Consider the following 72,089-nt stretch of genomic DNA (forward strand, 5'->3'; position numbering starts at 1 on the left):
TCATCAAGACCCTTATTCACATTTGTCTTATGGATAATAGGACAGGATACCAAAGGACTGAAAGGAAATAACAGAGTGTTGGTGTAATGGTCTAATTAAAGATTTCAAATTAAAATCTGATTTCTAATTAAATTATAATCTTAATTTCTAACTAAAAATTTAAAGATTTTCAAAGAGAAGAAAAATCCAGAATTCTGTAGTGTGGAGAAGATACGCAGCGCTACCCCATTTTCACTGATACAGGTGTGAACAAAGCCATGTGAACCTTATATCCCAAGGAATATGCCTCTGCCAGACCTCCCAGCTTTTGATGTTCTCAGCCACGCATCAAGAGAGACAAAAAACTTCACTTTGCCCATGAGAAATTCTGGAGAATCCAGGGAGCTTTTGAGAGCAGAAGGCTTGTTCTTCCTTAGGCACTGACAGTCTAAAGGAGAGTGAGTCAGACTTCTTGCCAACCTGTCAGTTGTCTGACTTTCTTGTGACAAAGAACTCAGATGATGGGGTAACATACAATATGAATATTCGCCTGTATACTTTTGGGTATGTATGTTCAGATATGCCTTCCCATAGCACTTCTACTGATAATATTTAGAAGAATGAGTTTTGTAATAGTGACAGTCTTAGTGACCTAGATTAATAGGTGATAATTCGCTTGTATTTCAAAAACTGGCACAGAGAGAGAGGATTATAGAAAATTTCACTTCAGAAATATACATTATTATGTTATATATTTATGAGATGACATATTTAAACTATTTCATGCATCTGTTCAACTGAATACATGTATATGCTGCATTATGTGAAGGAATACTAATTATTGAGTGAAAGCTCATTAATTTGAAAGTTGTCCTTATGGGAAAAGACTTTCCTGCAAATAGTTTTCAGGCATTCCTTACTTTGTTGAAGTTAGCAAATTGCAGTGAAACTCTTCCACTGGAAATTCTGCAAGTAGTTTGTTATGACATCTGTATAGCAGTTGGAAACCAACAGCTAAGTGATCCACATAGAAAGATGTACAAGGTGAGAGTGAAACAATCAGGATCTGTGTGATAAACGGTAGTTAGAGAATGCTGGCTGTTTTTGTGAGCAGCTTGAAAGGCAGATTGATCACCAAAAATAAAAGCTTTTATGCTGCTGGGTGTAATGAGTTAGAATCATATTCTGAAGAGGTGGCTGTAGCAAACTCACACTCCTTGTGAACTGACAGAGTGGGGCACTTATAACAGTTGTGAGAACTTTTTAACTGTCTAATGATTGCCCAATGTATTGTAGAGATCTTCATGGAAGGGAGCTTTAAAGAGAGATTTGAAGAATTGGAAGGTCACTGTTTCTTCATGTGGCTAATGTCACTAACAAATAAGTTCTAAACAAATGACTGTCTAGGTGTGTGCTTAAAGAAGAGTGAAGATGCACTAAAATCAGAGATCCAGAGTGTAGAATGTGTTGAAGCTTCAGTCTGAAAGAGCAAGTTATCTAGCCTGCTGGCCGCTACTTCTCTCTTTATTGGGCATCTCTCAGCTTTAGAGACAGTGATGAGACAGACCAGCTGAACTGTTTTGGCAGCCAAGTGCTTTATTCTATTACAGGCCCAAAAAATATCTTACAGACAGGCATGTGATGGGTCCACTAGAAGGTCCCATTGCACAGCAGTGTAAGTAATACAACAAGATTGTACAACTTTGTATGACCAAAATTCTTACATGCTGTGCGGTGTTACTGACTGTGCTCATTTGAATGATAATGGCCTCTTCTCACCCCGTGGATACTGTTACATTCATTGGCCCTGCAAACCATGTCTTCTGGTGCCTCCATGACTGGCTATGAACCTTGTCTGTGTGGATGATTCCCATCTTTGTTTTGGAGCAGTTAGAACATGAATCTTATATGGCTTTTGCAAGTCCCTGCTACTGTATCAGTAGCTCAGTTTTGTTCTGGTCTTAGGAAAACTGGCAGTGTTATCCTAGAGAACTTTGACTTAGAAATACAGAGGAATGAGCAAGAGCTGGCTACATCCTAAGTTGTCAGTGGAATATCCCTTTTGAGTTTATTCTGAAATTTTGCCTTCTTTCAGCTTCCTCTACTGGCAGTGAACAGGATCATACCTCCCTATTAGAATTCTGCTAAAATAGCTAAAATAGAAGTTTGATTGTACAAATTTTCATCTGAAATCTGGGAAGAAAACTCTAACTCCAATGTGGTAGAAGAAAGCAGCATTCCTTTATTCCTCATGATACGCACTGGGTGACTTGACAAGCAAGCACACCCTCATAGTGTTCAGGTTCTGCATTTGAACATTTAAGACATGCATATCCAGTGCATTGACATACATATTCATTTTTTTTCAAGGACTCATAAATATATACTAATGTCCCTTTGGGCATAGTCAGTAATATCTAGGGTGCTCAAGTGCCCACCTACTACTTCCCCATTTTTCACCATCATCTGCATTGCTGAAGCCTTTGACCCACTTTCATCCACTTTTCCTCAGTTTAGAAGATTTCCACTGCTTATGAGGCCATAGTGAGCCACTTTTTAAAAACAATGCATGTGGAACCCAAGGAAAATATCCTTGCACATTTTGAGGCAAAAGATAAAAGTATTCTATTGTGACTCCAGCACTTCTTGCAAGGCAAAATTATTGAGGCAAAAGATAAAAGTATTCTATTATGTTCCCAGTGCAGAATTACTGAGGAAAACAAGACTAATTGCCCACTAAAGATGAAATGGAAAGTTTTAGAAATATCACTTACAGATTCCTTTTACTAAACTAATATATTAGTTCTGATGTACTAATCCCTATAGCTAAAGAAGCCAATCTATATAAAAATGAAAGCACATCTAGAGCGCAGAGATGTAGTTTTCTGACACCATGTTGCCTCAGAAAGTAAAATGGCATAGTGGCTGTAAATTATCTTAAAGGCAGGATACTGAAAGAGCTTATTTCAGGCAGAACTGGATGATGTCTCCAACTAGAATCTCCGGATTACAGGGGGGCTAGATGGAAGAGATCTAGAGCTGAAATCCCAGGATTGGCTAAACAGACCCCCTATACTAGGTATTGTATATTAGCTATTAATCTGAATCTTCAGTATGCTTCCTGTCATCCATTTGCAAGGCCTCTAGAGGTGGTTTTCTTATGATAACACTGTAGAACAATTTACACTAATTCTAGTTTGATTATGATTGTCACAAAAGTACAGTGGGATTTATATAGTTTTCATTATGCCAAGTGGTAGATTCAATAGATCTGAATTCTTCACCTGGCCTTTTTCCTGGCTTTCCAAGTGATTATGATCAAGTCAATTTACTTTTTTCTTCCTCTGCTTTCCCACTACTGAAGTAATGGATGAGAATATGGAGTGTTATATTACTAGCAAAGACAGTGATTTTTTTTTCTAGTCTTCTGTATCTGGACTGAAGATTCAGATCCAGTCAGAGATGTGATTAGTCAGGTTTTCACGACCTGGCAAAGTCTCTGTCCATCATGCCCTCACTGATCTAAGACATCATTAAAGGGCAGGCAGCAGCTCCCTGACATTCTGCTGCTATCTCATCATTTGAGAGACAGTAGCCTGCATCAGTGTCCATGATGAGCAGCGCACCCCTGCTGCCTGTCACAGTCATGTATTTATCAAGGTACAGTAATTTGTGAGAACATTAATAAATACAAATCACTCTCCAGGGAGCTGCAATACATTATTTTACTTCTCGACAATAAAAGGCCTTATTATCTTGCAGGGAGATGCTCCTGTCAGGGCAATCAAGGATGGCCATTTCTAATGAAGACAAATGATCTCCTTCAAAGGAGCGGCAAGCCTTCATTTGGCTTAATGGCTCACTAGTACGAAGCATGGATTTAATCAGAGCTCCAGCTTCTGTCACACCTCTGCCTTGAGGACAGGTAATTGGAGGCAGGTGCTAAATACAATCTAAATGAAATGTCTGGTTAATAAGGATAGTTTGAAACTAATAACTTCTCCCCCTCCCCCAGCCTTAGCCCTTGCAGGGGCATGGAGACAGCTAGATGTGCTTAAGCTAAGTTTCTCAGCATTGCCTTTCTCACTTCGAGTACTGTGCAGCTATTTGGAGTTTGTTAGATGTTCCACTTGGAGTGATGCTCTTTCAGATAAGATGTTCTGTTGAGGGGCTGTGCTCAGAATGCTTTTTTTTTTTTTTTTTTTTTTTTTGTGCTGGAATAAGCAGCAGAGCTAAAATCTGGGCAAAGAACATAAAATCATAGAATGGTTTGGGTTGGAAGGGACTTTAAAGATCATCTAGTTCCAACCCCTCTGCTGTGGGCTGCCCAAGGCACCATCCAGTCTGGCTTTGAATGCCTCCAGGGATGGAGCATCTACAAATTCTCTGGGCAACCTGCTCCAGGGCCTTGCCATCATCTGAGGAAAAATTTCAACCTCTCAACTAATCTAAATCCCTCCTCTTTTAGTTTAAAACCATTTCCCCTTGTCCTATCACTAATCCGCTCATGTAAAATATCAGTCTCTCTCTGTTTTGTAAGCTCCCATTGTTTAAGGCCAGGCAATTAGCAGGACTGCCTCTTGATAGCAGAACCAAGCTTTCTAAACCGAAGTGATGATAGGTTCACCTATTTCTGGGAGCATGACGTAGCAGTGATATGTGAAATAGATCTCTCTCAATTACTATTCACTGTGGCAGAACCATTCAAGATTAGTTGCCCTCTAAGGAATTTTTTTTTTTAGAGAAGAATTAAAGTCATCCCTGGCTCAAATTGCTTATTGAACTACTTGGAAACAAAAATTCTTCCTGGGGGCCTCTGCAGCTTTGTCTACATTTTGGGAAACCAAAGAGGTTTTGGCTTTTCAGATACATTTTGAAATTCATTGTTGATTTCTTTTTAAAGTCTTTTCCTTTCATCTATTTTTTAATTGAAAAAGAAAAAGAAAAAAAAAAAAATAAGGCCAGCTGTGATTAACAAATGAGAAATACGACTGTCTTGAGCAGACGATTGTATCAAGGAAACACTCAGAAGTAAAATACTTTTAGATTAGATGTTAGTGTCTAGTGGATCAGAGTTCTGCTACCTTGCTTCTTCTTTATGGCTTGAATTCCTCCCAAAGATATGGCAATAGCCCCCAAAATTGAGAATTTCCCACTAGCCAAAAAACAGCCAAAATGTTCAGATGCCCTTCAAGTTCACATCAACATCATGGTCATGGATCTGATTGCAATGCAAGTAGCTGCAAAATTACAAAATCTAAATTACTAAATTAAGCTAATTTAAAATTTGCAAGCAGTGCAGATGCAGCAGCATGGCCTGTATCACAAACTGATCAAGACTGACTGGCGAGTGAGCAAATTGAGTGTGTCAGCTGTGATCATGTCTGCAGAGGGCAGCAGCCATGCTCTGTAAGTGGCAGAGGTTTATGTTTCCAAGGTAGCAATTCACATAGTCACTTCTGATTCATGTGTGTATGCAGGGTTTGGCATGGACAGTCATGACAAAAAGTGCTGATGGGTGGGAGAGAAGGGAGACTTGATTCTGTATCAGAAGGAGAAGGGTTATAATGTCTACCCAGCCTTTTAAAGGTTGGTGTGCACCTGTGCACCTGTGTCAAAGCAAGATGTTTATGGCAGACAGAGAAACAGTTATTCTGTCAGAGATAAAGCATTGGAAATACTCTGATACTGTCACTGATCCAGCTGAAGTCACTTCATGAATAGGAGTTTGTGATAACAGTAAAAATCACGTTTGGTGATGGAGGAAAAATGGTAGAGAAAACCCAGGCTGGGACCACAGCTTCTCTCTACTCCTTGCAAAGCAGAATTGAGACAACTGTAATCAGAGCTACTATTCGTGGAGCCATGAATTATTTATGTGTGTACAGTGTGCAGTTATGAGCTATTTTTAACATACAGCCACAACTCTCAGTGACAACTCAGACCTTAATAGTGAGGTAATTCTGTCTGAAGATTGGATGCTGGTGTTGGTAGGCCAGGAGGCAAATGTAATACTAACAACTAAAGCGGACAGGAGGCAAGCCCAGGATGACCTGATGAATCTCAGGACTGGCAAGTGAGTCTTACATTCTATCTGAATAACGCTGTGGCTGGTGTCAGCTTGCCTGGGCATCAAATACTGGGAAGATTCTGCTGTGTCCCCTTGGTTGATGTGCATGCTGCATGGATAATTGTGCACGGTGTTCCCAGTTACTTTGGACAAACAGGCTTTGCTATTCTTATCAACAAGGGGCTCTTCCTTACAATGTCATTTGGGAGCACTGGTGCAATAGAAATGAGCAACTTCGCTTCTCCAAGAGCAGCATTACAGAAACAAGGCACTAGGCCAGAGGTTCATTTATACTGACCAGGATTCACTTCCCAGCTCTGGGAGTTGTTCACTATGAGGCCAAGTCATTTTGTCTCAGAGTGTATTTCACTGTCTGTGAAAAGCCAGGGATAATGCTACCAGCCTCTCAGGAGAGAAATGATTTGAGGCCCTCTGTGAAAGGTACTATACAGGCCCAAGCTGCCATTGTCAAGCCAGTCCCAACAATACTTCATGGAATGTGTGCCTTTTGTGTCTGTTCTGAGGCCGTAGGGAACAATGCCTTTTCGGGACAATAGATGTCTGCAATTCATGGTGAATTTCCTTCTCTTCTCTCATTAAAATCCATTCATTTCCAGTACAGCCTCTTCATTCTCAGACATACATCTTGGATATTTGTCAACTTCTATTCATCCTATTTAGTCTGCGCATCTGATCTCTTGGAGACTGAACGTTTCCTCTGATGGCAGTCTTTAGAGTGCAGTTCTGCCAACTGGGATGCATTGAGGAGAGCCTCTTGGCAAGCTGGCTCATTCTTGGGAGCACACATATTTGAGTAGTAAGACCTCAGGCATTTCTGCTGTGCAAGAAACCACAGCACTCAGCACTCAGTAAAACTCAGAAGCGAACCACGCAGTGGCACAAACTTGCTTTTTGTGCATGTTATTATACTCCTACCTGTTCTGACAGCTATTTCAGGTAGAGGAGAGAGAGAAAGTGGTGGTACATTACCCAGTAGGAGGAACACGGAGATTGAGTCCATTTGGATCAAACTACCCAACAGCAGTGAGATCATAGCAATTTTGGCTCAGTATCAATTCAGCAGTGCTTTGGCCACTGACATAAATAAGGGCTCGATCCTAAGACCGTTAGGTTAGCCGTTTTGCTCTGCTGTCTTTTATAGAGAAAAACACCGTTTGCAACTGGGCGCTTAAGCAGGAAGCTTTTGCTGCCCGAGCTCCAGAGATCCTTGAGAGCTTGGTGACATCTGGTGGGAACTGGAAGAATCACAAACCTTGTGCTTCCATCTGCCGTCGGCTCTCTTCGCGGTGTGAGTTCTACAAGAAAAGAATTCTTGCTGGACTAGAACTGTGAAAAAAAATAACGAACGATAACCTAAAGGAGATTTGGATTTCCATTTTTACAGTGAAAAAAAATCAATGGCAGACATTTTCAAGAAATATTCTTTTTCTAGCAGAAAAAGTTATGTAATAACAAAAATGGGCTTTCCAAAATAAATGTACAGTTTCCTTCAGTTTCAGGTAATTTATAAATCAATTTTAAAAAGATTTCCACAAGAAACAGGTAAACCACAGCCATGATAAATTTCTATTGATTTCATATGCAGAATCAGAAAAGTAAAAAATCAAAAAATGTAATATTGTAATGATGCACATGGAAGACTGTATAGTTTAGATACCCAAAAGCTTGAAATTCCTAAGGGAGTGATGGTTGGAATAGTGAAATTAATGTCAAATTATGACTAATTCTGTTCTTGAAAGTTGAATTATCCTGTTGGGTCTGTATACAGATGTATGTGTGTCAGTCTTCCCATTTTTTCCCATAACTTTTTAATTCTGGAAAGATAAAAACTGTTACCTTTGTTCTCTCTTTTTTTCAAGTGCACTTGTTGGATCTAGTGCACAACATTCTTGCAGCTTTACAAGATGGACGAAGTATTAACGAACAAAGATACAATTTTCTTCCAGTATCTTTTATTTGTTGTTGGAATGGTACATTCCCTAAAAGACCAATAATCAGAGGATTTCCTGCATTTGCCAAGGGTTTTGTGAGATTTTTGATAAAGAGAAGAGTCTGAAAAGTTATCAGTCAATATCTTTTTTTTTTTCCATCCCTTTTATTAGGACTTTCTAATGGGAAAGAATGGATGTAGAAGGAGGAAATCATTAAAATGGTGGTCAAATCTTCTGGAAGTGGCCATGAAGGCTATGCTATGGTTCCAGCCATGACTGAGAATCCAGAATGTGGATACACAGGAGTTCCTGAAATTCAAGACTTCTGGAAGACTTGAGACCTTAAAGTCACTGGTAAGTTTGAAGAATCATAGACCATTGCTTGAGCCTATTTGACATTTTATACTTTGGTAAAAAAGAGTTAGTCTAGAGGACAAAGCAGCTTTTCAGAGTGAAATCTGTCAAGTCCAAAGCAGATCTTCTCTTAGCTATGTGGGGGAAAGACTCACTCTAAAGCTTCAGTTTGCCTGCTTTCAGCTCAAATCTCTGCCTCCTCTCCCGTTCCAGCTCATGTCTGCAGTGATGTTGTGACATGTAATATCACTGCTGGTAACCTTATTAGCAGAGCCAATTTTCTGAAGACATTCATATGGGAGGCTGCTTGCCATTCACTGTATGAGCTATGGCCCTATTGTTTGTGACAGCACTAGGTGACCTAATTCACTCCAGTGGATCCATCAAGCACGTCCTCACAGGGTGATTTTCCCCTCTGACAGGTCACTGTCACTGTTCTTTCCCCTAGTACTCTATTAGTCCTAGCCTCACTTTCACACAAACACAAAATTACACATGGACAGGGTCCTTCCTGAGAACTGGTCTAGTTAGGAGGTATTTACATGGGCACAGTGAGCATGCAGCATGAGCCTAAAGCTACTTGGACTGCCTTTAAGCTTTTAACATAACAAAATGTAGTGTTTAGAGATTAGCATTGGCTAAGTTATTTTAGCTTCTTCAATCAACAATAAAGTGGGAAAAGGGAATTTTGCTGATATTGAGGTGTTCATGGCACAGTTATGACACAGTGATGGGCCTAAGAACCCTATCTTTGTAATGATTTTAGGACAACTTGGACAGAAGCTGCAGGGTACAGCAGCCTTGTCAAAAGCTTCTCCTTCCTGCCCAAGTATGCAATGTCTTCAGCTGTCTTCAAACTGTACTTTGACCAAACTGTACTTTGTACAGTCTCAACCAGGTGGAGATTGTGCAGCTGTGCACTGAATTCCTCAAGGACTTTACAACAAACTAGAATTCAAACTACACTATCAGAATTGGCAATGGAATGATGATGGCAGGTGTGTGAATGTGTTGCCCTGTTAACCAAACAACTAAGACAAGGAAACTGTTGATGAAAGGGAAAGGTGGAAAGTTTCGTTCAGTGAATAGTTCTAATGTGTTTGCTTCCCAATGGCGCTCCAGGCTTATTCTGTGTCCTTCTCAATACTTGAAAGAGATAATTGAATTTCACCAGATACTTTGATAGAATTCAAACCAGTATTATGCAAGTACACAGGAGGAGTCCTCGAGTAATTTAACCTGGCCTTTTGAGCTACTGACAAAGTCTGGCAGGAGAACGTAACCCAGCAGCCACCCACGCTCAGCTAGGGATCTAAGTGAATGTTGATGAGAATGGGAGTAGGTGGTGAAGTCTCCATGAGATTGAAAATCTCAGCAGGAGTTGGCATGGACTGCTCTGGAAGCTGTTGTTGCCCAAAGCAATGTTGCTCTGAAGGAATAAAGCATTTGTATTGAACTGAGAGGTGTGGTCATCTCACTGCTGCTGGCAACCCAGGCTTTGTTGGAATTTTGATGACAGGAACAATTTTAGTTCTTTTGATCTAAAATTGCTGTCAAGTGAAAGGCATGATGCTCAGTCTGTGCTAAATGGTTCAAGTTAGGAGATACTAATGGAATTTCTAGCTGTGAAATAACTATGTTGTTTCTACTTGTTGAAATTATACATTACCAACATTCTACTGTTTCCAAGATACATGGACACATAATGGAAATTACCCAGTCAAATCAAATACCTGTTTCCTATAATGAAGCATCACAAATTTCCTAATAACTGATACAGATATTTGCTACAAATACCCTAACTCACATACAGCAATGAAGGGGAATATACGATTACTAAAGAATGCAAATAAGAAGAATATGTTATGCTGTGTATAAGCTTTTCCCATGGCTTGTGTGTGTCCTCTAAGATGGCAAAACAGTAGACAAGGCATGCTGTTATTAAGGAAGTTGACTTACAATTAATTACAAATGCAGTGAAAAGAGAAACTCAGGAGTTCAGAAAGAGTGTGTAGAGTGCTATTCCAACTTCAATAAAAAAGCTTTTTGTTTCTCTTTTATCTCCTGAAAGTCAAAATTCCTCAAGAGTCATTCAATTATTTGAGCTTAGGGTTCCAATAAATGTTGGAAAGCATGGGTTGTTTTTCTGTTGAGTACACAACTACAAGTTTTGCCCAGTTTCAATGCAGAAAATAAGTGGGATGGGAACAGGACTTCTCAGCAACAGACCAATGTTCCATTCTTGCTTCTGAAGCTCTGTCTGTCTCCTTTACCACTGTGACAGTGTTATCAATAGATGGCTCCTTTAATGACTTAGCGCTAAATTTGCAGTAAAATCTGTAGCCAACTGAGTGAAATTTGGGATTTCCCTGCAAATAATCAACAATTTTTGATCCGTTGTTTTCCTGGTATTTCCCAGTGTGTGATCTAAGTTTCTGTCTGCTATTGTTACGCTTTCATGCGTAATGTTAATTGTGGCAAGACTGCAGGCCAGGCATGCTGTAGTTTGAGTTCCTGCTTTATCAGCACTTCTGTATGGGCAGTAACAGTAGTTTCCATGCAGTCATGGTGGGGATTTGCTTTGTGACTACTAGTGTTGCTATAGCTACGTTTCTCCAATGTTCATTACTTCCAATAGCGTCCTTGTCACGCATCCAAGGATGCTGGCATTAAACAAGCTCACAGCATGTCTTTTCTGCCCTGGAAACTATTGCTAGGTGCACTGAGTTGACCAAGAGGTACTGCAGCTGGTGCTTTGCCTGGGCTAAATCTACTTCACCCATGAAGGGAGTGATGAGAGAAGTAGTTAAGAGCTCTTTTACAGCATTGCGGAGGGAAAGGAAAGCCTACAGTCACAAAGGCCCATTTCCAACTGAGCTGAACAGGAATGAGGAGAAGGAATTGTCATCTCTCAAGAGCAAGTGCAAGGAGGGGAGGGAGCATAGGAAACTTACATTAATTGCTAGGTTGTGTAATGAGCTGGGTGCTGTACAGCTACTGTATAGTGCCCATTGTGTCACCGCCTGGTTGGGGGTGTGCTGTTCCAGGGCAGTTTGGCTGGCTTTTGAGTTTTGGTTTTGAATGGTTTAATGAGCAAGTTAAATAGCTGTAAAACTCAGAGTAGGATCTCAAAAAGCCCACTGTCCCTCAGGAATACATGTTTATCTGGTGCTGTAAAGAAAAGGGAGTGAATTCTGAGCAGCCATTTACTTTTAGCAGGAAGGAGCTACCTACGGAACTCTGTTGTACAAGAAAAGACATCAAACATTCAAGACTAGCTATAAGATAGAGCTAATTACTGACACATCATGAAGACTGACAACGAAGAGGTACTCCAGCCTCTGCATATTCTACTAAACTTCAGTCTTACTTCTCAGGCCTTGATTAGCGCATAAGTGATATTAAAACAGCAACTATCTTATGCTAGGAGGAGCCAAAACACTGCATCTCGTAATTTCAACAGGCATTTAGCTGTTGGGTGGGATCTCATCTTCTCTCAGTCTGCACTGGCATACTAATGCCACCAAGATGTTTAAGAAATTGGAATGCCTGTCATAAAGGGAGAAGCTGAGAGACCAGTGGTTGATTTTAGCCTGGAGAAGGGCCAGGGAAACTTATCAATATGTGAAAATTCCTTAACGGGGGGTAGTAAAAAGATGAAACTGGACTCTTCTTAGTGTTATCTTTTCAAACATGAGGAAAACCCTTTTTCTGCTAACAGTGGTAAAATGCTAGAGTAGTTTACCCAGGTAGGTCTCCGTCTTTGGAGATATTCAAACCTCAACTGAATACTTTTCCTGAGGTCTAGGTAACACTGCTCTGAACTGGGAGGTTCAGACTTGACGCTCTCCTGTGGTCCTTCTACCTCCAAATACCCTGTGGTTTTGTGTTTCTATGAATCTATGGTATTTGTTCCATGCTTTTGGGTCTGAAGAAGCCCAAATAAAAAAAGCAGTTCTGTTATTCCCAGTGTTCAATAAGTAATTGACCAAAACAAGGCAAAATTTTCAGATTTCACAAACTTACTTCCAAATCTACAGAGATACATCTGTACAAACAGATGCACAAACTGTACCTTACTTTTATACACGCCTTTGAAAGTGCTACTGTATTCCATCAGACATGCTACTGGATGCTTAAAAGATCAGTCTAATAGTGGACTCTCAGTTTTTAAGCCACAAAGGCCTGTTTTATTCTCAGCATAGAGATATCATCTGACATCTATCTTTTGTACTATTACAATAGTTGCTCTTGCAAGCAATCTGGATGTTGAAGCAGGCAATTTTTATGTTGATCTCAACTATGTGATTCAACAACTGTTAGAATTACCACTCATAATTAATTGTTTTGCACCAGGTGATGCTGTTCCATTACAATTACAGTAATAAAGGTACTCAGATCCTTTGAAGTATCACTTAAAGTGCTATTTACTACAGCTAACACTATAAAGAGAGAGATACAGATAATCTTAGATCTGTTTAGATGGTGAGACCTCAAAGTTCTGTGGCATTGAAAAGCCATCTGACTGGGGCACAGCATTCAAGAGCAGATCTGGTTTGTTACCCCATTTTAATCCTGCAGGATTTTCTTACAAGAAAACTACTGATCATTTCTACTACCAAAAAAAAAAAAGGACACTCATGTGCAAACTTCTTGCTGCACTTTTAGTTTAAGACAAGGACATGCAAGTGGCATAATCAGCAGTATCAAGTGAGAGTTATCTAGAGGGTCTCTGTTACAATTGATTGTCTAAGTTTGTCATCAATCCAAGAATATTAACAGCACAGGCCTTGGGCTAAGCCATATGTGCAGCACAGCACAGTTTAAGTTGTATGTAGATTATATGCATCAATGTATGATTGTGTATGATGTATGCTCAAGATCATTGCACTAAGATACATGACTCTGTCTCCAGTCCTCATTCTGCAGATGCATTTACAGCATACTTAATAAAAGAAACAAGTTGACAGGATTTATAACACACTCATTATACCCTATATCAATTAGATTCAGCTGCTCAGAATGTTTCATAAAACCAACTCTTGTAAAACAGTAGTAGTACTTCCCATTACTCTTAATTTTCAGTAGATAAAATTGCCTCATTCCAAAAGCACCCCTTCTTTAAAGCCAAGAGCAGGTTTATTCATAACTTATGCTCTGGTCTAGATTTGTATCAATCCTATCAGAATTCTAGACATGAGACACCTTCCCTTCCTTGAAACAATTTTGTTGTCACTATTTTAGGATCTGTGGGACCTGCAGCAGTACATATACTGTCTAGTACAGCTGTCAGCAGCGCGCAGCACTTGCCTGGCGGGTAGGAGGAAGAGCACTGTCTCCTGTTCAGACCCTCTTGGGGAAACTACAGGAGTCTCAGAGAGAGCTGGCGGACTGGCTCTGCTTCGGCCATACGGGACTGATCGCAATTAACGCAGTAGCAGAAGTTATTTGCCTATAGGTGGCAGTATTTCCTAGCTCTTGTTTTGCAATACTGGTGATATTTGAGTTTTCTGTATTTTTGCCATCGCAGGAGATTTTGTTGTTCATTAACGCCACAAAGTTCAATCATAAAGATAGTTAAAGAAAAGTTGCTTTTAGGATGTGTTTCAGTTCCGTTCATATAAACTTCTGTGCTAAATGATGTCACATCAGTGGGCTTGAGAAGTACAGTTCTGTTTTCTGATCTTAAGTTACGAGCTATCTCTTGTTACATATGAGTGTGCATCATTGAGCCTCGATCCCCCTGAGAGTTTTGCATGAGTTTTGCATGAAGAAATGGGAATCGTTTGTGTTTAGTATGGGGAAAAATTTGTAGGAGCTGGTGGCTGCAGCCACTGTTATTTAAGCAAATCCTGGTCAAATCAATCAATTGCAGTGTTTTACAGAAGGTTGCTTGCTCTGTTGCAAGGGTACCTGGAGTGAGTTTCTGCCTATTCATCAATCTTTTCTGTTTAGATTAAAGTATGGCAACTTTATTGTTTTTACCAACCAGAGTTTATATGGTTATTTGCCACCCTTGCTACATCTGACTGTAATGGTTGCTGCTGGTTTCTGAACGTTAAGATGTATGCAGCAATTTATAGCTATAGTCACAGAAAGGCATTTATATAGGCAGCAGTGCTATAGATTTAGATGACAGCAAAACTACTAAACTGAATTATAGCCAGTGTAATATTCTCCTGAAGGTATATGAAGGAGTGTTGTAAATCACAGCTGTACAGCAAAAAACCTAGGGAATTGTTAAGCATAAAGCAACCCTCTTGTTTCTTATTCCAAAGAAATATGGATTACTGAATTAAAAGGAGATGGAAGTATGATACACTTTATTTCTCCTTGATAAATACATCTGATCACTAAAGTCATCATTTCTTTGCCTTGCACTGTTAATCAGCATTTTTAAATGCAGAAATAATGTCTCAGATGTCAAGTTTTGGTTTAACCCAACAGGTAGCTAAGCATCACACAGTCATTCACTCACTCCCCCTCCCATTGGGATGAGGGGGACAAAAAAAAAAAAAGTAGAACTCAGCAAGTGAGATAGAACTATTTACTAAGACAGAAAAGGAAGAGAAACAAAAAGATAATAGTAATGATAATCATATATATAAATACAAAACAGGTGATGCACAAGCAATTGCTCACCACTCACCAAACAAAGCCCAGCTAGTCTCCACCAGTGGCTGTTTGCCCAGCCAAGTCCCCACCATTTTTCATGATGTCAGATGGTACGGAACATCCCAGTTTATGCTAACCATCCTGGTCCTGTCCTCTCCCAAGTCCTCATGCCACCTCAGCCCCCTCACTGGCAGAATAGAACAAGAGCTGAGAAGCTGAAATACCCTTTGTTCTCTAGAGTGCTACTCAGCAACAACTAAAACATCACTGTTTTATCAACATTTTTTTCCTCCTGAAGACAAAACATAATGTCATGCCAGGCACTATGAAGGAAAAATCAGCTCTGTCTCAGCTGAAAACAAGACAGGTTAGTAGTCTCTGCCTTAGGGGAAAATACAAGAGGGACCATCATGAGAATATCTGCCTTTACAGGAAGTTTAAATATACACCCTTTTTAACATAATATTATTATTCCCATGGGTTCTTTCTGGTTAGTGGTTAATATTAAAATAGCTTTTCCATAATAAAAAAAAAAATGAAATGCAATTCAGTGTTTTCAGAAATCTTTTAATATCCCTGTAAAACAGGAAACGCTTCTGACAAACAGCTGCAAAGATGATGCACAAATGAGGAACAAATAGTGCCACAAAGATTGTCTTCAAAGTCCAGAATCTTTGTTCTAAACCACAGAAAAAACACCCTTGCAAGAAGCACAGGAAGATTTTTACTGAGAAGTTTTTAAAGCTGCTGTGGTACAGAAGTGAATTGTGCATTTAGTTGCAGTGTTATCTTGCATAGAAGTAAATGTACAATAATTAAAATCAAAGTTAAAGGCCAAATAGCAAATGGAGGTAATGGCGTTATGAGTAAAAATTTGGCTGATGATGCTTGACAAAACTGTGCAAATAGTCCTTTATATGCAACATAAGGAAAGTAAGTTTAGTAAGTATGAAGCCTAGAAGGCTCAAATTCAATTAATTTAAGACAAAACAGAAAATTCTGTTTATACTTATACCAATATAGATCCAGGTTTACTCCACCGGTTTAAAGCTGTTCTGGATCTTTGTCAGTATGTTTGAAATTAGCATCTGGTTCATGTCATAAATCCTATTTATATCTTCTACTGGCTTCCAGCAGACCATCTGAGGACAGAAAGCAAAAAAAGTGGCCCTGGGCCTTAATTATAATTGTACAACAGTGACTTTTTCTAAAAGTCATGCTTTTAATTTGTATTTAATTCCTCATTCTTTGTGAGCCATAAACCTTTCTTTCATAATGACAGTAAACAGCTATTTTATTGTCTTATTTCTACTCAGTTTTATATTCAAATGCCTCTTAACATTTTCTGAAATCAAGGAATTTTTAAAAATATGTACAGTTCAGTTAAATAAATGCTGTTATCATTTCCTATGTTTTGAAGCTACTCTCCCAATACATATCTAGTAACACCACTTCAATATATACCACCATGTAGATAACTGAAACAGAATTATTATTGTAGAGGCAGCTACAATCTTACAAACCTGAACACTGTGCTTTTGCTCCAATCCAAACTCACAATAACAAAACCAGTTTTTACAAGAGAAATGAACTGTACAGAGAATTATTTACTCTTATTTAAAGAACGGTTCAACTCTTACTGAAACCAATGGGTCTTGCCATAAATGTATTCAGATTCTAGTTAAGAATGACAAGATAATTCAGTGGAGTGAAAGATCAATAGAAAGCATCAGTGGAAGATGAAATGTGTATGTGTACCACAATACACACACAGTCTGATTTAATATTGCATCCTTTTTACGTGGATGTAGAATGGAAGAATTCTGACTCTACCTACAGCTGTTCATATTGCTAGAAAATAAGAATATGCCATCCAATAATTAGAACTCTCTTCTTGCTTTTAAGATAAATAGCTAAGGTTTAAAGGCATCCTAAGTTTCTGCCTATCTCTTGCTTTAAGATGTCTAGTGACAGTGGTATAAATTCCTGTGCTGGCGTAATGACTGGAAATGGTTCTACACTGTTCAAGCAATAAAAGGCAAACAAATTGAATCCTTCCATATAAAAACATATCTACTATGCAAATACTGATTTGCAGCCCAGAAGCCAAGAATGCTGTATGGAGGAGACAACAAATCTTCCACCAACACCCACAGAGCCTTAAATTTTTTAGCTGCCCTGTGGACAGCTAATTCTGAAGGTTGCTACCTCCTTCTCACAGTTCAAAAATATTTTCCTAGCAGTTAATATGTTATTACATAGAACATGCAAGTTGTCCATGACAATTTAACAGCAGTGCTGCAGTTCCGGCTGGCTCCTTCTCCAAACTGTGAGCTGAGATTTGAATGACTTACCCAGGGCATTTTAAGCAAGGTTTTTAAACATTTTAGGAATCAGAGTGATCTATTAGAACATGTAATGTAACACTTCGCATTCCTTTAAAGCAATAGCTGAGTGGTCCCTGGAATCTGAGGAGGATAGTTACAGAGAAGAGTCACGTTGCAGTCAATAAGAATCCGCAGCTTGAAGGTTCTGAAGGACTTGCAGCACAAATTCATAACAGAATAAATACTGATCCTGCACATAGAGACACCAGTGTGAAACAACTGAATACATTTGACAAAGGAACTAGATAAATAATTACAGACTGGCTGTAATGTTGTTTGTAACACCAGCAACTTTATTACATACATATAAATATATGTATATTTAAAGGTATCCTCAATCTTATTTTTCCTTCACTAATAAAAGTTCAGGAGGTCTTTTTTATTCAGTGCAGTACCTGTAAGCATGAGCTTGAGTCTCACTGAGCTCAACTGAGGTTATTTACCTGCTTAATTTTAACCATCTGCCCAATCTAAGGTATATTGGAGCATGTCTTAAATACTTGACTCTGAGAAGAACTTATCCTAGTCTTGTCTAGTTTTTCATCCCACTTTCTGTTTGTTCTAAGTTGAGTTACCTTCATTTTGTCTTGTACTCTGTGAACTCTTCCTGGGAGTATGTTTAGCTCAGTGGTAGAAAGGGCAGTGATAGCTTAACAATTGCAAGAATTCAACTAAAGGCTGTGCTTTTGCAGGGTAGAGTCTCACCTGTTTTGCCGGTGATTCCTCTTGTTGGTTTTTTTTTTTTTTGTTTTTTTTTTTTTTGCCAAAAGGAGAAAAGTAGGCCTGTATACGTACTATATTGATGATTTGTGAAGTTCAAGTGACTAAAGCTACACTAGAGGTCTCTTTATGTTGGCTTTCTTTTCCCTTTCTTTCTTAATTTCAGTTACTAAGACCTTGTAAATTTAGATAAAGACACACTTGCCTGGAAAGTTATTATTTTCCTCACAAGGAGGCTAAGGTTATGCTCTAAACTCCAGATTGATCCAAGCATAAGGATCTGTAGCAGAATTTGAAGCTTTCTGAAGTCGCAGTCTAGTTTGAGTACTGAGAACTTACCTTACTTTGGATCATGCCAAACCGCTGTTCTCTCAGATCTCTCACTATGTGCTTGATGTTGAACTATTAGAAGAGAACAGTTTTTATTATGTTAATGTTGAAACTATTTAAAAAAAAAAAAAAAAGAACGGAAACAATTTATGACGAGAAACCTGGGGTTCAGTTCTTTTACAAATAACATAACTTTGGTTATTATTTCTGTTCTTTTAAATAACAAAGCTGGGTTTATTCCATTTTGTAAGGATTAATTTCCACCAGGAGTTAACTGTGTTCTAAGATATCAACACATTTTGTTGACATCCATATCGGTAATATTTATATTTACTGTAAGATTTAACAATTATTTGTTTGGTACTTACACAGAGATCTTTTTCTATATAGCTCAGAAGAATTTCAACACAAAGCAAAACTCCACTTCTTCCTATCCCAGCACTGCAGTGAGCAACAACAGGTCCTCTTCTGTGAGCTTTCCTCATATAACAAATAAATTTTACAAGCTGCTCAGACAGTTTGGCACTACTGTGGTCTGGCCAAGTGGTAAACTGCAAATGACTTACAATTCGCCTCTCATCTGTCTGGAAAAAAAGAAAACAAAAGTGTGTATTCACCAAAAGATTAGTAACATAGCTATATAAAACCCAGTAAAAAACAAACAAATACATGTAAATATAAATGTAAATATATATAAATGAGGAAATAGCATTTTCTTTTTCCTTATTATTTCTTATGTCAGTACTAAATGAAAAAATGTTATACAGTTTTTCCATGCTGGTAAAAACATCTGCTGTAAAGATCCAAGTCCAACCAATAATTGTTCTGCAAAAATGATTGTTTATGCAACTGAAAATCTTAAAAACAAAAGAATCTAGGAACTTTAAGGATTGAAGCCTTCCAAAGTCCCATGGCATTGGGGACTTTAGCATGTCCATTAGTCCATTAGCATGGCAATGGATTTCTATTGACTGTAAGCTGGATGTAAAAACCTATCTAGGTTTTTGCCATTAGAATAATTTGAATTAATGTCTGTGATTTCTACTGAAGTAAACTGATAATTTACCGTAGTAATTTAATACTGGTACAAAACAAATGTAGCAAAAATAAAAACATTCATTAAAATCAGGTAAGGGCTCAATCACTTACAATGGCCAATCTTCCCATCATCTTCTGGACAGACCCTTATTAGAAACTTTGCTATCTTTCACACGGTAACATGAGGTGAGATTTTTCATCATATAAATAGTTTTACTAACAGAAACAGATGCCAAGTTAGTCTGGCACAATTAATTTTTCTTTAATTATTTCATGAACCAATTTGTCCTGCAGAAATTTCGGCAAAGTTTTATTTAATATGGAGGCATAATTGATGGACTTGTCCCAGTTTCAATGTTCTTACAATTAGGTTCTAAATTTATTGTATCTTCAAAAAAGTCCTGTTAGATTGGTAGTTTCATGTCTTCTCATGAAATAAAGAAATTATCGTTCTTTCTAAATTTTAAGATGAAAACCAACTTCTTTTCATCCTTCCTTGTACCCACTTTTACAGAACATCAGTGGCAGTCCTTATGATCTGATTTGATAAGAACAGTGAGAAATTCTGCAAAAAAACACAGCAACTCTGTGAATATTAAAGGATTAATTATTGAACACTCTTGTCCAAATGTTTATAATGTTGGATCCACTCTTTGTGCAATAAGCAATGAGGCAGTATTCTATTTATCTAAATTTCCTGTTTGTCAAACATTCCTAAGAACATGATGAACAGATGTTAGAGAAGAAACAAATAATGTCAGTATTTATTCATTTAAGATATTTATTCAATTTCTTCACATATGAAAATGTTAATTACACTCAACTTACCTGCTTGTTGATCATTTCTATTATCCTAATTATGAAGTATTCCAGAATCTGGTAACTGTCCAGCCTGAGATGAAAATTATCCAGATCTATGGAGTCGTGTGGAGGTTCAGGCCAGTATCGATGACTTTTCACTTTTCCTAGCTCAACTTCTTTTGTCATCATGGCAATCAGATCTGATTCACTCTCCCATACCATCTGCCAGAAATCAGCCATAGTAGAAGGCAGAGGCCCTTGAGTTATAATGTAGAAGTGTTCCTCTTCTCCAACTTTCATTCTGATATAACTTGCGTTAATGTAGCCATTGTTTTCTCCCAGGAGAACTCGTGTCTTATCATCTGGACAGAAACAGAAAGTTACTATTGCAGCTGTAGATCTGAAATGGAGCTCTGCCACCTCTAGCATCTAGGAGATGGGGAACCTCAGCCTCTAACAACAAAGTATGCTTTTATTTTTTAGACCACATTTGGCAGGCTGCTCTAACATTAGTCACTGCTAATCAGAATTCTGACTCAGATAAGAGCTGAGCAACTGAAATATCTAGTTGGCTATCATGTTTTCAAATACTTCTAAAATGAACTTGTATTTTTTCAAGAACTACATATATCTGTGATTTCCACTGTGCTTTTCAGAATTCTGCTATGTCAAAAGCTGTAGATTTAAAGAACTGCTAGTATAATACAAGATACTCTAATCCACAGAAATGTACTAGACCACTATATGACAGAATGAAGGGAACACCAAGATAGTTGCCTCCCTACCAGACCCAGTCCTGCCTTGCTGAGGATGATAGTGAGAAATTACTTACTGCACAAAGCAGACAACCTTATGTGAACTTTACACTCTAGGAAAAATCTCAACAAAATTCATTTCTAGTAGAATTTTCTATGACAAAAGAATGTGGTGGGCTTTGCCTCCTAATCCCAGTATTATAGCTGTATCTTCTTATTGGTGTGCATACTTACATGGAAGAATATCTTGATATCTATTTTTATCCCGATTTTCTGGTGCTTTGCCAGTTCTGCAGTCATCTATTGGCTTCACATGTTCCAAAGCCTGTATCAAAAAGAAACAGTCACACAGTCTTCATATCCTTCATGAAGAGCTTTTACTGATTTGTGACCCGAGACAGACCTCTTAAAGAAGAGAATCAGCACATTTTTCCTTAAACTTCTAGGCACAGTTCAAATTGCTTAGTAGTTCCTTCAGTATGCAGAAAGTTTCTGGAGATTTTGAATGAGATTTCCAACCCATATCCTCAGCACCTTGAATTACAGAACCATTTTGTATATTGTTGTAAAATAGATGTTTGGAATAGTGTCTTGGCCAAATAATCATTATTCATAAGTGACTGGAGAATAAACTTTAGCACTGTTAGAAGGTTATGAATGTCAGTGAATAAATTTCAATTACAGAGAAAGTGATCGATAAAGGGAACAACATCAATGATATTAAGTAAAAATCATAATCTTAAGAACTTCATGGCAGATTTAGGGTAACACAGTGCAGTTTGACCAGGAAGCAAGAAAATGAAAATTAATTTCATTTATGGTTTTGAATTACTTTCACTTTTCTTTATTCTTCTACCTCTTTGACTTGCATTGTGCAATGCCTGGCCTTCACAGTAGGCCACTACATAGTATAATATGGACTGAAATATATTTGTTAGGTTTTCAAGGTCTTCATCAGTAACTATTGCTTTTCTCAAATAAAATATCCATTGATTTTGGTAACCATTAGTTTTCCTGTTAGATCTCTCTGCTTTGTGAGCAAATGCACGAATTGGCTTATATCATGCTATGCCTACCTCAGTTATGGAACGGAATTAGTGGAAATGTATATGTGAGCTTTTGGTGAAAGTCAACAAATCCTATACACATGAGTCTATGTGATTTTTTACCCAGAAAGTGAGATATGAAGGCAACCTGAAGAAACGGATAGCATTTTGATTGCTATGGAAAACTGGTAGTAATCTATTTCATTGAGGATGAGTACATTATTTAACAAAAATTCCAGGACTGCGTTAAAGAACTATGGAATAATCTTTAGAAATTGCTAATAACCTCCAGTACTAAATGCTCCATATACTGAAATGCATTCATAATTCTATATTTTTTCATAATTTATGTCATCAGATGTAATTGTATGTTTTTATTATTTACTTATATTATTTTTATTTTTATTTTACTTCCACTAAGTCCCTGACCTCAATAGCATTTTGTGGCAATGATTTCCATGGATCACTGAAGCATTGTAGAAAACATTTTCTTTCATTGTCTAGGTGTTTGGATTTCTTGCTTTAATCTAGTGCCTAGAAGGGCTCTTAGGCACCTATTTAGCAGAGCTGAGGGGGGGAATAGAAAGAAGTTGATCTACATTAAATTTATCTGTACTGTATTTTTGTGTATTACTTGTTTTTATTTCCAAATGGGTGAGATCTTTGGACAGGAAATAGAGTAAGTAAACCTGGCTTGTATGGAAAGAGGGAGATACAAATAGTGCAACATGACTCAAAAAGCAGAGCAGAAGCCCTATCCTAGCTGGAACATCCTCTGAGAAAGTGGAGTCAGTGAAGATACAACTGAATCTCCCATAAAGTATGTTGAACAATTCTAAAAGTCACTTTCTTAGTTCTGCTAAAGATCTTAAAAATGAATTACACTTTACCATAAACTCTTTCAAGACCTCTTGATTTTCAATCCGTGACTTAAGGCCCTCAATAAAATGTCTGATGCCAGTCCTTGGACGTACTCTGGTTGGTGAGGATTTAAGGTTAATTAAATGAGTCAGTTCATCTTCAGAAACAAAGGTTCTGCCTACACATAGCAAAAAGAAAAAAAAAAAAAAAAAAAAGTTTTTAATGATTATTGAACATAGCATAAAGTTTTGGATTTAAAAACTAGGGGACTGCAGAATTTGAGTACACTTCAGTGTTTTATACTGTGGAAGTAAACTGTAAAAGTATTTTTGGCTTACTTCACAGTAGAAAGAAGACTCAGTCAGTATCATGGATACAACCAGCACCATATTTCATGGAGATTGCATATCCAATTATTTAAAATTCTTGCTTTCTACAATTTCTAAATACAGTCTGTTATGAATTAATCATTCTTGGAGAATTATAGACTTTAACAGTAATTTATATTGATATAGGAGACTTCGGCCACATCTTCACAGGAAATCATGTTTCCAGGAGTTTCCTGAAGATTAATACTGCCACGCTCTTCATCTTACCTCACTCTTCCTTTCCATAACAAGGTGTGAAGTACCTCTGATGCACAAAAACCAAGGATCAGTTTTACTAATTAGCTATACTTTCTTTAGTATACTTTCTGATACAAAACTTAGATTAAGAAGATAGATAAACATTAAGTCTCCAGAAATATCATTGTTCTACTACAGCAATTGAAAAAGGAGGCACATCAGTAATTACTGTTTCTTCCATAGAATAAAAGCAGTAGGTTTTTTTGGTGGGGAAAAAAAAAATAGTAGTTTGAAGTGGCAAAACTATAGAATTTGTCCTTACAAGCAGAGGCTACTGTTGGCAATGAATAACTTGCCAATTGACTTGAGATAACTTGATGATCTGTTCCTCAGCTTTGTTGTAGGCTGAAGACTGGGAGCACTGTTCTCTTATTTTTGTAAGGTGTCTTTGCACGCTTTAACCAATCGCAACGAAAAATTGCAGCGCTGTGCACCTAATCGAGTATAATCAAGGTATTTAGATATTTTCCTTTTGCGGAAGGACACTATATAAAACACAACAACAACTACAAGAAAAATGGCAAAGTAAAAATTGCAAGTTGCCCATCCTTTTTAAGCTCAAAAGCAGAGGTGCTCAAAATGGTAGCAAATGGATGGTGGCCAGTAGAGCTGTTACCACTCTGCGTAGTTAACTAAGCTCAGCCTCATGATCCTTCCTTCTAGCAGATCTCCAGAAGAACTGAAGAACTCCTAACGTTGGCCATCTTCATCTGGATATGGCAAAGATTTGATGCTTTTCTATGTATCAGAGGCAAAAATTTTGACCTGAGTCATCTGGCCTTCAAGACATAAAGGGGAAATTCTTAGCTTGTGTACATGGGAGTAGTGTTGATCTCAGTGTAGTTATGCTGGCCTATTACAATAAGGAAACAAGAGCATTTCTGGTTACTTCTAGGTAGAATGGAAGTCCTGTGGAACATATCATCATCTTCATTGTTCCAGCTATCTGACTCAGACTGTTGACTTTCTCTTCTGCAGCCTTCATATCCTGCGTATTTCTGTGATCTGTAAAACAGCATTAGTTGATAGGTTTCATGGAAGCTGCTGAAGTTATGGTCATCTGGACCATGCAAAAACTTTGTTTTTAATCTATTTTCAATAACTTTTAACTTTCTCAAGTGACTATTTTCAAGAATCACAATGACTTCTGAAGAACATGAATACAAGGATTAATGATATTATTTCGTCTGGACAAACAGGGACAGATGATCTGTATAAAAAGCTGCCAGAAAATAAAGTTGTTACAGGCAGTTTTTCATGAATGACACATTTCTTGAATTGTTAGCAATAATAGATGGGTAGGCTTACTTCAAGGTTTCTAAGAATATTCTAAAATAGAGAATTTTAGAGTGCTTAAATATGTATAGCTAGATAATATATCTACAACCCAGGATACAGCAATAATATGTGCAGAATGAGTTAAATATTCATGTAATGGCTAACTCCATCCCCCTGCAGATCTTCCATTTAACTATTTGAGTAGGCTTAAGCATACTGTAGCCTTACATTGGATAGGATAATATGTGATCATCATACATAATATAATCAATAGGAAAAGGTACTGTTAAGAGTGGGAATAAGATAATAATTTAAGTAGCAGCTTTGCAAAGATCAGTGATCATTTCAGGCACTGCATTTTCAAGTTAGACAAAGCTTTTGCAAGCATAAAATAGGACTAACAGAACACACTGGTAATAAAGAGATACAGGTTAAAGTACAAGGGCCAGAAAGCTTGTCCATTTGCAAAACAACCAGAAAAAAAAACAAATGTTATCCTTATATGTGATAACTTTGTATTAGCTATAGATACATTTGCATATCTTGCAAGATAATTTAATAATAATCACACCTGATTACCTGGTATACTGAAAGATAATATTATACTAGTGGTGAGATAATATCAAGTAGCACTGAGCTTGTATTCACATGGATATTCTCAATTGCAGATACTCTCAAGGGTTCTTTCAACAGTTTTGTCCTTTGAAGACTGGCCAACTAGTCTTCCAAAATTTTAAGTGCTTTTAAGTTTCAAATGCTTATTACTTTCTACCTCCTACTGGGTTATAAATGATAAGTAAAATAATTATATTTCATATATTCTGTATCTTTGTCATAAACAAAACTGCTCCTTTTTATCAAAGCTACATTATTCTTTGATTTCCTGTTCTGTACATTTGAGGTAAAATTCTACACTTCCTGTACTGCGTACCCACATATTTTCTTAGGAGTAACATCCTCAAATTCTCTTGATTCTAAAACATCCTGAAGTAAACACCTATGTCACTACAGCCTTAGGCCTGTCTGCATGAGCCGCAGTTACACCTAGAAACTTCTGTTGCATTTGCTGTGTGGAAGCTGTTTAGCCACTCTTATTACAGATGGAGCTGTATTTCAATATAACTGTGCTCAAATAATTTGGGACATGAGTATACGGAAGATCTGGAAATACAAGAATAAATTATTGATGCTGATTACTTTAATAATTTTACCATATTTGAGAGACTTACACGTCTGAAGTGTTACTGATGATACCCTGATAATCTTGTCCAATCATCTGACCTTGCAGAGGGGAACAGTGTATACTTTTTGGACCCTGTGGTTGTAAGATAAGAAATAGCTGTGAAAAATCAGTACAAAGAAACATCAATCAGTACAACAACAACAACAACTACAACAACATCAAGAATATGTTTACTTTATTCAATATTTTTTCTCATAACTGATGAATACATGTTTTATACTTAAGAAGGAAATTGAAAATAGTTTCCAGGGAAAAAGTATATGTGACTTTGACTTAGCATTGCAGTATCTACTCAAATGAATAAGCTACATCAGTTGTATGTGTGATCTTCATAACAGTGCCATGTTCAGAAGTCCCTACAATCTAACCTGAGTAGCTGAACTTTGAAAATATGACATTTCTGATCTTACAGAGAAAGCTCAGTCAAAAGAGTTGTGAGTCACACTCAGCTCTTCACCTCCCAATTCTTGGCAGCAGAAAGCAGCACTGTTTCAGCTGGAATTTCTGGTACTAATTTCCTCTTTGTTTTTAATCTCTGACACAACAAGGCCAGATGATAGAAATAGAGTGTATCTGCACTACTAAGAAAGCTCTCAACTAACAGAGGGCACATCCTTAATCAGCCTCCAGATGGAACAGAAGCAATACCACTAGTTGCTGTTTTTCAGGCCTGGAGGATGATAACTAGGTCCTGCACTTAGATAGTGATGCAGAACATCTTTCTTCAGTATGTGGAAGTGGCTCCTTCTGAGTTGCAGCACTTGACAGTTAATTATATAAATTTTAATTCAGAGTGACATTTCTTCATCTTCTGTTCCTGCTTAATATTCCATTCAGAAACCACCCTGGCATATAATGTAGTATAAACTACCAGATGCCTCACAGAATCTTAATAGTGGCTGCCACTCCTACCTTTTATTTATTTTTATGTTTCTACATTTATGCTTGTATTTTCCCACAAGAATTTGGGAATTCGTGGCCTTATATTTAACCATGAATTAACTTATTCAGTTTTTTCAACTATTGGCTATACTGATTAGAGAATGCTATAAGGATATTTGTCTTATTTTTGCCAAGGAAAAGTATTTTTTGTTGTTTTTGTTAGTTTGTTTGGGTTATTTTGGTTTATTTTGTAGTTTGTCATTTTCAAACCCTAGGACTTTGGAGTAAGTGGCAGCTGTGCCCTGTAAAGTATAGTTTCTATTAACGTGAGACCATTAAAGGCAGGCTGGAAAGGGTTAAGAAGAGAGCTAATGGAATGAACTCAGCAGAAAAGTTTAGCATGAAATAAAAGTTAGGTATTTGCAGACTAGACTTAACTACAAGCTTAAACCCGTAAGTGAGCACTAATACATTGCTAACTCAGGCTAATAAGGGACCTGTAACCTTAGTAGTATCTCGTGCCTCTGATTAATATCATTTCCTTGGCATATTTCTTCATTATATCATAGACCTGACCTTATTTTCGTATTACATTTAGCCAATCTTTAACAATGTATTTCCAACATTCATTCCAGCACTGTACTCAAAGCTTTCTGAAATTCCATTCAAGATTTTCTTAGCTTATTCAGTTCAAGGATTTCTCCTTTTATATATATATATATATATATATATATATATATATATATATATATATATATATATCTTTGGTTATATTGGATGAGGCAAGCTTTGGAAGGTTGGTTTTTGTTTGTTTGTTTGCTCTGGAGGATAAAAAAACTACGTTTATCACATTTTCAGGAGACAGGTTTTATAGTTGTAAAACTCAAAAATAACACTTATTGTAAAATTTAATGCAGACAGTCTCTGCCTCACTTACTAGGATTCAAAACCAAAACTACGCCTGAAGAAATCTGGGGCTTTGGAGTTAGCAGATGCTGATGAATAGCAAACTTTCAAAGCATACTTTTAAAATATTGGAAGAATGGAAAAATTAATAAATAATTTATTCCAACATTGTAAACTTCCAGAACTAGACTTGCTTATGCAACCTTCCTTTAACACCTCTCTTTAGCATATGTAGTATGCTTTTATCATATACCTTTAGCTCAGTGGAATCCCCTGATTTATTCCTATATTAGAGGTGCTGCTGACTGCAGCACACTTGGTTCATGTTAATCTTTTTCATTAACAACGTGTGGTTCTTGCCAGCATTGCATCAAACCCATTTTTGTTTACAAACGAGTACATTGCCTGATAACTTTTACAAGCTCAATTCAGACTTCACCTTGCTGCACATCCAGTTGGATTCTTCCTTCAAAGTGAAAACAGATTGAGCTTCTAGGCTTCTCTCAATGTTGTGGTCATCTGAATACCAGAAAAAGAAATTTAAATGCTTAAAGTGTGAAAATATAGATCCATTTCTTCAGTAGCACCCACACCAGAGAACTTTGGTTTTGGAAGAGGCACTTGAGATATGTTGCCCCAAACTAGCACAAAATACCCTTTTTTCTACATGCTCTCGTAAGGGTAAAAACAGCTTAAGTTCCATGTATAACCACTGAAGAAGTCAGAATAACTCAGGTGACCAGAAGATACTGAAGTATACCCACTATCAGTAGGAGTTGTAAAAAACCTACAACAGAATTGATAACCTTCCTTAACTCAGCCCATTCCTTTACAGCACTAAATAGGCAAATGTCATAGATTTATTATGACAGTTCTCATGTAATAGCACTGTGTTTTATTGGTCCAGGGAAAAGAGTTTAAACTTCACAGTAACAGTCTAATTCATGAGACCCCAACACACATCTCCACAGCTAGTTCCTTGAATTTGAAGAACTGGAGAAAAGCCTATTCTTACTGCAGTGAATGGGAGCATTTTCACAGTCACTAACGTGGCTAAAACTTTAATCAGCCTTTTTATATCTGGATGACCTTCCCATTTTGGCATCGTTTACCCTCAAAATCAAACTAGAACTGAAATGGGACAGTGAACATCCTCATTTTACACCTGAACTGAGCACAGTTCTGTCGTCCTCACACAGAGAGTCTTTGAAACACCAGTAATATAATATTGGTAGACTATTAAATTCCAAACTGCTGGGAAAGAAATAGGAAATTTTAAATAATACACTCCCTTTATTTACTTCAGATTCATCAAGATAACTATGAATAACCATACCTTTTCCAGTATCTTCTGACAGTCTTGTCTAGCTGTTCCAAAGACCTCAGCTGCTCAGGATGTACAGCACCTTCTCTCCAGCTACAAACCTACCACTGATTTGCATGAAACTAGCTAAAATCAGCACGCACCAGAAACCATCATAAATATAAGCTGAGTTTAAACATTTCTGAGAGTCTTCAGCATCCTTCCCTATGTTCTTATGTCTTGGAAAGCTTGTCCAGAGCTGAAAGAACTTTTTTATGTCTATGGCTATGAATCGGGAGTAAGAGTTATTGGTAAAGTTATTCAATTGTTTTACCAATAGAAAAATTGAGTCCAGACATAATCCCACTTTTAATATGTACTTAATGGATTTAGCTGCTTACCAGGCTCTGTGTTTGTGTTTGGAGGGGAAGGTATGCTGTTTCTCTGGTTGCTTGAGTAAGCCCAACGTGAAGCTACGCTTCGGCAGACAGTGAGCTGAACAGTGCCTTGAGCCTTGCGCAGCAAATCTATAACTGTTTGGCGTGGTAGACCAGATACTAAAGTCTCATTTACCTGAAAAATACATGGTAAGTAATTCCAGATTTATTTAACAAAAAGCTTTTTTTAACACATATCCCAGCACTGAGCGCATTTTATACATCTCTGCAACTCATGAGTCTTCTCTCCTTTCTGCATTAGTAACTTCCTTGATCTCCCTCTCTTTGCATTTTTATACCATGAGAGCGCACCACCAAAATGACAAAGAGCAAACCCTACCTTAAGTAAGATGTCACCAACTTGAAGCCTCCCATCTAGATCTGCAATACTGTTTGGGCTGATGGCTTTTATTAGGATAGCCCTGCCATTTCTGCCACCAACCAGCGCAAATCCTAGGCTTCCATTTTCTGCTTTTTCCAATTCTATCTTAATAATGAAGTCCTACAATACAAAATGACACAGTCAGAGGTGGAGTTTATTCAGGGCGCTTTTTTCATATTCATTTTTAATATGAAAGAATTATATTGTGCTTTACAATCCTTTGTGGCTGATATAAATTGTAGGATATATCCTTGTCTTGGATGGGTACATAGAGCTTCCACTGATTTATAGCATCTACATGTACGTATCAGAATGAAAGTAGTGCATCCTTATTTCCATAAGCTCTATTAATAATATCCAGTGAGTAAAATGAGTAAATCTCATAAAACTAAGGAAACATGTACTTATGTAACCCTTTCATAATACATCAAATACATCACCTTCATTGACAAGCCAGTCACTTTTATCTCAAGTGTGACGCTAACTCAGTATGTCCTCCATTCTTTTATTGTTCTGTAATGCAAGTCTTAACCTTGCAGCCCCAACGTACCTCTCTGTTTGGCTTTAGCACGTCATTCACTTTTATAATCAGCAGCCTTTTTAGGGTCAAGCATTATGTCGGAAAGAGCAGCAACCTAGAAATTGTTATGATTTGCAGCATGACTGGTTCCAGTGATGAATGTATCATCCTCAGAAATTATTTTAGTGAGTTGAACAGACAAGCTATCATGGATTAAATGGTGTGGAAGAAGCAGTAATAGAGATGACTTAATCAAAAGCCAGAAAATTGTTCTAATTTTTCTTCCAGTTTGGAGGTCTAATTTTAACAAGAAACAGCCATTTCTTGTAAACCCCAGCCAAGAGAAAATGAATAAATCTATTTTCATGAAATATCAGTCCCAAAGCGGGCAATTCCAAGCAATATTACTTTCCACATATTTGCGCAAACAAAAGCAATGTTTGCACTTGTGAGACGTTTGAAGCATTGTATGCTGAGCATGGAAATTGATTTTTTCCCCCCTGAACATACCTGTGTATTTTGGGAATTTATTATTTCAAAAATACAGTTACTCTCACTAGCTATTATAAATCCAAACCACTCTGATATATGTCAACACTGAAAATACTCCAAAGATTTGGAGTAATTTTATCCTCTTTTCAGATTCAGTATTTCATACTGAAACATGAATCTCAAGTTTCAATGAATGTTTTGATTTGTTGTGGGAAATACTTCCTCATTACTTTCACATTTATTCTTCCCAGAATCTTACACTGTGGCATTCTATCTCTCTTTCCTGCACAACTTTCTTTCTAAGCTAGGAGTTAATTTTGGAAGCTATTAAGAGTACTATGAAGACCTAATGGAGGGTCTACATCCTGTGGATCTTGGTTTCATTATCAAGCTGTTAAGGTACTAATACTGTATAGAAAACCAGCAAGAGAGGGACCTAACCACTGGAGGTGCTGAGCGCACACAGGACAAGTGCACGCTGAGGCAGTTCAACACTTCACGGTATGCTTTCCAGACCAACTGTGTTCACATTTTAAGAGAAACTGGGGATGAAGTAAATACATTAAATGCCACTATTGAAAAAATCTCAGTCACTATAGCACACTTTACTTGATGGAACACCTCATGCTTGATAAAACTGCCCCTTACCTTACATTCTGGAGAATTGGGAGTGCTTTGCTGAGCTTCACAATTTGTTTCCTTCAAATGTTTCTCTGTGAAAAAGCAGAACGGTTTTCACCACTGAAATATGGTTCTGTGGTATAACACTCAATATGATAGAGACATAATAAAACATTTCATATTTGATGTGTAAAATTTCCTCTGGGCTTATGTATGTTGCTTCTTTTGTAGTACTCCTGAACTGAGCATTCTGCCTATGATTCATGTGAACCTTTTGCCTCCCAGAGAGCAGTTTCCAAAACAAGCTTTAGGAGCTGCGTGTTACAGGATCAGGGACACCAGCTGGAAAACAGATGATGTACTTGCATTCTCTGAGATTCTGAGGGATACAGAATTACTTACTAACAATTAATCTTTCCCCGGTATTTCCAGCACCACCTACCAATTTCATTTATAGAGAGGACTAAACCTTTTTTAAACTCCACCAGAAAAGTCAAGCTCCTTACCGTGTTGGCTTAGTAGATGCTGCTCTTGGGAATTCAGGTTTTCATTTGAGAGACAAGTATCGTCTTTCTCTGTCTCAGCAGGCAGCCCTAAAAGCATACATGGAGGTTTGTTCTGACAGGCCTCCCACTCAGCTTCATGTACGCAAGGGAATGTAAATTCTGTTCTTAGATCACGAAACGAAGCATCAATATCCAATATTGATGCTGTATGAGGCAGTGTGAGACAGTTATTACTGCATGATTAAGTTTACTGAGTTGCACAGTGATACAAATAATAGTTTCCTGAGCTGCAGAAGTATTACATCTCATTTGTTGCTATTTTTAAAATGATAACAAGAACTGGAGATCAGAGTGAGTCATTCCAGACATGTGGCAGTGCTTAGGCAGAGGATTAAGGAGGTTCTATCACTGTCTGCAGAGCTGTCTGTACAAGAAGACAATGATTTGGCTTTGATTTCCACCCTGCCCTGATCTTTACTTTTGAGTTTTGCTTTGTCATATATAGATGATCTCATTTGTCTTCCAGAAAATTCTCTTAAGGTATGAATTATATAACATAATATGTTCTGCTGTTTGTGTTGTTTTGTTTTGTTTTGTTTTTTTAATTCTATGTTGCATTTGCCATTTCAGTATGCATTTTTATAACTAAGAGAATACATTAAATGAAGGCTTCTACTAGAGATGGTCACAAACAAACAACAAATCACTGTATATTTTTGCAGTGCTTTACAAAAGTTAAGAATCTTTTTTTTTCAAGGCCGAGAACCATCTCACTGTATAGTTAATAAATCTGCATCAGAGGTGGATCATAGATAAAGTGTCTTGAGAAATCTCCTGGAATCTACAGATCTTACTAGAGAAATAAAGTAGAGCAATAACTGTAGCCCCCTGATAGGCTCCTTTATTAATTAAAGAGATTGTGGTTCTGCCCATTTTTGTTATTGATATCAGTTTAAAAAGTCAGTCCAGGATGGTTAAGTTATGGCACCATATTTAAAGCTCAAATTCTCAGGAAAAATATTGCAGAATAGATTTAATCAAACCAGAAGTTGAATATAACCACATGAAATTCCCATTAAATATTAGCAAATTAATAAAAATAAGCTGACTGCACAAAATGCAAGTATAGATAAAATTTTAAATTTTTTTGAAAAGAAATATACATTTTGATTCTCTGTAAAGAGCTGTCCATTTTTCTCCAGATTCTTAACAGAAATACTGAATGCCAGGTTACAATCTATTAATAACTGTTTAATGCAACGAATCAATAACAAATTAATACTAAAATCAGAAGCAAATCTTGAGCTCAAATCCAAAAAACTTTAGCCTTACTTACTATTTTCTTGCTCTATAGGGACCACAGGATTGCCATTTCTGGAGGCAGAAAAGTGCAATATGTGAGCCATTAAGAGCTGCATGTTTTTAAAAGCACATATGAAAGCTATTTCTGAAAAAGTCAATTTTTAATTAATTTAATTTTTAATTAAATTTTTAATTAAGGTGTATTTCTAAGATTTTGTTATACTTAATGTTGCTTTTCTAAAGAGCATTTATATCAGTATATAAATATACACTGTCCTTAATAACAATGAAATATTTTACTTAAATTGGTCTAAGAACGAAGGAATATGTTATAATATCTGTCCCTGTACAAAACTTCTTCAGGGCTGGGTTTCACCTGCTAACACAATGCAAGTTAATAAAACACTGATAAATGTTTGTTGGACATCAAGATTGCTGTGATGAACACACTATCACTAAATCTAATTGTGCAACTTAGTAATTTACATATTTTGGGGTTACTGTTTGGACTGTTACTCTAAGACCTTAAGGGGCTGATTTGGTATCAGTCCAAAGCTCTGTCAGATTGCAAAATGAAATAAACATAAAGCGTGATGAAGGGGAATTCTTAGCTGTATGTTCCTGAGCAGCCCAGGGATGAACATTTTATCACGTACTGTGGAATAACTGCTGGATTTTCAGCACTTTTCTTAAATATTTCACCACTGAAAGTAACTCAGAGGTTCCCAACAGAGGCAGTTAAAGGATTCACATTTGTGTTTCGATGATGAAATTTGATGAGTTATGATGCATGTCATGTGAGTTCACCTACATTCACATCTTCCTGTGTTAGCTTTAACTACGAAGAATTAAGATACCTTATGGGTGTCGTGTACCAGGATACACCTTCAGACCTGTGAGGTACAGCATTTTCCTTGTTTGATTTTATTTTTTGACTTGCTAATAAAAGAATTAAAAACCTGCTTTAACATTAGAACTGAAATTGAGTATGCTCAGATTCCATCTGTCTACTTAGATTTACCTTGTTGCTTTGATTTGGACATTCTGGGTGGCAGCTTCACACACTCTTACTGCATCATCCAGGCTGATGCCCTCAGTCCACAGCCCACAGATGTACAGAATCTGATCTCGTGGCTGCAGACTGCCTTCCACACTGGCAGGAGAGCCAGGCACTATGTCTAGAACATAAATACCTTGTAGCTTGCTTCCAGCTCCTCCTGTCAGCTTCAAGCCTAGAATAATGCAGATAATAAAAAGTCTTTTGTGGCAGCATGTTTTGAATTTCATTGTCAGTGAAGTGCATCCTGATGGAATATATGAGGGTCATTGAAAGATAGGCTGAACAAAACACTGATGAACAAAAGAGCACTTTTCCCCCAGTAAGAAAGCAAGAGTGACATGCAATTAGATGTTCACAAAATATTAAAAAACTTAAACAGTGTTGTCCATCTATACTCTTCAGCTGTTCCGTGGTGCTTTGTTTCAGCTAACGTCAAATATGTACTTGAATAAGACTCCCTCGTTACCACAGTACATAAGTGCTTTGCAATGTCTTCTGTAGGATGTGCTATCATTCCCATTTTATAAGCAGGGAATGAAAGTGCAGGACAGATAAGGAGGTACCTAATCAGTACAAAGCAGCATGGTGCAATGATATTCCAGTAGTTTCCAAACAAACTAGTTTCTGAACTGGAAACAGGATCCTGTATCAAAGTAAAGATAACTATGCTATTTCCTGGGTCCAAAGTTGTATCTGTGTGCAGTACATACTGCATTCTCCAGTAATAACAAGATATTCATACTGTGGGGATTTCTTTTATTGCTTGCATTGCACAGTGTAGATAAATAAAACTTCATGTCTTTGATGAATCAAGCATTTAAGCAGAGTTTTTTTGAATGCCAGGCTGTTGCCCTAACTACTAGCTCATCCTTCTCTTTTTTTTTCCCAAATAGAACTTTAGTCATATCAGCAGGTAGCAGACATTCATCATCTATCAACAATTTCTAGCAACTCTTTGTATTTCAATAACATAAAAATATGAGACTGAAGATATGGTAGAAACTTCAGCTGATAGTGTGATCATACAGATATAGCTTCAGCTTCCAATAGCTTAATATGCCTAATAAGAGTTGTCTTCCCTTTATGGTTCTATTGAAAAGAAAGTTCTCCAACCCATTGTCATGTTGATGGAGGAGAGCACGATCCAAGACCACAATTGCCCTACGATTATCATATCACCACTATAATCTTTGTCTAAAATAGTATGCATAGTACTTACTACACACCTAGCTGTCCGTTGGCACCTTTTGTGAGAGTGATTTCAGGAATGTCATCTGGCCTGATAGAAGGACGTGGATCGCTGCCAGCACGACCAACCACAAGGTGCAGATCAGGAGGAGAGCTCTGCAGCAAACTCAGGGCTTCATTGCATTGTAAAGATGTGACATCAATTCCATTCACCTAAATGAAAAAGATACATCTCATTGACTGTCATCATACTTTTTCCTCTAGTACAAATATTGCAATGTGAGCTTAAATTAGTTTTCATTCTCATAACATTGCTTTGCTGTGGCACCTAATGTCTGTGAATGCATGCAACAGTTAAAAAATTACAATTGCAGTAAGATTTGCTTTTGAACTTTTGTTTTCCTGAATATTCTATCTTCATAAAAGTATCTTCTTTTCCTTGAAACTTGAAGTCCTGTAGCAAAAATGAAGGAAGACAAGTCTAATGAAATGAAGATGAACTTCAAAACAGGTTTTGTTCACACATTACACAGGACACTGCATCTTTTGTGCAGATTAGTGCAGTTTATATCACTTAATAAGGAAGATATTTAGTGTCTCAGCTGTACTGCACTACTGCTAGATGATTCTTGGGTTTTGCCTGGTCATACACTCTATTCAGTCTGAAGTTTATTCTACTGAAGTCAGTGGGATTGTATTTATTATATGATTCATTTGCACTTGTATGCATAAATGTGATAAACTAGGCCCTATAAAAGGAAAATTACTAAAGCTAAATGACATTGACCTGCACATACTTTCCCCCCTGTTTAAATTCAAAGGATTACTGTACCATAACGATTCTGTCTCCCCTTCTTAGCCTTCCATCTGACAGGGCAGGCTCATGCAAGATTTCATCAACATAAAGACAGTTGTCCACTTTGTTAAGAACCACTGAGAATCCATAACCATTGTTCTCTAACCTTGTCAAAGTGACAAAGACCTCCATTTCCTATTAAAGCAAACACAAGATATGTTTGATGTAGGCTTTTCTGTTGCTTCATTAACATTTTCCATTATGTTTTATATGCAAATAGGAATCAGATGTTCAGATGGTATAAATAAGCAGCATACGTAAGGATCTCTCTGGTCTATCACTGCTATTGTTCCAGAATTAATTTTATTTCTTCATACCTCTTTATACTTCAGCTTCATGGTGATTGATTGACAGGGCCTAATAAGGCATGGAATGCCATCAGGAACTGACATTTTGGCATTTTAAGTATATAAAATGTCATGGAGTCCTCAGATCTGACAAACATTACAACAGAGCTCAGAGATCTCAGTTGCTATTGCTATTGCTTTCCCACTAAAGCAAATAGTTGGATCTAAATTTTATTCTCAATGCTCTCAAATTAGTAGGAATTCAGAGCTTATTAGCATCAACAGGAATGCAAGATGTTCAGCTTTTGGCAGGACTGATCCCTATATTTTGGATAGTAATTAGCATAGGAGTTTCTTATTGGAACTTTACAATAGTAGTATTGTAACAAAGTGATTTTCCACATGAGTTTAAAATATGGCAAAAATTACAGAATAGCTGACACCCATTAATTTAAGGATAGGTCTTAGGCCTCTGTGCACTGGGAATAATACTGCAGAACGATGATAAGTTAAAACAGTAGGAATTTCAAGAGCAAGGAAATAATCTTAAAGGAAATGGTAAAGCGTTCTGTAGAGCTGGGCATACAGTAAAATTTGGACATTTCTGGAAAGTGAGAAAAGTCATGTAGAAATAGCATAGATAATGAGTTAAAACTAATGTTTTTAAGAATTACACATTCTTAAAGCTGTCACATTTCCCATGTCATTATCTACCTGTTAATAATCTCATGCCAATTACATACCCTAGTGCAATCCTCTTTTTCCTCCTTCTCTTCCTCCATGTCTTCCCATTCATTGTCACTGTTCTGTGTGTCTCTAGCAGTCAGGGATGATGAGAAAGGGCCACAGACACGTGGTTGTGGAGTCACCAAGTTTGTGGAGACAGTCTCTGAGCTTCCTCCTCTTGAAAATGAGGTCACAGATGTTGAGCTGATGGTGAGATACTCTTCATCAATAGGGGTTAGAGAGAGAATTTCAGACATACAATTCCTGTTTGATACATCACCATCACTCTTATTAAACACAGGGCTGGAAAACAAAGAGATCGTAGTGCTGGAATTTTCTTCCATATCCTTTATTAGATGGCCACTGGAAAATCTACTGCTTATACACATCATGATTTTAAGTAGCATACTAGTTATGGTATTAAATGGCTGCCTCGGTCTTCCAAGTATTACTATAAAACATAGAGGAAGTAATCAATTTTTTGCAAAGCTCTTAAAAACATTTAAAAGCTTTCAGCCCACAAAATCTTACACACTTTCTTTTTAAGGCACTTTTGATGTTTCCTTAAAACAGTAAGTGTAATTCCTTGACCATTAGTTCTTTCATCTGTCATAAACAATTACCTTATCTGGTAAGCGATATGCACACCGCAGCACTATTACAATTTTTATATGTGCATTTTTCTTCTTGAAAAATAGCTTTCAGCCACATTCTTTGCTGCTTTTATTCTTATTCTGCATGTCTGGTTTGAAATCACAAAAGATCCTCAGTGTTAAGTTCTTGTTTCAAAAGTTGTCTATAGTCAGAAGGAAAGTATAGAAAAGTAGAAAAACATGCTTTTTGGATGCATATAGCTAATAACCTCCAGTGGCACTTTTAAAACATTGACTAAGACAAGAAAAACTGTCAGGTTCATGCTATATATTCAGTGCAAGTGGCTGTCTACTCTGATAGCTTGTACTGATGCAGGGAAGAAATGAGTTGTATATCTTCAGCGGCACAGCAAAGCTGATAGTGAAACTGGAAGCTTATGAACTTTAATAGCTGAAGACATGTACAACACTGGGAAAGAAGACGGGTATATTTAACACAAATGTTTAAGGATAACAGCAAATACAGTCAGCTCCTTTCTTCAGGTGACAGGAAATAAAGGATTAAGTTCAATGAACCTTGTCAAGGAGTGTGTCACAGAAACTGTCACATACCAGTGATGTGCTGATTGACCTTCAAAGTATGAAAGATATTTGGCAGAGCTACACAAGCTCAAGGCAATGAGCCAGCAGTGGCCTAATCACAGCACAGCTTCTAGCCCATCTCTGCATCAGCAAGAGGAACGCATGAGTCTTGGTCCTACTGGACCACACACAATGTGCACTGACATGCTAGATTTAGCCTTTGGAGTCTGGGTGATCCCCCAGCTTGGACTTCTATGGGAAAACTATGGGGTGAAATTCTTCGAAGTAGTTTTGTTGAAGATTCTTTTTTTTTGGCAATAGGAAGAGTGAAAGAAATTTTCCATGTGACACCCTGAGTAGTAAACTTTTTAGAAGTTGTATCAGAAAGCTTTTATGTTTGCATGAAAAGTGTTGAGCAATCTGAAGAAAAGAAAGGGGTAACCTTTCATTAATGCCTATTTCAATATATTAGCTTATATCTATGGAAGGGTCATTTAAATTGAGGTTACATTTAAAATACTATTTGAGATACACAAATTGTTCTGTCTGCCTTTTGAAAATGCAAAAACTGAAACTAAATGATGCTGAGATATACCAAACAAAAACAATTATTTCAGAACTTCTTTCTTGGGAATAATCCAAGGTTTTTCTTTCAGTTGATATTTTCCCACAAGAAACTCAGTTTTGATGAAACTGTATCTCTTGGCAAGTGTGTTTGCTACAGACATATTTCTGCTGGTTTTAATCTCAGCAGTAGAAAACTGTTTGAGTGAAATTTCTTTTCTCACTAGGGAGGAACTAGAAGCACAAATAGCAGTTATGGTCCCACAGGACTTGCAGTCACTCAGTACGGTGGCTCAGCAATGTCTGGAATATGTGATTCACTAGTTCTGAGCTTGCTAGATGTCAAAAGTTTAAAAAAAAAGATTCAAATGAGTGTGTGAAAAAATAGAAATGAGTTTCTGGAGAAAATTGTAAAAGCTACAAGTTAGAGGTTTATGTGAGGCATTTAATTTTTATTTCCATCAATCCTTTCTGTTCTGATAATTTATCTTTGCACTGAGAAAAATGGAATGGATCATCTTCTGAATGCCAGTGTCTGGTATATCCAAAACAGTATAAAAGGAGGCTGAGTCCATTTGCACTGCATTTTATTGCATAATTCCTCTGGCTCAGGGCTTCTATTTGCTTCTGAAGACAGGAAAATAACTTTTTTTTTCTCCATGATCACAGTTTGTCTTCAGAGTGTTTTAATTTTCTCTGGAAAAATTTGAAATTAAGAGATTATACAGTAAGAATTGCTTGGTGCCTACTTAAATGAACTTTGAGAAAATTCAAAGATCACAAAATAAATAAGAAAATTTTTGGTTCCTTTTTATGTCAACAAGAGTCTTTCCACTGATTTCAAAATGCAGCCAGCTTCAGCTGAACAACATAAATGATTGCACTAGTGCAGCACTCAACTATTTTGCAATGTGGATTTCTTCAGAATTCCAATGAGAGTAAGCAGAGCAGATTAAGATAGTCAGAATAAGACGGTAATGCAAATTTTTCATTAATCAGCAGTAGCTAGAAGCAGAGCCCCCTACTTAACTCTAAGCAATTTACTTTCAAAACTCTAAGAACCAAAGGAAAGGGCAGATTTCAGTATTGCTTACTTTTCAGCACATTCTAGTTCACATGGCGAGTAGCAGTTCTGCTTCACTTCTTCCTCTAAAGAGTGAAACTCTTCAGAACTGTCAGCTTCTTGATGAAACTTCCAAAGATCCTTATAGGAACTTTCCCTGGGAGGCATAAGTCTCTGGGTGGGATTCTCTTGAGACTCTGTTTCCTGCTCTTCGTAGGTTGAGCTCTCCTCATCAGGAGGTTCACTGAAATCTGCTGCCAATGGAGAATCCAAACAGTCTTCGAGGTCTTGAGAGGTGCTACCTCCATCACTGGTAGATGGGTCCAAACTATTTCCTGCCTCTGGACTGCCTGGCATCTCTGCCATAAATGCCTTAACTGGAGATGGTGCTGGAGTCTATAAAAAAAACAAACACAGAAAAGTTAGTATATATTTTTTTCCTTTTCTTTAAGAACCAAAGAAGTTGCAGGGGAATTTTCAACTGGTTTGCTTTCTGGAGATGATTCTGATGGTCATTTCTATCTGTCCATGGACCACACTTATAGGTCCTGCTCAGACAGTAACCAGGAGCAGGCCATTCTGCATAGAGCAAATGCATTTTCATGATAGGAGAGTACTTGTGCACATATCCATGAATAGTAGGAATAATAAAATTACTTTTATTCTCTATTACAGTTGCTCCTGGTTGTTTTTTCTGTTTGTTTGTCTTCTGTTTTGTTTTTTTTTTCTTGTTGATTCTGGTAGATATCAGTAAGAAGCCAAATAACCAGTTGAAAACATCAGTTCATTTATTTATGTTTGTTAAGAAACAAAGCTCTGTTTTCCTCCCACTTTGGTGAGTAATAATGCTACCTCAAACCCACAGATTACAATGGCTGCAGTTGAGAGTATCTGCAGCTTATGGCTGAGGATCTAGTGGAATGTTTTTAGAAGCAACATTTTTAGAAGATCTGTTTGGGCATGTACTTTGTCACTTCATTGACAGTACTGCAACTCAAAAGTTGTTGCACTGGGATAAATATATTTCAGATCTGTCAAATTTCTATTTTGGTAGCAGTTGAACTCTAGAGGTTGAGTTGCAGATGGGAAGAGAAAGGAATGGAATTGGATACTGTAGAGGAAAGGCAAGGTTGCATTATTCAAGGCTGGATAGGCAAAGTAGTAGTGTTTTTCCAGGATTACTGAGGCAAGTTCACTGGCAGAACCTTTAACTTACCAGGGCAGTCTGCTCAATTTCTGGAAGAACACCTTTTGGTGGTCTGCAGAGAAGTAGTGTGACTTCTGAAGGAGCTCCTCTCAACAGGTGCAGGACATCCTAATCGGGAAAAAGGAACATTAGATTTCTTACGGAATACAGTTTTTTTCCCAGTCAGTAATACATGTCTTTTTACCAAGAAATAAATTCTCTTATAATCCTTTTTTTACCATTTAATTTCTTCATGTGAGAACAGAATTGCTCATTCCAGGCAAAAAAATTTCCCTAGACTTACCTCAGCTGATGGAGGTTAGAATCTGAGGCACTGGTATTTAGGATGATGTCATAAAACAAATGACCATGGGGAATAATGTTTCTGTTATGCACAAGAGCATCAAAGATTCCAACTAATTAACAACCAGTGTGCGTCTAACAATAGATTTTGTGCATCAATAGTGGAAAGCTAGAAATTAAATAGCAAAAAATATTCTCTGTAACAATTATGTTACAAAGGGAATTCTCCATATGAATTCTAGAGAAGTCTTCTACATAAAAATCAAAATCATTATATGCAAATTCTGCCCCCCTCTGGAGATAGTGAAGTTTAAAAGCAATTTCATCCCATTGTCTTTATTAGCACATTACCCACCAGGAGGCCCAGGGACAGTAGTAAGTTGTACCTGATACAAGAGTCCTTGAAGAGATTTCCCATTCACAGCCAAAATGATGTCTCCAACTTCAATTTCTCCATTCTCCTCAGCTGGCTGCCCTGGAAACAGCCTTTTGATTCTGACAATAGCTCCTCCAAGATATTCATAGCCTTCTTCTTCCATCTGAAGAACACTAAAGCCAAGGCCTCCAGAATTCTTTGTCAGTTTGACTTCAAAAGTATTCTCTGTTCAGAGGATGGATAGGAAAAAGATTGAGCTCAGTTTGTATATAAGAAACTGTATATATTATATTCTCCACAGACCTTTTCCCTGTGTGCTGCTGAGTTATATCTTCTGATGCTAATAACAAAAGGTGGTTTTATTCTTCCTTTAGCTTGCATGAGCCCTAAAATTCAGATAGGCAGACTGGCAAGAATTGGATTCTATTCCACCATGTGGCCATGGACTGTATGAGATCTGGTACAAGCCCTCAAAGGAAGTAGCAGTTTATACCAAAAAAGTTCAAGCCCTATCCATTTCTGACATTCTTCTGCAGATTTTGAGTAGGACTTACTATTCCGTAGTTGTCTGATGTTAATTCAGGAGTTGCACAAACCAGCATAAGCTAGAAACAGAGCTACTGTTCTTTTCAGACAAGATGGACAGACCAGCCATTTCCCAAAAATCATACCTGCATTCGAACTCCTTTCTGCAGGGGACAAATTGGAGGAGCAACTGCCCTATGGTAAAGTATGGTGGTGATTATGGGACAACTTTACAATAAAAGAGAGGGCATTTGTTGGATGAACTCAGTGAAAATGACCTCTGAATCTTCTTTCAAGAACTGAAGTGATGGCATCTCCCAATCCTGGCTGTGGGGCAATAGTTCACCCTACTTCACTCCTGACACAACATCAGCAGGTATACTAGCCATGCTGCCTTTGGGTAACAGCTGAGCAATATCAGTACAGCTGCTTGCTGCTTGAGAGTGCTGTGAGAGTATAGAAAGGAATGTTCCCTGACAGCCTCATCTCAGGAAGGCTGAGAGACATAGTACTTATGTCTATGAAAAATTCAACTGCATGCATCAGCTGTAAATATGAGGACTTTTTTTTTTTAGAATTAATTTGATAATGCTTTTAACACTACATATTGTCTTTTTGTTTGGTGTGCTACTTTCCTTCCAACCTATAGAAATATCCTAGAACAATTTTCATTCATTTCATTCTTGCCCATCATAAGTAGCCAGCAAAAGTCACCCTGAATTCTTTTTTTCCTCTCTTACCATCTGTCAAAAAGCAGTAATCCTTGCTGCCATCTGTGAAGGATGTTGCCACAGAAACCACTGCATATTGGTCCTTTTTCCTGTCGTTAGTACTCAGGCATGGCTCTGCTTCTTGATGGTGTCCCCTTTCTAGAACCAGCTTGGCAACCTAAAAAAATGAAGAACAGTTTCCATTTACTGTAAGCCAAAGCTTCAGGGAGGGGAAAGAGTTTCACACTGGCCTAGCTTTGCTACTGTGCTTCATAGTAAGTGCAGCTTATTTGATTGATCAAATGCTTTTCTGTTACACAAACCTGGCCAGATTTCTTAAGGTTTTCCACAGCCTGCTTGTGTGTGAGGCCACAGAGGCTGATTCCATCTACTTCCAGTAGACGATCACCTGAGGGAAAAAAAATAACGAGTGATGGTTGCGCTGATGATTCAGATTGGATGGAAATCTTAAGGCTACCCACACTGTGTTAGATCTTCATGCTTACATGCTTCAAATAATGTTGTTTTGCTTGAAAGCAATACTGCTTGTTGCATGGTATTCTGTAACTAACATTGCAAACATACCAGGGTACTCTGTAAAGTGGTGCAGTGCTTATCTCAGCAACAGCAGATGTCTGAGTCACTACCTTGAACTGCAGCAACAGTGGGAAGCTGTGCAATGTTGGTATGAGACTCCAGGTTCCTCAGTGGAATTTCCACATAAGCTACAGTGATAGGCTGGGGAATGATGGACTGCATATAATGTTTTGCAGTTGTATAGCCCTCAATCCCAATCATATTTCATCATCCTGTAGCAAGTATTTCACACAAACACCTAATTCTGCAGCCCAGGGTTTCATTGCCAGACTTTTTACCTATCTTTATTTGTCCATCCTTATCTGCCGGTCCCCTGGGAATAATTGACTTCACGTATATTCCACCATGAGGCACGCTAGTGTTAATTCCACCCTGCAAAGCATATTTCCATATGTTAGCGTGTGGAATCTCCACATATTCTTCCCCTGATAAAAATAAAAACAACTTATATGTGCATTGCAAAGCAACTGTTTCAGAAAACACATTTTAAAAATAGAGAGGAAAAAAAAAAAAAGAGGATGTTACTCTGATGTCCCATTTAGTTGTGATGTACTTCCCTAGGGAGTAATCATGCTTTGTATTCTCAGGAAAATGCAACGCACTTCTCCTGTGCTACTGCAGAGATCTGGTTGCATCTTTCAGTCAGCCTCTATCCCAGTTTCTAAACTATGCAATATGTATTCAGCAACTTCTGCCCTTTCAGACAATGTATAAAGCTTGGACTTGACCTTGTGCAGACACTCAAGAGCCTGCAGTACAGAGGAACTCCATATTAATCTATTCTGTCCTTCTACATCCTCTAGTAAATTTCAGATGAAAAATGAGCCCTCTATTTCTGGTTAAGCAATGATTCTATTGCTTCTAACTCCATTTCAGTGAGGATTGTAGGCACCTCAACCTGGTGAGGTAAGTTCAGTCTTGATAGTCAGAGCAAGGAATTATTTTTTGAATGTGGCACATACAGCTTTCACTGTTTCTTTCTCTGATCCTCTAAATATACAGAGAGATATATTTTTGATTTATTTTATTTAGAAATAAAATTGGTCAGGCATTTGTAGTAAAAAACATAGCTTATCTTAAGTTCATACAACTCAGCTTTCATCCCCCCAGTATGGGATGGCTGTTCATACTGGTCAGTGTGTCAAAAATTAAGTAGTGACTGTAGGTAGCACTTGAGCCTGTCCCATAGTCCTATGTGATCTGATTGTACAGACACAGCCTGCGAATTCCAGGAACCCCAGAGGAGAACCAGTCAAGACCCAAGGGATCCTTTGTATTACTGCATTTTCTAGAGACTCTGGCTATATTCTTTCCTGACAAAACTCCACTTTCACTGGCAGGACTTGTTCTCAAATCAAGCAAGGTGGGAAAGGGCTTGTATCTCCATATGCTTTATGCTGGCACACACACACATTCTGTGGGCAAGAACTGGGGAATGAGTAGAGCTGGTACTATATCCTCTGTCAGTCAGGCGCTTAGGTTTGAAATGTGCCGTGCTAGCAGTTCTTGTTACTGGCCTATATTCTATCTTTCTTCCACATAAATACACTTCTCTACATGTTTCTTGTTCATGTTATAGTTTGAAAGACACAGTGAAAGATTAACAGTAACACTTGCAGTCACACTGATTCCAAAAGTCCCATCTTCTTTAACAAGCTCCACAGTGTACGTTTCATTTGAGTTGGTTTCAGCTGGAGGTTGTAAGTGTGATGAATCAGCCTCCTGTCTCAAAAATATAAACACTAATGAGACTTTTGTGTCTTAGGGAAAACAAATAAATAAATAAATGGGGGGCGGGGAGGGGGGGGGGGGAGGGGGGAATAATAAAGAAAGTGAGATTTCCAGAAGATACAGAAGTTCAATCCTGCTTTCAGTGTAAGCATGGAATGGTAGCATTTATATCCCTGACATTATTTCAGGATTACACTATTGTTACCTAAAATAATATCCGTCTAAATGTACATAAAATGAATATAAATAGGGAGGCTGTTTGATAGAAGAATATTAAACATAAAATATTATTTTTCAGTGGATGGCTGAAAACTTAAAGAGAAGTGGAAGAAAACAATAAAATTTTGTAGTTCACTGGAAGAGGGAAGTCAATTTTTAGTAATATTTTATGGAACAGTTCCTTCACTTTTTCACTCATCCTAAACATATCTATAATTTCAACAATTCCAATGTAATTTAACAAGCAACATCTTCCAAGGTTTTCATTCTCTTTTCCTCAGTTTTTAATTTCTCAGTTATTTCCATTCTTAATATGGCTGGCATGTTGTTAAGACACATGCCATAATGTTATTAAATAACATCACAGTCTCAGCTACCTCCACATCCAGGCTATCTGCTGAAAGGACTGGGATCTTGGGGCCCAATTTTGGTGCTAAACTCCAAGAAAGAGCCTTTTCAAGTTCATCTATATTTACGGCCTGTTCTTTGGGGACAGCTGCACAACAGTCTTGAATCTTTTTTCTTCCACTCTCTACACAAGAGATCTCAGAACCACTAGTGCTGTTTCCCCTTGATATACTCTTCTCTTCATTTAATCCTTCTTCGTATATGTCTGCAAAACCATAACACAAAAAGACATCAATGAATGTAAACAGTAAGTAAATGTGAAGACAAGTATCATTGTATCTCAACACAGGATGGTGAAATAACTTCCCAGATCAACTAGTTGTGAGATCCATAAAATGAGTTAGCCATTGTGAAATGGAGCACCGCTGTTTTACGTATGGAGAAATGTACCTGCTTCATTACTGCAAGGGACTATGACAGTGATTCTGACTCAGAGATGGGCTGTAGAACTAATTCTGTCATAGAAAGAAATGACAAAATTCCCTTGATATTTAGCAATGCAGAATAAAGCCATAATAGATCAGATTTTTTCATGCTGACTATAGAACAGAAGTCTCATGATACCCGCTAAAATGATTTTCACTGCTAACCTATAGCAGTTAACTTGCACTGAGTGGCAAGAAAGTGCTACTGCGTTCTAGTGCCTAATAAATTACAGTGTCCTGAGTAAATTGCTAGGATTCTAGAGCCAGCAAAGATGTTTGTCTTTATACCTTTGGGTTGAGAGATGATCAGCTCAACTTCATCAGGAGAATTTTGTATAATTTTAACTGCAGTATTGAACGAAACACCCTCAAGACTAATATTATTCACAGAGATGAGTCGTCCCCCTTAAAAAGAATAAAAACAAGACAATGCAGGTCAGAAGAGAAAAATAAGCCCAGAATAATTAACTCTAAACCATGAAGGCTTTTTAATTCTAATTAAAAACTAAAGACAATGACCTGGTTTGATATTTCCAGCTCTGTCTGCAGGTCCTCCAGGGATAATTGAAGCGATAAAGATACCGAGGTCTAATTTTCCTACATTTTCTCCTCCAATAATTACAAAACCTGCAAAAACGAGGCAATATATCAATGTAGAGACATGAGCAGTATTAGAAAAGATGAAACTCAGGAGCAAAAAGAGGTCTTATTCCAATAGCATAAAGTTTGGGGTTTTTTTTTGTAAATTCTGGAGAATGGGTTGCCAACATCCTGATCTGGGTGATCTTTAAACTCATGCTATAATTTAAGCATGCTAGTGACTTCAGTGGCTGCTACCTACACATAATATATCAGTGAGAATACTTTTCTGGCTTGGGACTTCAAAAGACTCCAACTTGTTTCTTACAGGACTTAGAAGCTATTTATGTAACACCCAGAGAAGGTATAAAAAAGAAATTAGGATGTTGTTTTACACTATGTGGCCTCCAGCCTCCTGAGGTTGGTCATGTAAACTTCTAATGAACGTATAAGGGACATCTAAGAAAATTAATTTATTTTTAAGTAGCTTAATTTCTCTATCCTAGCATAAAATATTCTTCCTATTGCAGAAAATACTCTTCTCACTGGTAGAATAATTGTGACGGAAATGAAGGCATGCCACATGAACCACTTAAAAATCTGATGTCTAATTGCATTAATGGTCAACTGTGGATCTACATGTTCTCTGAATTCATCCCTTAGAAAAGGATGCAGTCTGATAATGTATTATTTAACAAAAATGTTATTCAAATAAGAATCCAGAAGTCAAGAAATATTCATGTGAAGTTTGTTCATGCATTTTGGATGCGCACGGGCAATATGTGAAGGGTTTATAGAACAGTAACTCCCTCATTTCTATTATTGCACTCTGAAAATTTGGTGCCTTGAACTCTATGATACTAATTAATCCTCTGAAAAAAAATTGTTGACTTGGTTTATGCATTCAGCTCTTTTAAGTCTCTGAAATGTTATGTCCTTTGCAGAGACTGGTATTCTTATTCCATAAGGAGAATAAATGAGTTGAAAAAGGTTAAAACTTTGCTCAGAGTTTGCACCAGGACCCATCAGCAAATATAAAATTTATGTTCCTTACTTACCAAAACCATTTTTAGGGTCACGTTTTAGGCTGACACAAATTATTTCTCTTTCTAGACCACATAGTAAAACTTCTTTTTGGACAGCTGGTGATCCAGGGGCTGCAGAAACAAAACAGCTAGAATAAATGCAGATGAGGACAGAAGAAGACAGGAGATTCGTGTAGAATGCAAAACTGAGGCATCAACAATTGAATATATTTTTGTTATTTCTTTCAACATTACCATTACTTCTGAATCAATAGAATACAAGAAGAAAGTTCAAATCAGTGTTTCAGAATTTGCATTCTTTAGAAAAAGATGTGTGTAGAACCAGGAAAGCACAGTGTAAGTTCTTCCCATTATTTTCCATTTTGGAGAGTACTTGTTTATCTGCAGCATTTTTATTAAAATTAGGCTGTCTAAAAAGTCAGGCGTGTAGCATTCATTGAACATGAGGTTTATCTGGACAAAATATCTACTACGCATTCCTTTGGGAACTCTAGCCTTAGGCCTTACAGAGCCTTATTGGCAATCCAGTCAGCACTGAGTGTGATGATGACTTCAGTAATGTTAACAGTAGTTAACAATGCACAATTGCCACAGTGTGTTTAAAGGACAGTTCTAACTTTAAAACAAATTGAACAAATAATCATAGCTTTGTATTCCATAAACCTTCTCTTTTTGTATATGTGTTATGGACAGCTGGCTTCTGTAAGAAAATTAGGTGCTTTGTGTTTCTTATTACAGTTAGTTTTGTCACACAAGCACACAAACAGAGAAAGGACCTAAAGCCTATTTTGTCTCATGCAGCGTTTGCCGAGTTGTATATCTCAACTGCAAACTGAATGATAGCCTTCAAGACTGCCTCATGTGAATGTCTTGAGTGTACTGAATTACTTATCTGAGGAGCCTTAGGCAGTACTGATGGAATAATTTCATTATCAAAATCCTTAACACTCATCCTGATGAAAGGAGGAGCGAAAGGAAATATAGTAGCTTGAACCACCAAGCTCTGCATTAATTTACAGAGTAAGAAGTGCAAAAGATTATTCTTTAATACGTAAATAGAATCTGATTTTGTCCTCTACTATTGAAACCAAACATATGGAGAAGTGCTGTCTCTATGATTATTATACTCACCACTGATTGTGTTCTGAGTTGAATGAATAGAGAGGTAGTCATAACTCCTTTGCTTTCCATTCAAGTTGATGTGCATTTCTGACTGGGATAGCCCTGATGTGGATCTGCATGGCACAAAATGAAGACTATGTTATAGCAACAAATCAGCAGTGGTATTTACCACTGGTCACTGTCATTAGCCTGTCAGAACCAAGTTAGGAATGCATGTCTATAGCCATTTAACCACTATTCTGATTGCTTGACCACATTTCATTGTAGGAAAGAGGTTGTTTATCCTTGCTGGCATTTGCTTCCAAATAATAGCTGCCACTACACCACTCACATCATGACCGATATCTTTGTGTTTTATTCTGAGCTGAGTGTAGACAGCAGGAAAACATAGGATAGTCTCAGCATGATTCATTAGTCCTTCTGTCCATTCAGACAAAATTGTGTCTGAAAGTTTTCTTAGTACTTCATGCTTCTCTTGTCTCTAATTCTCAGTATTCCAAAAGGCACTGGTATTCATCAAAGGCCTTGAAATTGTGTGGAGCTATAGTAACCATCTACACTGGTGAGTGTACCAGTGTAAATGAAAAGTAAATTCTTATGCTGTTCTTTGTGATTGACACCTTTAGACATGGAGGAATAGGTTAGGTGAGGCATGCTCAAAACCAGGTCCCACTGTGTATTCAGTTCACCTACTCAACTTCCAGAGAAGATACATTTAATAAAGAGTTCACTTTAATTGTCCCTTACATTCACAGAACCACAGAATCACAGAATTGTAGGGGTTGGAAGGGACTTCTAGAGATCAGAGTCCAACCCAGCCTGCAAAGCAGGCTCCCTACAACAGGCTGCACAGGGAGGTGTCCAGGCAGGTCTTGAAAATCTCCAAAGAAGGAGAATCCACAACCTCCCAGGGCAGCCTGTTCCAGTGCTCCGTCACCTTCACTGTGAAGAAGTTCTTTCGCATATTGGTGCATAACTTCCTATGCTCTAGTTTATGGCCATTTCCCCTTGCCCTGTCCCCACAGACCACTGAAAAGAAGTGGCCATGTCCCTTTGACTCCCACACTTAAGATATTTATAAACATTAATAAGATCACCCCGACTGTTCTTTTCTCAAGGCTGAACAGACTCAGGTCAGACTCATCTCACCTTCATAAGGGAGATGCTTCAGTCCCTCTGTGGCCCTGCACTGGACTCTGTCCAGGAGATCCCTGCCTTTTTCGTACCAGGGAGCCCAGAACTGGATACAGATGCTTTCATACATCTTCATATGCTAGTAAGCGCTCAAGTTATGACCTGGTAAAAATTTAAATGCCAATCTTTTTCAAGGTCTTATCTGTTCGACTGTAGATTTGTGCCTGTGTACACTATCATTGGCACAAAGGAGTCCCAGTCCTGACTTGGACTTTTGAATAAGCAGTGCAAAATAAAAGTCTTTCTTGCATCTTATCATAGAGTTTCACTCTGATACTGTCTACAACTGAGTATTCTTCCACAGGTTCAATGAAAAAAGCAAACCTACCTGCCCAGATTGCTTCTGTCTCTTGTCCTGTTGTTAGTTTCCACACTGAGGTTGTCACAGGACTTGCTCATCATCTCAGCAGAAAGGTTTTCCACGTTTGTCCCATACAGCACATTTTCTGAACGAGATAGTCTCTGAATCAGTGCAAGGTGTTCATGCTGAGCTGCATATGCAGAATTTGATTTGTCTATTTCCATAAATTTACTTTCCTCTGAATGAGAAGGGAGATAGGGAGAGGAGGGAAAGATAAGTCCACTGACGCTATCCCATCTTCTAAAACCAAACATTGCTTCCTAACATTTTGAATGCACCAGCAAAAAGGTTGACATCACAGATATATTTGTTCTGGTATATTTCAGAATATCTAAGACTTGAAGCGAGTGAATAAGAGTTTCCAATCCATTGATTTAATAGGAAGTATGCACTGTATGTAAATTCCATTTCTGTGAATTATACTATGAATCCACTTTAACAGATAAAATGTACAGCCCTGCATAATTTAAACCTGAATATCTCTATCAATTGCATACTCTTAAAGTTCTATGTACGGAAACTTTTCTGTCAGTCAGAGATTGAATCAGTCAGGCTTGTATTTCCTCATCTTTTACTGGTCCACTTCATCAAGTATGTATATCTGAGAAGACAGGAGTACTCCTAACACATATTCTCACAAGATGAAAGAGGATCCATGGAGCTGGCTCTTTGCTCTCAGAGATTTGCCCAAGCAAAATTGAGTGAGAGCCTGTCTTTGTGGTAATTCTTGGTACTTTATTCTTGTATTTTACACCCGTGTACGACATCTGCTGTTTAATGATGTCTGGGCTCTGCAGTTTACATATCTATCCTATCAGAAGGTTTTATTTCTCTAAAACAAGGCAGTGCTGGAGAAGGCACTCCTTACTTAGAAAGAGAGAAGAACAGCAGGTAATTAGAGGCATGTCTGAAAGTAAAACAAGAACCCAGCTTGGTGAGCTTGGCTCACACAAATACAGTCTTTCATTCTGCTTGTACATGCCAACTGACCCTCCATGCCTTGTCCTAACAAACACTACTCTGAATGCAGCTTTCTGGAGTCCTGCTCTGCAGCACTAAATCTGGGCTCCCCCATCCTCAGCAGCTTTGATCAGACACATTCACAAAGGCAGCAGCAGGCCTTGCTGCCATGGTATTAGCACAGCCTGTGTTGCCATGGTGATTTCAAAGCGGGGATGGTGAGCAAGTTTTGAAGAGATTGTGACTTATGCATATTAACAATGCAGAAGGAAGAGTTTCCCTGATGTAGAAACAGACTACTAATCTGTGGACTCCCAGTGGTGGCAAAGGCAGCACTGTGAACTGCTGTCTGTCACTGCCTTCATGGAGCCTTTTCTTCTGGAGCAGCAGGTGCACTGAGCCTCAGAATCAGTCACGCAGTTGTGGAGTTTGGCTGGCTTCAATGACTTGAGGAGTTGTAACTAGGACCTGGGTCACAATTTTCTAAGCTCTCAATCATTTTGTTTTACCAGGAATGTAGTAATTTTCATTAAAAAAGTATTACTGCAAGCAAATGTGACTCAGAAAACTTAAAGATACACTTATTAAATTAGGCCTCATTTACTTGCTACAAATCATAGTTCCGCTGAGCTTCCTATGAAGCTACAGGAGCCCAAGCAAAAAGACTGTATCTTGAACCTAAATGTCATCCTAGCATCTTTTTCCATGATAACAAATTTGTGCAGTTGGAATTTTGCTTTCTCTCTCTGAAATAATTTTAGTGGAAAAGAAGCAAGATGGTAATCATCCTGCTATATCCTGTGGAATAAATTCATTGCATTCCTCTCTTGCCATGACTCACTGGGTCAAAGCTTCAGTAGCTGTAAACAATTACGATTCTGTTCAAGGCAATGGCTGAGTCCTCAGCTAATGAAAACCTGTTTTGCTCCATTGAGGTGAAAAGTGATGTCAGTTTGTCAGCCTAGGCTAAGTTATTCCTCATGTGCCTCAGTTTCCCCAGAATGATCCTCACCCATCTATACAGAACATGCTGAGGACTGCATGTGAAAAATGCTGCATAACTGCTCTGGGTTGAGAAGAACTTTGTATTAAAACAGTGGAAAATCTGAAGTCTAAGGAGGTAATAGTGATATCTCCCACAAATATGGCAAAACCTCGTGGTAGAAGAGAACAGCCAGCTACTGCAATCTAGTGAGTGCGACTGCTGTGCCACAGATTTAGTGGCTTTGTCCTGTGACTGAACCATGGGTTTGAATCCCTGTTCTAAGCAAAGATGTCCAGCTAACTAACTTCACCTCCAGCATATCTGGACACCACTTTTGCTATTCTTTGTGTTGAACATTTTTTGGGTTACAATTGGGATAAGACTAATATGTGTCCTCACAATTCTCAGCAGGTTTCATGAAGAGTAATGTAATTATGCCTTTTGCAAAACTGAGGTTAGATACATAGATATTATCAGCAGAGTACTTCACTCACATGCACACACTAGATCTGACTCACACACTTCTAGCTTTCAGTGAAATAGAAGACACTGTCGTCTACTCAGCAAAGGGAAAACTGAAGCACAGAGAATCTGATGTGAAGGTTCTGATTCTCAGCTTAACTAAAGTGTCTGTCTTTTCTTTGGAGTTCTTTTCTCCCCTGTAGCACTTTACACAGTACTATGGACTATACAGTGAAAGTACATTTACCACTCACCTGATGAAGTTTGACGAAGTTGCCTGGAATTCATTTGTGCATTGAATTTGTGTTGGGCTGAGCAGAGGTCCAGTAGATATTTGCATGTCTTTGCTGTATCAGTAATGAATGTGTGTTTCTTGCCACTGAAGCTACTTTCAATTATGAATTTCTTTCTCTAAAGGAAAAAAAAAGAACACAGCTTGCTTCATCTAATATATCAAACATTATACTGAGGCACTGAAAGTTCATCTGCATTCTGTTTATCTACATACATTTCTGCCTTTCTGCATCTCTTGCAGTTGCAGAAAATGCCCATTGTACGTTCAACTGCTGTCGGTTCATAACTGCCCTATGTTGAAAGTCAAAAGCCTTTGAGACATCGACTGCACTGGGAGCACGTTGATAGGCTTGGCAAATTTGTCCCTAGAGATCTTAAACTGTTTAAACCAGTTGAAAGTGAAACAAAAAAAAAATCTTCAAGGATCAGAAAGGCCTTCTTGGGAAGCAAATAGACTGGGAGATGTGGTAAATATTAGCACTGTAAGACGGTATATTGGCACACCTCTGGTAGAAGATAGGAGTTATAATCTTGTCACCAATACTAGTTTAAGAGACACTGCATGTACTGAGAGATAAGGATGCAAAAGTAAGATCTGTAAAAAAGGTAGTCAAGATCCAGTGACCTGATGTAGAAAGGAAAATGAAAGAAAAGCGAGAGAGAAGTGAAGATGGGAAAGGAGTGAATAAAGAATATGCTACATAGAGGTTTGGTGTCATTTCTGTAGTACTCAGCTTACTCAGGTTTGTAGTAATTGACTTCATCCTTCTCAAAAACAAACAGGAGCAACAACAGAAACAAAGCATCTCTGAGAATTCGTTATCCAGAGATCCACATCCATGTCATACTTTGATTTTAGTCTGGTTTCAAAAAGAACGTATCTGTACAAAATCAGTCTAATTCTAGCACCAAATGGAAGAAAGTTATAAAAGTGACAGACAGAAGAGGTGTAAAGTAGTAGAGTTTCACTTGATTGCAACTCACATGAGCTGAAATTCTCTCTGTTTCCCGCCACTGGAATCTTAAACTGGCAATTCTTGTGTGATTTTTGACCTCATATACAATGATGCCTTTGGCACAGATTCCCAAGATAATGTCCCCTCCTGTTCCTTTCTTCTCTTGGGACACACGATAAAATAGTACTCCATATTCAGGAAGCTGCTGAGTTACCTAACAGAGAAAAAGTGCACTTGCCACGTGTTATTAAAAAAGAGGCATGAGGAAAATTGGTAGGTAGATGGGAGGGGAAAGGGTTTTGAGTGCCTGTACAGTATCTTCCTTGATTCCCTCAAAAAAGGCTTAGAAACCCTTCCCAAATTTTCATACTTACTCTTTCACAAAATAATCACCTGACTTTGGTATGTCAAAGGGCTACCATATGCATTCATTTTCCATGATAAAATTAAAATAGCACTTTCCCACATACCTCATTTGAAGAACTAAGAGGATTATGTAACTTCCTGCAGAATAATCTAAATTTTACAGTGGCATTGAAGCAGTAGTATTACTGCTACTTAGCATTTGCATGTATGCATGAACAGATTAATACTGTTCAACTGCTAAATCTTATTTCTGTTTTCTTTTGTATGTCTCTGTTTCCCCAAGAAAATTAGAAATCATAAAGTACAGCAGATACGCTGATCTTAGGAAAACTGCTAAAACTTTTGTGCCAGGGCTACTCTGGCATTGCTACTGATAACAAAGTCACCCAAATGCATACATTAATTCCTTCACTGCTATCATTTTTTAAAACCAGATATTAAAAATTTCTTTTGCAACAAATCTTAAGTTACGGAGTTTTTTCTAACATCACGAAGAGGATATTGCAAGGAGCCACACCCAGCAGTTCTAGATGCTTGTCTTTCTACCTCCTACACTTGGCCACAAAATGTTAAAATGTGACATAGACCTTTTCTAGGACTACAGAATATTATGGTGATTTTCTGGTCTCTTTTGCGATATTCAGATCAATATTAATTTATCCTAATATCCTTTTTTTTTGTGGAAAGCCTATGCAGAATTTCAACCACAAATAGAGATTTTCATTGTCCAACATAAAACACTTTAAGAAGATCTATTTTCAGAAGAAAAAAAGAAGAATCCAGAGCACAAATACTCAGGGCCTGAAAACTGGGACATCCATAATCACTACACAAATCTTGGTTTTAATTTTTAATCCCTTTTATATTTGGAATTTGCACGTTCTTGCCGTGAGCGCTGTCTTTCTTACTGTGTATGATGTGTTGGCTCCTTCTTCAGGAACTCATTGAAACAAATATGAACAAAGCTGCTTTCCTTCACTGGATTTTCTATGCATGATGGGACTGTTATTAAGGCTAAGCCTCAATCTATTTCTTCAATTCCACTGACAGTGTTAGATGATAAACGAACATAATTAAACAGCAATTGAACTAAAATGATGCTATAAATAAAAACATGTGACACTGCAGCAAAATGGCTTCTGTTATTTATTCATTTTCTATTCCTTAATGTTTTCATTTTATGGGAAGCTGAGAAGTTTGGAGAGGAAGAGAAATTAAGAAAAAAATTAAATCCTGCTTCATCATAACACTCTTGATAGAGAATCATATGAGATGATACTTCAGCTAACTCCTTCCTCACTTCTGTGCTTCGCATATGTTTTGAACAACCAATCACTGCTTGTTCAGAAAATGTCTGAACATGCGCTATAATTTTGAAACTCAAAAGGGTGCTTATTGCCCTGCTTTACAATTATCTCTCTCTAATACATTCAGTAGTTGCATTCATGATCATCTAGAACCTAGACAACATGTTCTTAACATGCTGAAAACTTGCATCGGCTCTTAGGATGTTGAAAATATCCTGAAATGTGCATTAAGCGTTTATAAACTATCAATAGAAAAGCACCTTGTACTTTAATGGAGTATAAGTTGGTAATAGTGACACAGTGCCTATAGCAGAATGAAATTTGGAGATTTGTGTTGGATATTCAAATTTGTTCACCGCATCTAAAATCCACTGAATTAGACAACAAGGAAATAATAGACAATGGCAAATGAAGACTTGATATCAAAGACTAAATAGATAAATACCCTTTGGTGTGTGGCAAGTTACCTTTAAAAATTCTAGTTCAGCTTCATCCTCAAACAGGGAGCGATTCATGCGATGTAATTTAGCAAGCTCTCTCTGTACATGTGCCAGGGTCATTTTCTCTATTCGGCTTGCTGGAATGTAGTCTTCAACACGAAAATAACTCTTTCCATGTACCTTTAGGGGAAAAAAAATGAAAAGACAAAAGAGACAGGAGCCTTTTGTTCTGTTTTGACTTTTCTTATTTGGTGCATTTCCATTTTCAGTGTGACCCATATGCTGAAGTCATCCTGCTGCCACTTCCTAAAAGAAGGTAGGGAACAGCAGATAGTGTGTCCTGACGGCCAAATGTGCCTCCTGCACCTGTGCTCATCCAGATGCTCAAGGCACACACTATGCTGTGCAGAGGGGAGAAAAGAGGTGTGCATGCAAGCAACCCAGCTGTCTTACATTCACAGCTGACAGCTGTAGCTGCAAGACCCAATGTCAGGCTGGATCAGACTGGATGGATCAGATCATTGAGTGCTACACTGATTTGCATAACTGGAGGTACCACAGAGAACAGAAAGGATGTTTTCTTGAAACTTTGAAACTACAAGACAAGTTCAGATACACTCTCTGCAACCTTCCTGTCTTTGCAGCTTGTGGATCTGAACCTACATGCAAAATCTCTGTGAATTCCAGAGTGTTTATTTTTCTCTTCCATGCTTTCTAATCCCTTTAAACCCCTTTGCACATCCAAGCTGTGTCTATACTGGAATTTTTCTTCAGATTTTCTGGACATCCTAGGCTATATTGACAATTATGAAGGATCAAGAATCTTTCATCATTCTGCCATATTTACTGTCAAATTCATCTGGCTCACTACTACTTCAAATTCAGACAAATTTCATAATTCTTTAAACTAAATCTGAAGTGTGATTACTGGAGGACTTCGTTCAAATTGTGCAATATTCACATTTCATTCTTTAGCTTTTGCTTGTCATATAGCTGCAAAAGATGTTGACAGAGACCTCTGAGAAATATTTTATTATTTATCCACACCTCAGAAGCATAATTGCCAAGCTCTGCCTGTAAAGCCAAAGCTCCAAGTTTCAGGGCAGTCTCATCATTGCAATATAACCGTTCCTCCAAAATATCTTTACGAAGCTGCAGGTAAAACTGGTGTCTCGTCAAGCTGTGCCTGGAACACAGAAGGGATTAAGAATACAAGATGAGCTTTGACCACTCAGCCTGCCTGCCACTGTTTTACCAGCAGTCAGCAGAAACATGCACTTACTGGATAACACTGAAGTGGCTGACGAAGAATTTTATTCTTAGGAAGAGTGTGAAGTTGATGATGGAGGTTTTCTTCTTTGGTTGGTCATTCCAGCCATCTGGGGCCACTTTGTAGAGCTTGGTCTCATCATCCAAAAAGAAAAACTCCTTACCTGAAATGAGAATTTGTGGTTCTGTGGTAAGTCTGAAGCCCAAAACAGCTTCCATAGCTCAAAATTCTGCTGCCTGTGTTAGGAACATCACTAGCAATAGAAGAAAGGATCATGAATATCAGTTGAGGTCAACTTCTCAGCGTTATGGACTAGTCTATTGCTGCTTTGACAAAAAGAATTTAGGATGACATCTAGCATGTAATTTAGGATTACAGCTGTTAGATATGGATTGGTATGTTGTCTATGCAATTATTCAAGAATCTACGAGGCTTGAATTCTGCTAACTATTCAGGTTCTTCACTCCAAATTACATCTGAGGGCACTGACAACGAGCCTTGCACAGTACAGAACTTCCTAGAATTCTGCTGGGGCAACATGGCTCAGCATTATTGTGGTGTATGGCTTTGACAGAGCCTTTTCTGCATGAGAATATCAGCTAGTGTCAGTGTGGCTGTAGTCATGCACAGTATTAAAGTAGACATGCTTTCCATTAGCGCAGTACAGTTTAAATTGACATAACTTACTTTTGCTTAAGCTTTAGATCTGCTTACATCTGAAGATCTTTAAGGATCTTACTGGAATTCATTAATAAATGGACTGTGTTTATTAATATACCAGAATTAGCTGTCTCAGTACCTTTCAGGTAAGCCAAACCGAAGTAGGAATGTTCCACCAAGCTTGCATATGCCACCACAGTATTGAAAACATCTCTTGCCTTGGACTTGATGTCACATTGCACCTCAAGGCACTGACCATTGAGTAGAATCACATTGAGATCCCTTTGGGACAAGTAGGATTTTCCTTTCTTAGTCTAAGAACATATAATAAAGAGCAAAGAATAAGTACCAAGTACAAGCAATGCAAACTCCACAGCATTTTATTGCTAAGGCCCTGGTCTCTAGTCCCTACACAACCTGATGAAATTGGCCACAACACTATTCTAATCCCTGCCTCCACTATCATAAATCATATTGTATCCCAAACGTGTCCGATTAAAAACAAACCAGCCAACAACAAGCAAAGCAAAAACTGAAACAAGCAAACAAAAGAAAAAACAGGGAATCTTGACAAAATAGATTCTGCAATCATCAGGACTTGTTCTAGATTTGAAGATAATCCCAGTTGTTTGGTTTTTTTCTATTATTTACTGCTGTAGGCCGTCAGACTTTAGCTTTATCTTATGAATGGTAAAGGATATGCTTGCAAACTGGAGGAGTCCAGTAAACTGGCTCTAGATGTCACCTTGGTAATTTCTAGTATAATCTTAGTTTCAAAAGTCTTATACTAATGACAGCATTCTTATCTGAGAAAGATGAATACAGCTATTTTCACAACAGTCACTGCAACAGAGATAGTTATGCAGCACTGAAAATTAAATGGTCTGCTTTCAAGTCTCAGTACTTGTGCAGGAACTCTAATTCTGTTTGAAAAGAGGACATAGCAAGAGTACTGGAGTGGGACTCAGATGAAACTTAGAAAGAGACCCAACTCAAAGATCATAAAATTAGCTCCAAATTCTTAATGTACTTACCACAATTGATCCAGGCAGCTGTAAAGTCACTGGTGGTTCACTTGACAAAATAATGAATTCTGGACCTGAGAACTGTAAGGGGACAATTCAGAAGTGTAAAAGATGTCTCTTTAATATAACAAAGATCCCTAGCAATGGTACCAATTAAACCCATTTTTGTTGATTGGCGTGCTGCACTTAAATGACTTCAGGGACTTTTGTGGTGCAAATGTTGATTTAAGACTTCCATCTGTTGGAGCTCTCTCCTGTGCATTTACTCTGGGGCCTAATTATGCCTAGTCTTTACATACAAGACCTTTCACTGTCTTTAGTTCTGAGTTATCACAACTGGATCATGACTAATCTGGACTTTGTAAGTTTAGGAGACTCAGCTAAAGTGATGACTCAGTAGCTAATATGCACGTCATTAATGAATGACAGTAGAACAAAAAGTTTCTCTTTAGTGATATTTACATTTTGAGATCAGCTTACACGCTTTTCGTTAGTCACCTTTTCCTTCCTCTGGAACAAACATTTCTGTGATGTAGCAGCTGCTGTGTAGTCCTTTGTAGACACAGAGAAGGTGGAGCCTAAACTCAGCAAGTTGTGTCTGCTGTTCCTATGAGCTCCACCAGGGATTTCTTCTACAGCGCTGACTGACCTTCAAAGGAGATGTAACAGTGAGAAAGATATCCAGAATGCAGCAAAACAAGACAGGCTTGTACCTTGTTAAGGTACATCGATGACAGAATCTTATGATAACCAGGACAATGTCAGCTACAAGTTGTTATATGTTGACATCATTAAAGGAAAAAAGATTATCAGATATAACATTAATGATGCAAATTATAAACAAATCAAAATTACTCTTTAATTCAGTAACAGTTCTTTCTTCATTTGGTGAGACAGATCTTGCTGGAACTAAGTCCAGTGAAGGCAACAGGCACAGGAGTTAGCCCCACATATTTCTGGGGCTTTCTGGGAAGTCTACAGGAAGAAATCAATATCTCATTTAATGTTTTTTTGAAACAAAAAAGCTTCAGAAATAATACTTGTTATTACATTATTTAGAATTTTCCAGGAATGGGAATTAAATTATTTTAATACTAATTCATTAGCATAAATTAATGTCTTAAGGAACTGAGGGAGTTTGCAGTCTAATTAAAAGATGTGTGAAATCTAAGATCAGAAAGCCATCTTTGTACTGTACTTTTAACCCACAAATTAATAGTATTTTCCATGTGAGCAGACAAATGTACGCCTAGAATAAGCTTGCAGTGTAATTAATGTATGCTTACTAATCAAGAAAGAATCTTTATACAGTACAGAAGGAAAGATTTTGTGATCATGGATTATTGTTAATTATATTTTTAAGAATTGCCAAAATTACAATGAAGTAAGGGTTTTTGTTTCTTTTATCCTTTTATTGTGTGCGTGATGGAGTTGCTTCAGAGAGCTAGAGAGTTTCAAAAGCTTTTTATCAAATTTGTTGGAGTAGTTTATATTTTTCTACTTATACAAATATACAAGTATTGTCATCTCAAGCAATTTAACCTCAGAAAGAGGTTTTACTATGAAATATCCCTAAAAATAACCTCAAGTGACATTTGTGGCTATGAAAATGCTATTGGCTCACAACTCAAGAGATCGTATCAGCAAGACTATATTTTCCTGTGGCAAACATTTCGTGTTATTAATCCTGCAGAGTGACTGATACCAGACTTGGCACCTGTATCTTCTTTATGTATAGGCTGTAGCCCTGCATAGACTGGTAAGCTTAAATTTAGGACTGTGAGTTGTAAATTATGATGATTGGACTCCTTACAGAGAGTGATTATGTGAGTAAGTTTTGTAGGCAGTAAGTACTTACTTTGTTTTGTCTTGGCTGCCTGACATAGGGAACTAGCAGGTTCCAAACAAATTATTTCCACTCTGCTGTTGTTACTGTATGTGAAAGAGAGTCAACGATCATGCTGGAAATTCAATTGCAGGTGCTTACAACTAAAAGTGAGGCTTACAGTTCCTGAAGTTTTATGGGAAAGGGTTTGCTGGAAATTTGGAAAAGAGTGATCATCTTTCAGGAAAGGAGGGGAACGTTTTCTTGTCAGCACTATTTTAGATCATGAATGTCAGGTTGATATCCAGATTGGTAGTCAGAAGCATGGAAGTTACTCCAAAAACACTCAATAAATAAATCTTCTACTGATATATTTGCCAGGTGTGTGATGTATATATAGGTTTCAGTATATACATATATATGCATGTGTAGTTAGATACAGTTCTTCCTTTACAAAAGCTGCTACTGTAGTGCATCCTGCTTGTTTCAGGTTCAGAGGTACAATGAGGTATCTCCCATAAATCAGATTATCATGGCTGGTTTACCAGGAAGTTCAAACTGTTTATTTGGGATACATTTAATTGGGAATTGATCTAAATTGAGCATTTCCTGTGGGCCTAAATTACTCATGTCATCGTTAAAAGAAGAAACTCCTGATTAACTGGGTCAAGAACTCAATTTAAATGGGATGTCTGTAGGGATTATGCAGTGCTTAACTATGGGATTCTGGTCTTTGTGATGCCTAGAGGCTAACAGCACCTACATCTCTTCTCCATTTATTGAGTCTTGATTATAACTGCACCACGATAACACCTAGTCTAGAAAACTCTTGGAAGTAGTGGTGTTTTAGCTGGCTTTTGAAAATGAGCTAGCATCAATTGTACAATCCTCTGTTGTCCTTGCATATGCACAAGGCTACTGTTGTATTTCCAAGGCTGAAATGAGGCTAATTCTCATGACAGAGCAGAGGTCTTTACTGTTTATGTTCCCAGGTTACCTGTAACTCCTCAAAAGTGCAGGTCTGGAGATAAGATTGATACTAGTGAGGTAAATCTGTCTGAGAACTGAGATGGAAATGAAAATAATCTACTGAAATATCGGTCATGCACAGGCATAGTATTGCATAGCTTCAGAACAGATCAGGCCTCTGCTAATGTGAGAGCAAGGCAAGACTCAGATGCAAAATCTGAATGAAGACAAATAGAGACTCTGCAAAATGCCTTTCCAGTAGAAGCAGTGACTGTTCATACCTTTTTACCACTACATGTCTGTGGAAATTGTGTCAGGTTTTTCCTTTCCACAGTGTCTGAGTTTGGCAGTAGGGACAGCTGTGTAAAGCTCTGCAACCATTTTGAGAGGACAGTAACATCTGGGAGAACACAGTGGTGAAGAGTAAAAGTGGATAATTTCAGTGTGAATATTTTGCGTGGATTGCTCAGGGCTGGAGCTCAATTTCCTTAAAGCATTTGTACAATTTTGGTTAAAGCCAAACTGATCTTAGGTGCACTTTAATTTCTAACTAAATAGTATCTGTTATTGTAACAGATTCAGTTGGTGATCCAGGTGTTTTCCAATGACATTGCCACACTAGCTCTCTGCCTCATTTGGTAATAAAACAGCCTCTGTCTTCAGGAATATAAGTTTTGATTACCTGTTTATGAAGAGCTTGTAGCTGCTTTGTGTCCTTGATCCACTAAGGGTGGGGTCCCATGACCTGTGTGTCTGTGTAACTCTCCCTGAAAGGAATGCAGGAAGTGTTACGGTTGAAGAAATTGTAGCAGCAGTCTTGGGGCAATTAGAATAAGCAGAAAATTCAGTCTGACCACTTTCTCTCTTATGGCCTTGCCTGGGCATGATAAATAACTATCTGATAAGGCTATGTGAATACTACACCAGAAGGATTCCCCAGTTCTGTAGTCACTGTTACTTCCTCTTCGTAATCCCTTAGGAGGATGTAATACAGAAAATAGCTGCATGTGTACAATGCCCATTGTTTCCATATGCTTTCAAGTAATTTGTGAAACAGCTTTTGCTCTTCAGAAATTACCTATAGTATTCCTTCTTCCATTTTCAGGTACAAAATCTGGGTAAATAAGCCATGAAACTTGTCTGCTTTAAGAAGAGCAAGATATAAAATCACTGAAATTAAAATTATTTATACATAGTCCATTGGTTATTTGCTACATCAAGTATATTGTAAGTGTTTTTACACCATAAAAATCTAGTAACAATATAGCATAGTTTGAGTCATGAGCAAATAAGATTTGTAAAATTTTTCACCTTCGTTCCTCTCTGGTGCTAGATAAAGAATAAGCATTTCTTTGTCCCAGTAAATGAAAAATAAAAAGTAGAGATAGAACCAGAAATGGTAATGCAAGTGGTAGTTTCATGAATGTTTTTAGCAGTGTCAGAGGTCTTTTAAATCCCTCAAGGAAGAGTGGTTAATGTTAAATTTGTCTCCACTTGGATCATTTCACTGATCTGATTTAAAGTACTGTGTATCAAATTATCACAAATTAGGCAGAACAATAGAGCTGATAAGTTAAGCTGAGATAGGACAGCTTTTCTTGCAGGTGAAGTATGCATAACTACAGCCTGAGACTTCTCTCTGAATTCCAGCATGAAAACACAGCGATAGATTTCAGTGTACCAGTCACCAACTGCAATTTAACAACCTACAACATCAAGTCACATTGCTAAAATGTGCATAAACTTTCTTTTTATGCTGCAGATGGTATTGACAAAATGTAAGATATGAGATGAGCCTAATATTCAAGCCTAGGTACAAAAGTTAAGGTACAGTCTCATGTTCTAAAATGACATGATTTTTCATGACAAAGCCTTCACAGTTATCTACTCACAGATTTTACATTTTTGTGTATATATATTGTGACAAGAACATAACATTTCCCTTAGTTTTCTCATTCCTGTTGTGTTGTGGTATTGTGGCATTGTGGCATGGCCGAGCTGTTGTGGCATTGGGCCAAGTTGGCTAGTTTCAGTGGCCAGACTGTCATGCTTTGATAGTAAATCCAATACATTGCTGATGTTTAAGGTTAGCATGCAGGCTTCAGAGAAGTTGACTCTGTAGATGATTAATTTGTTATATATTAAGTGAGCTTCTAAAGTCCAGACTGGATAGAGATACTGATCTCTCCTGATAATGATGTTCTACCTGAAGGTAATGTTTCTTCTAGCAGAAGAATGCCTTTCTTTTTTTTTTTTTAATACATTATCTCAGGCAATAATACCTGTGGAAAACAAGCACTCACAGTCAAGTTTTCTTCCTGCATTTTTTAGATGTTTTTACAGCATTCTGAGTACTACTGCCAGTGGTTCACTCAGGTTTACTGAAACGAGCCTTTCCCAAGTTTATGACCAAAATTCAAAAAAAAAAAAAAGAGCAAAAAACTTTCAAAACAGTCTCCTGAGCTTACTTTCACCATGTGCTGCTAGGTAAATGACTGACATGTATGAGCCTCAGCAGGACAGCCATGGTACCTTACACATTTTTATTTGCTGCCATACTGAATGCAATTCTTGAGCAGCACCTTTCACAGGAAGAAAGCATCAACAGAAGCAGCACAAGTACTCTCGCCTTTCTCTTCTTTGGGACACAAGGCTGAGAGGCTGCTCTACTTCTTAATTTTCCTGGGTATATTCTATTTGTCTTGGTAGATTATCTCCTGGCAGACTTCCATTTATGCAGTGTGCACCCAAGTTTTCTGCTCTGTTTTTGAAGGAAATTAATTCTTTGAGATCAGACTTTATGCCTTTCATTTTCACCTAGTAAATTTTAAACTTGTCAAATCTGAAGGAGAATGGGTAATATGTTCCTACAAATTTCATGATAGTCAGCAGCTATATATCAGAAACCAAAATTAATGCTCCCCAGTGGGAAAAAGCAAGAAAAACTCAGCAGTTATCTGTTATTTATGGCATCAGAGAACTTAACAGTTGGTGTGCATACCTTGTTGCATGATAATTGACATGGTAGATGTTAGATTTATTGCCTTAGCAAAAAAATTTCTGGGATGAAAGACACACACATGCTACAGAGCACATCTGAATCCCTGCCACAGCAGGAGATAAGACTCTGGCTACTAATGGACCCTGACTGATGTCTACCACAGTGTCTTCACTGAATGGATCCTCTGCCAAGCAGCTTCATTCATGCTGTTCCTGCTGTAAAAGGGTTGAAAATACAGTTAAAATTCCAACCCTTGTGTGTCTAGACAAAATAAATCAGAAGAGCAGCGTAGCAACCTGGCATTTATCATGATGAAAACAACATGCAGAACAGGAAATACACAATAGCTTTAGGACAAAATGATAACAAAACAGAAAGTGGTTTGTTTATTTGTTGGTTTTGGTTTGTTTGTTTTCTCTAGCTCTCAGTTTTAGTTTCTGAATGAACTTAAAGAAACATTAATCCCCACCATGGAAGTGTCAGGTATTTTTCAAAGATTCAGTGCTGCTGTCTTGACACTGCCATCTACGTGGGGGAGCTGCATGGCATCTCATCTGTTTCAAAACGCCAGATGGCAGAAACATGCTGTCAGGTTTTGTCTGTGATCTGCTGAACAGCTTCATCTGGCAAAGAGGCATAAAGCAAGAAAGAGGTGATGGTGCTGCCTGGTAGGACACAGGTAAAAAGGAATCCAGTATAAAAGGTTCTTCCCTGATGCTTAGTCAAACATATCTCCCTAGACATATAGTTACAAGGGCATGGGAGTTCCTGTCACTTGGCAGTATGTAGGTAGTTTCATGTTTTGGGGGACAAAAAGCAGAATACGTAGTTTAATAACAATAATCTTTCAGGAAAATCTTACCTCTTCTGTGTCCTCTGTTAGACAGTATCAAAGATGTACTTTCTGAAATGCTATTAGTGTCACTGTAGTCCACAGACAGTTGTCTGTAATCTTCTGTTGATCGACTATAATTCATTAATCTGGACCCTTTGTCTGGAAATAGAAAGGAAATAAGGTGAATCACACACAATTATAAATCATTGTGTCTCTGTGATAAATGACAGCATAAATAACATTTGGCTTGACTAACTTTTATATAATCCATGTTCGTCTGTCTTCTAACCCTGACTTCAGCTCCGTAAGGACTGAAAAATCTTGGTAACATAATTCTACCTCTGGCCTTCCATAATCTTATTCTGTCTCGGTTATCACAGCTCTCAACCATACCAAATAAAACAAATCTAATATATTAATTGTATTCTGCATGCTTAACTGAAAGGTTGCAAAGTCAGATAACCTAGAAAGAAGATCTCCTTTCTTATATTTGGAGGCCCAAAACCTTCAGCTATAAGCTACTCTTTCTGTGTGTTGAATGGACGGTGCCTAGGCACAATCCATTATCAGAATCAGCTGCAAGAATTCCATTAATAATGGTCTGGGTCTGTTCAGCCTGGACAATAATAGGCTGAGAAGGGATCTCATCAATGCTTACAAATATCTTTGGTGTGAGAGTCAAATGGATGGGGCCAGGCTCTTTTCAGTGGTGTGCAGCAATAGAACAAGAGGTAATGGGCAAAAACTAGAACACAGAAAATTGCACACAAACATGCAAAATAACTTCTTTACTGTGAGAGTGACAGACTACTGGGACAGGCTGCCCAGAGACACCATGGAGTCTCCTTCCTTCTCTGGAGATATTTGAGATCCGTCTGGAAGCTTTTCTGTTCAGTTGATGATAGGGACTCTGCTTTAGCATGGGGTTGGACTTGATGACCTCCACAGGTCTCTTCCAACCCTTATAATTCTATGATTCTATGACTCTATGATTCTAAGACTCTATGATTCTACGATAAAGGAATAATCCTAAATATTGCTGTTGCAGCCTAACTGTACTTTAGCATTTTCACTTGACTTTTTCCAGAATCTCAAAAGATGATCATTTTTTAACTGAAATTAAAAAAAATAAATGCTGCCTTATAATGTTTGGCTCACACATTCTCAATGTAATTGATGTACCGATTCATTCAACAAGCCATATTGCTTGACTCACTAGAAAACAAAGAACTCATCCCAGATATGTAATCACTGGATCCAAGAATTGGAGTCTAATAGGCAGTTAAGGATGGAACCATCCCTTTGGGCAGCAGTTCCACCAGCTTAAGCAAAAATGAACTTATAAGCTGACTTCCTGAATCACTTTGATTTAAGGATGCTTTGGCTTTATCTTTTCAAATGGACCTCCTTTTCTTGTGATGAACACCTAATAAAGAAGTTGCATAGAAATTTAACCATGTGCTTAATTCTAGCTGAAATTAATGGAAATTACACGATTTGCAAAGCAGTTATTGCATTGTCCATAGACTTAATGCTGAGCATCCAAAAAAAATCTGTACATCTTGAGCCAGAGTCAACCCTTCCCTTGTCCCAAGCCCAGAGATTTCTGTTAAAGAGAACAGTCTAAACAAGATAAAAAGAGAAAAGAATTAGAAAAAAGAACTCATCTGAACCTGAAATCCATACTTAGTTACAATTGGAGAATTACTGAGAGATAAGAAAATCTTGATTTTAATCAAATGAAATGTGAAATCAGTGTATGTTGGCTTAAATATACGGTGAGCAGGATTTGGCCTTCTGTCTTGAAATTACTCCAGCAATGTATGTGTGAAATTACAAAACATGTTTTGTACAGAGAAATGGAACTAAAATATTAAAAAGAAACCACAAATCTTTGTTTGAGTAATCAAATAGGAAGGATAAATATATCTACTTTAATGGCCAAAGGATATCATCACAGAATTCCACTCTTGATCTTTGAAAATACTCTGAAGTGTAGAGAGCAAAGAAGCAGTGCTGAAAGCACTTTTGTTTTATATGCAGTTATTATGCAAACTGCTTTAAGAGTCAAATATGTGCAAGCTGATTTGTTATCATTGCTTCACAGCATTCAGACTACTGTTATTGGAGAAAATAAGGAGCAGAAATCTTGCTGACTTGCCCGAGTCTTTCCATTATTAAGTCATTTAAACGTAAAGCAATAAATATCCTATTCAACACTGCATGTAATCAGAGCAACGTGAAATTAGACTATTCACCTGACTTGAGAGAGAGTCAAAAAGGGCTGTTAGGCATCTCAGATTAGAGATTTACTTTACCTTGGTGAAAATTCATCTGGGAGAACAGTGGTGAGGTGTCTGGTATTTTCTCATGTAGCCTCTTCCTTATCACATGACTTCTATTAAGCTGAGAAGTTGTACTGTCTTCAGTGGCTATTCGTTCTACCTAGAAAACAATGGTAATGCAAGCCAATGTCACGTGATATGTGGACTTCAGACACTCGTTAGAAAGTGATCCTTGCCCTTTGCTGATTTGCATTTTGTAAGCAACTTTATTTTCTTAGGCAGGCTTCACAAAGCAGGACCGACCTTTGAGGGCTTTGTGCTTTTGTGCTGGATGTTTAAGGAATACCTTCTGTTGCAGTGGGAAATAGAGTAATAGCACAGGGGAAAAAGTCCCCTCAGAATGCTAAGGAATACTTGTTGAAAGCAGAAGAAATATTTGCAATGTGTTTCAGTTTCATTCAGCTTGTCAACAAAAATTGTTTGCTGATATTTCAGAGCTTGAAAAAGACTCAATTGTTCACTTATTTAAGGCTTCATAGTCAGGCAGGGTTGTACTGTAAATGTTCTCCACCAGCTAAGGAAGTTAAATGAAATTCTCAATGTGGTATAAAAGTGTTTCCTTTGAATATCACAAAGAAAGTCTGAAGCCGAAGTGGTAATGGGAAAATCTCTCTTGTGTAAAGTCCATTCGTTGGTGAATATGAAGTCTCAGTAGAGGTTAAGGTAGTTTCAGTTATTAATCAAAGGAAAGACTTATAGAAATCCAGCAGTCTAGTGCAAGTGCAAAAGGTGGATGCCTATAATTTCCCAGGATTGTGGCATGAGAAATGATTTTGTTGCTTTTTTGGCTCATACACATACCCACTCAATTTTCTGCATAGAAGCCTAGAAACAAATTTCACTTTAACTTGGACAAGCATGCATTGAAAAGGACATTAAGTAGGAGAATAGTACCTACCTCACTGACACTTTCCAGGACAAATTGGACCATTTTCTTTATGTAGATATTTGCTGGTAAGGAAGAAGATTCCTTCTGATGTGCTTCACATACTTCCAGAATTGACTCAGGAGAAAGTCTTTTATATGGCAGATCTTCACATAGTGTTAGCAACAGACTGTGTAATTGGTCACTCAGCTGGAGGGACTGAGTCAACATGGAGGTACAGTTAAATCACACCTCACAGTCATCTGAAATCCTGCCTAAACTGGGATCAGTAAGGCTTTCATCATGAGTGAGAAATGGGCATTAACTTCCTTTAGACTTAGTGACAATCCTGGACAGGCAGTAAAACAGCACTAAATGGAGTCTCTAATGGGATATAGGGTAGCCTTGAAGGGAACTGGTATATACAAGGAGGACCATCAGTTTGTGTAGAAGCTTCCAGGTGACAGCCAGCAACTCAGTCTGCTCCATGTCTTTGCTAATTAGACTGTGCATCATAAAGATTCATGTAATAAGCACTAGCTTAATAAAGTTAAGAAGTTATGCAAGCCAAAACTGTTGCCATAGAGACCAACTACTGAAATTTTAGAGTCATTAAACTTCTGGACTCTTTTCCCTTATACCATGTATAACCTCTAAAAGCTAGTGCTTTCCGAGTTAAGAGCATGCAGTCAAAGTATGGGTATAGAAATGAAGTGAAACGTGTGCTACACATTTTTGAAAAGTTCATGAACAAGCAAGATATGCGAAGTTTCACTTAGCAATAGAATGTGTCCAGAAGTTTTTATTCCATCATCTCATCCATTCTTTGAAAAAACACATGTGAAGCACCAGAATCATGTGGAAATGAAGATTATTCTTTCAGCCCTACCTATCTTAGGGAATTTCTTATTATGGTCTTTGAACAAGTAATCTTTACTTTTAAAAGAAAATTAATCATAATAGAAACAGTTCTGCTTCTCAAAAAGGAAAAATAAAATAAAGGAGAGATAAGAGGCCTAACTAAATTCCTTATCTGCATGAATTGGTATTTTTTATAAAGCCTGTGCCTTTATACAAACATTCCAATCAGCCATATTCTTTTCAGTGGTCCAAAACTAATAGCCACTTTTACTGAGACTTCATGTTACACTTCTCAGTCTTTGACCATACCAAGAGTGAGATAGAATAAAAGAAAACAAAAATGTTTATATTACTGGCCTGGTTTGGAGGAACCTGATAGTCTGCTGACCAATAGAGAGTCATTCCTAAGGAATACACCAACATCTGTCAAAACAGAAAGGGAGACCCTTTATGAAATCTTTATACATAAATTTTTCCAATTGTAGTCAGATTTGTTTAACATCATTAGAAACCAATTTTGACAGTAGATACCTGGTACGCTGCATGAAACTCCACAACCTTTCCTTCACAAGGTCTTATCAAGATCTTTTTTGTAGTATACCTCACCTTTGTTAGTCCGATGCGCTGGTTTTTATTCTGTCTGTGGAGTAATTCTGGTGCGCTGAAAGGGATAGCTTCTGTCTGAGATGCATTGTTTTGGAAGGACAAATTTCCTTCAGCAGACAGTAGTACTGACCATGGACAAATCACACAGATGGCAGGGTCTGAAAAATGGTAAAGAAGATAATGGAGTTCTTGTGGATTTCAGTGAGCTGAGAAAATCATTTTGCTAGGATCCACACAGCTAAATCCATTACTAATGCTTCCAGAAGACATACTCTGAAGTCCATGTAGTCATATTCTTTTATGCCTAGCTGATTTTATCACCTGGAATTTAGTGATTTAAGATTTGATTTCTATCTCTCAGTTCCACTTATAAAAACAATATACTGACTGGTCTTACTTGGAGCTTACCCTCAGCCTTGCCCAATGGCTGGTTGCTTCTTAGAAACTGTTGCGTTCTCCTTAAAAATATCCATGGCATTGATTAGTGATATTCATATTCATATTCAGTGATCTGAACCAGAAGTGGAAGCAGGAGGTTGGTCAGCCTTCTGTAAACCCTACGTGTATGCATGCATGTGCTAATAGAACTTGGCAAAAAACATCCAAGTAACTGAGTTAAAATATCATTTAAAAAAACATGACAAAATGCCTAAGATTTATCTGTTTACTTAGAAAGGAAAGTCTGCATTAACTATGGAAACATTTGGATAGAGTGTTCCTGCAAATATAGGTATATATGTGTTTTTAAAGTTGGCTGTTGATCCACTCTTTTCAGTCTAGGTAGGAAAAACAGAGACTATTAAAATCTCCATAGGTGAAGACTTTGGAACCGTGATGTAAATGTTTTGGTATTTTTACATTTTAAAAATTATATATTAAAGTTAGATGACTACTTAATTCTTATGCATGTGACCTTTACTTTGGGAATGTGGAACAAAGTTTAGAAGTGT

General features: G+C 37.7%; 1 protein-coding gene across 1 annotated transcript; it reads right to left on the bottom strand.

Annotated features, from left to right (window-relative positions):
• Nucleotides 1–15,572: 15,572 nt before the first annotated feature.
• FRMPD2 (FERM and PDZ domain containing 2) lies at nt 15,573–60,414 on the bottom strand (the record flags this gene model as incomplete). Its single annotated transcript, XM_042863158.1, has 39 exons — nt 15,573–16,112; nt 18,417–18,479; nt 18,776–18,991; nt 20,274–20,608; nt 21,236–21,326; nt 22,938–23,086; nt 24,424–24,539; nt 26,042–26,151; nt 28,283–28,362; nt 29,548–29,719; nt 29,924–30,085; nt 31,626–31,690; nt 32,105–32,191; nt 33,441–33,478; nt 34,428–34,638; nt 35,693–35,867; nt 36,487–36,645; nt 37,541–37,727; nt 40,357–40,721; nt 41,542–41,640; nt 42,201–42,415; nt 43,456–43,603; nt 43,749–43,834; nt 44,301–44,394; nt 45,640–45,744; nt 46,350–46,585; nt 47,094–47,210; nt 47,325–47,432; nt 48,443–48,541; nt 49,562–49,665; nt 51,075–51,285; nt 53,769–53,925; nt 54,793–54,978; nt 56,905–57,057; nt 57,925–58,063; nt 58,160–58,310; nt 58,947–59,121; nt 59,842–59,913; nt 60,331–60,414. Coding segments are annotated over 39 exons (5,631 nt in total), but the record flags the coding sequence as incomplete, so codon positions are not given.
• Between the last annotated feature and the right edge of the window lie 11,675 nt (nt 60,415–72,089).

The sequence above is a fragment of the Lagopus leucura genome, unplaced genomic scaffold, assembly GCF_019238085.1.
Source record: "Lagopus leucura isolate 7727_CA_CO unplaced genomic scaffold, USGS_WTPT01 Super-Scaffold_739, whole genome shotgun sequence".
NCBI lineage: Eukaryota > Metazoa > Chordata > Aves > Galliformes > Phasianidae > Lagopus > Lagopus leucura.